This window comes from Phocoena phocoena, chromosome 11 (genome assembly GCF_963924675.1).
Source record: "Phocoena phocoena chromosome 11, mPhoPho1.1, whole genome shotgun sequence".
Lineage (NCBI taxonomy): Eukaryota > Metazoa > Chordata > Mammalia > Artiodactyla > Phocoenidae > Phocoena > Phocoena phocoena.
In genome coordinates this window covers 9303530-9374292 of record NC_089229.1, presented here as the reverse complement: position 1 = coordinate 9374292, position 70763 = coordinate 9303530, and the positions used below count along the sequence as shown (strand labels likewise).

The following is a 70763-nucleotide window of genomic DNA, read 5'->3' as shown; positions in this document are numbered from 1 at the left end:
TGCACAGCACTCAGCAGCATGGAGGTGGACGGGGACACGACGGATACAGTTCCTGCAGAGCGGTGGAAGTGAGCCTCTTAGGAAAGAGAGGGTTTGGGAAAGAATAGGGGAAAGGAAGTTAAAAGGGCAAGTCGAGACAATGCTTCCCAGGAGTGTGGCTGAATAGGGGAGCAGCTGTGCTGCTCTGAAACCCAGGCAAGAGGCTCAGAGAGCCCCACAGGAGCCTCCGCCCACTGCCCTTGCAAGTGGTGACCAAGGGGCAACTGTTTGCTGCAGGGCTGGGGGTGGGGTGGCAGTGGACAGAGCTTGGTCTGGGCTGGGTGTCCACACACAGGTGCTCAAGGCCATTCAAGGTGTGGATGGAGCCACGGGTGAGACAGAAGGGGGCTGGGCTGGGGGACCAGGGCCAAGGCCAAGGCTAAGGCTGGCTGTCCCCATGCCACCATGTTCCAGGAGTGGGAGAATTCTGAATCCAAAGCCTTCATTAAGATCTACTTCTCAAGTAGAAAGAGAGAGCATATGTGATTTAACAGTTGGTTAATGTGTTTATACCGTTTTGATATTTAGACTTAGAGTCTGTGGGCCTCCCTCTGTGTTCTTGTCCCAGGCTCTACAAATGTTAAGGCTGACCTGGGAGTAGAGAACTTGAGAGGTGGGGTGAAGACAGGGTTGTTTTTGGGTTTAATTCATTTTCTGTTTTGTTTTTAAGGTGGGAGAAGAGTTAGCATTCTCTCCTGAAGAATGATCCCAGAGAGAGAGAATTGGTGGTGCAGAAGGGGATGCAAACTGCAGGAGGGATGGGATCCAGGGCGCACGTGACAGGTGGGTCTTAGGGAGACTCTCAGATACTCCACCCACTAGACTGGAGGGACATCAGTGTGAGCGGGTGCAGGGCCCAGTGGTAGGAGCGTGTGGGAGTTCGCCCATGATTCCTTCTCTTATTACAGTGACAAAGCAGCAAGGCACTGGCTGGTAAATAAGGGAAGAGGGCCCTGGATGTTTGCAGAGGAAGGAGAGGGTGTGAAAGAGCCCTCTCACATGGAAGGGGAAGCACGTGGACCAGAGAAATGTGGCAGCATCACCCATCGACACTCTGGCCAACTGCATTTTCCCAAGATGGGAACATCTCCCACCCCACAAGCTCTTCTAGAACCTTCCACCCCTCCACTAAGAAGTGCAGTCTAGGGCTTCCCTGGTGGCGCAGTGGTTGAGAGTCCGCCTGCCGATGCAGGTGACACTGGTTCGTGCCCCGGTCTGGGAGGATCCCACATGCCACGGAGCGGCTGGGCCCGTGAGCCATGGCCGCTGAGCCTGCGCGTCCGGAGCCTGTGCTCCGCAGCGGGAGAGGCCACGACAGTGAGAGGCCCGCGTACCACCGAAAAAAAAAAAAAGTACAGTCTAATTACCTCCTCTTGAAGCTGGGCAGGATTGTGACTCGCTCATTACCAACAGAATGGATGGAAATGACAGTGTAACACTTCTGAAGGTACGTAAGAAAAGCTTCCACCTTGTAGGACACCCATACTGGAGCCCTGAGCAGCCATTCTGTGAGGAAGCCCAAGCTAGCCCAGGAAGAGACCACATGCAGAGGAGAGAGGTCCATGGAGGGAGAGAGATGCCCGACCAGGGCTCAGATCCTCCAGCCCCAGCCACTCTGGGAGACCTAGAACAACCCAGCTGAGCCCCTCCCAAATCCATGACCCACAGAATTGGAAGTGACGCACCCCTTCCGCTCAGTGGTATCCAACACATTTTTGGCAGGGACAAAGCCTGCACAGTTGCCACAAGTTTCCTCTCCTTGCCTCAAGGGAGGAGTAAAGAGGATGAAGAAGAAAACGTAGAGGGGATTGGGTCTCAGATGTCAGGATAAAGTGTTTGGTCTTGACCCTGTAGGCTACTGAGAGTGCCCCAGCGAGAGCTACTTACATTCTGTGCACACGCAGGCCCACTCTGGTTTTAGCAATATAGACTACAGCCACCATCCTCAGAGGAACTGGAGTTGGGGCAGGAAAGGCCTGGAGACTCTGGGTACGGCTGGATCCTCAGCTCCTCCCATCTGCCTGAGGCCTCAGCCGGTAGACCGGAAAAAGAGTAGGGAGTGGTGAGCCTCAGTGCTCCCATCTGAAAAATGGGGGCCTTGGACTTAAGGCCTCTAAGTGGTCTTCTGGCTCTGAGACTAAAGACGGGACAGGGACATTTTTGGTCCTGTTTCCACACAAGCATTGCCTGCGGTTTGAACAGGCACTGGGCTGGGCCCTGGGCTCCATCCTGTGAGCAGGACATGAGGAAAAGGACTTGAGGCCTGGCCCTTGTCATGCTATAGGCCTTGTTCAGGATTTCTAGGTTCCAAGGAACAGAAAATCCAACTTAAGGTGGCTTTAAAAACGAAAATCTATGGGCTGTGTAGTAACTGAAAAACATAGGAGTTTTGGAGGTTTCAGGCAAAACTTGATCCAGCCACGCAAACAGGGTGACGGGACCTGGTCTCTCTGCCTCCGTCTCTCAGCTCGGCATTCTCACATCTGCTGCTCTCCCCTGGGGGTCTCAGTATGTCCCCCAATCAGGTCTGGGTCTACCTGTTTCTCTTCAGGTTCAGTGGAGAGAAAGTCTACCTCCCGAAGACCTCAGGGAGAGGCGTTTGCTGTGATTGGCCTAACTTGAGTCATGGGTCTATCCTTGAACCAATCACAGCAGCCATGGGATGGGATGTAGTAACTGGCTTAAACCAATCAGGGCCCACTGGGAGCTGGTATGCTGTCTACCCCACCAACCATGGGCTGGGAAATGTGGGGTCCTGGCAGGAGGGAGGAAAGGGACTGGGTGCCAAGAGGAAGCCACCCAATGTCTGCTACTACAGGACATTGGAGAACAACGGACAAGGGCCCAACGCAGGTCCCTCTGTCCACCCAGCAGAACCTTCTGGAGACTGCGTGCTCTGTCAGAGAGGAAGTGGTTGAGCACCGGAAAGGGGTAGGGGGGAATCTCCCATCAAGGCTATTTCCAGTACCAGCTGCCCATCTGGCCAGCCTGGAGCCCTGGGATGGGGACAGCCACCATTGGCCGGAACCCAGGGCCTGCCTGGGACACTTGGGCAGCTGGAGACTAATTAAGCTGGGAAAGTGCAGGCTGGAGAGGCCTGGGGTGGGGAAGTGATCTGACTCTTCCCTAATCCCAAAAAAGGGAACAGGAAAGGTCAGCTTAGGCACCAGAGCAAACAAGTAGCATGTGACGGAAACAAACAGCCCCTTCCACTTGGGCTCAGCTCTGCCGGGCGCTCCCTTACCTGGCTCGCCCAAGAAGCCCAGGACCAAGGCTGCGTAGGGATGCCCTCGTCGTCTCAGATGGGAAGGTGGAGGCCCCGAGAAAAGTGACTCACCCTGAGAAGCAGGGCAAAGCCAGGGTACAAAGCACTCTCAGGACTCCCCCTCTCTGCACGGCACCGGTGAGTCAGGCCCATTCCCACGCACAGAGTAACGTGATGGTGAGGCCACTGGCTGGGAGGGCGTCCAGATCCCCCCACGACCCCCACTATCCCAGAGGCCGTGGACATAGAGGAAGGGGGCTGCAGGGTCCAATCGGCCCAGGTTGGCCCAACCTCAGATCCTGCCTCTGCCACTCTGGCTGTGTGAACTTGGGCAGGTCAGTGTCTTCATTTACCAAGTGTAACGAGCACCGGGCTTCCGTGGTGGCGCGGTGGCTAAGGACCTGCCTGCTTTACATCGCGTGTGTAAAGCAGTTGGCACAGTGCAGCCCGTGGTGAATGTTCCATGCCTCACGTCACGGAAGGAAAGAGTTCGTCAGGGTTAATTATCATACAACCACAGAGATGCCATGATCCGCCGAACCCAATGCTGCAAGATGCAGAGGGTGGGGGGCTACCCCGAGTAAACCCTGAGAAACAGAGTTGGGGTGGGGCATTTGTCAAGAAATTAACCAGGGCGACACATGTGGGAGTCCTGTCTTTCTGGGAAGGGACTCAGAGCGCTGTCCCTGCTGCTCATTGGAAGCCCAGACCTTGCAGGATCTGTTTCCACTCTTTCCCCGGGGACTGGACTAGGACCCTTATCCCCTGAGCCTGGGCTCAACAGGGGCGAGGAAGTTGCAGACAAGGGGTCATTTGTCCACTCTGGCTGGGCCCAGATCCTGCAGCTGCCAACTCCTCTGGGACTCAGAATCTTCTTGGACCAGCCCAGCCATGTGTGTGTGTGCTGGGGGGTGTTTATCCCCCAGTTGCCATGGGAGACCCAGATTCTATACTGGGCACTCTCTCCAGTGTCCCGACAGTGACCCCAGAGCATCTCTGACCAGCAGGCCTGGGTGGGGCCTGGGAGGACAAAGCAGCCTTTGGCTGCCGTCGGGCGGGTGGGCAGAGTGCGTCAGCTCGTCAGCCAGCCAGACAGACCTGGAAGCCAGCCTTAACACCCCCTCTCTCTGTCACCACGCATATCTTGTTTTCGTCATGACATGACATGACAGATGTTGCTTGTCAATGCTGCCTCTGAAGTATCTCTAGACCCTGGTCCCTGCCATCCAGCCACACAGCCGCTACCCTGGTCAACTCCACCACTGCACCCCTTCCTCCCCGTCTCACGGACAGTCTGCCCTGCATCCACGGCCAGGGGGAGCTTTTAGAAACACAGTTCGACCACGTCAGTCCCCTGGTGTTGAATCCTTCAGTGAATATTTGCAAAACACGTACCTGACAAAGGACTCATAACCAGCATATACAAAGAACTTCTACAAATCAATAAGAAAAAGGGAGGCAACCAGTAGAAAATGGGCAAGAGACTTTGGACAGCCCTGTCATAAGAGAGGTTCTCCAAGTGGCCTATAAACACATGAAAACATTATTAGTCATCAGGGGAATGCAAAATAAAACCATGAGACACCACTACATACCTACCAAAGTGGTTAAAATAAAAGTCATAGAAAATATCAAGTGTTGGTGAGGATGTGGAGCAACTGGAACTCTCGGAGCACTGCTGCTGCAGGGAGCATATTTGGTACAACAACTGTTTGGCATCGTCTTACTGAAGCTGAGCATATGCCCACCCTACTTCCAGCAATTCCATTCCTGGGCATAGGTCCAACAGAAATGCATGCATATGTCCACTGAAAGACATGTACAAGATGTTTTTCTTCTGTTTTATTCAAAGCAGCCACAACCCAGAAATAACCTGAATGTCCGTCACAATGGAACGGGATGGGATTAGATGCGTGTCACACAGTGTTGTGGGGAAGAAGCTGGACACAAAGAAGTATACACTGTGTGATTCCACTTATGTGAGCTCCAAAAACAGATGAAGCTGCACCAAAATCAGGACAGTGATTATCTTTGGGGAAAAAGGAGGAATGAGGAGAGGCACAAGGGAGATTTCCTGGGTGTCAATAATGTTTTGTCTCTTGATCTAGGTACTGGTTACACAGGTGTATTTAGCTGGTGAGAATTCATCCTGCTGGACGCTTAAACAGAGTAAGCACTTTTCTTTACATATATTACTCTTCAGTAAAAATTAAAACAAAACAAAACCCTCCACCTACATTGCCCAAAGTCCTCTGTGGTGGTTCCCACCAGCTTATCCTCGACATGCCATGTAGTTCCCTGGACACGCCATGTAGTTCTCTCTATCTGGAATTCCCGTGTCCAGTTGGTAAACACTCTGCTCTGGGCCATCACCACCAGGAAGCGTTCCCTTCTGGCCACAAACAGAGGTGATTTCTCCCGCCCCAAAAAGCCATAGCTACCTTCATTTCAGACCTTATTCATCTGACAGTCTCTTCACAGTATTTACTGAGTACTTGTTATGTGCCAGGCACATACACTTGTGAATAAGCAGGTTAGATTAAAAAAATTTTTTTAATAATTACAGAAATAAATGGACATAGACAAATTGCAATAAATGCCCCCAAAGGGAAGTCCAGACAAGCAGTGGAGAATAATGCAGGGCATGGGGGAGTGGGAGGGGCCGTTTACCCTGGATGATCAGTGCAGAAGCCCAGATAACAAAGGGAAAGCCAGGCCAAGATTACTCCGGAGGAGTATCCAGCCCGAGGGCACCATGCTAATGGAGAGCAATAACCTGTGAATGTCCTGGGGTCAGGACTGTGCCATTCAGGCGCTTAGCGCAAGGATTGGCCCATTAGGTGTCTGGGAGTATTTTGTGAATGAATGAATGAATGACGGGAGGCTGGAAGAGATGGGCAGGGAGATCATAGGAAAGGGTTTGGTGGCCTCAAGGACACAGGTTATCCTTTCACAAGTGTGCACCTCCAGCTGGCAGAGCCAATGTGGGAAATAAAGTTTGGGGTTCCCAGACGAACAGACCCCACCCCCAGCAGTGTACAGAGACACAGGCCAATCACTCCTTCATTTATTCATTCATTCAGTTGATACATATTAACTGAATGCCAGGCCCCATACTAGGGGCTGTCCCCTTTGCCTCCCAGTGATGCCAAATTCCCAGCGGCTATTTTAACTTCTGGGAGCTCTGGGGGTTCAAGGCTCTCCCTGCTTCAAACTGTTTCCCCACCTCAAACCTCAGTCCCCCTCCATTGCCCAAGCAGGACTCTCCCCTGATCACCAGGGGAGATCCAGGGGAAACTTGGTTATACTACCTAGTTATTTACAAGCCCAAACATGATTTAGTGGGGGCAGTGCTCACCTTGCCAAAACAATGTCTGCTTTACCAAAGAATTCTCAAAGCTATTTTAATTAGTTTTCCCAACAGGATTTCTCAGACACTGTTGGCAGCTGCATAAACAGGCACCGCCCTCCTAGAAGCAATATGCCAGGATTTGGAACAACTATGATAGCATGCGCACGTGAACTAACCACCCTCACCTCAGTGTAAACCCTGGAGCACCTCACACCCGGGTCCGTGGGGGCACGCCCAACATATCCCTGGCAACACTGTTGCAGCAGCTGTGAAGCAGAGGCAACTCAGATTTCCCCAACTAGGGAAACAGGTAAAGGTGGTGGTGGATGCACGTGGTGGTCAGAACTAGCCCATCTGTAGGACAACATGGGTCAAACCAAAAAGACCTATTTTGGGTAAAAAGGGAAATCAATCAAATGGGATGTCTGACGTGTTACCATTTTTGTAAACTTAAGACACATGCATACATAAACCATAATGGAAAAGAATATTAAAAAAAAAAAGAATGTCTATTTGTGTATAACTGATTCACTTGTTGCACATTGGTGTAACATTGTAAATCAACTATACTTCAATGAATAAATAAAATAAAATAACACACATCAGAGCTTTTGGAGGGAGGGGAATAGAAGTTGGTTCAGGGATGAGCAGAGATTTTTTTATACATAGACACACACACACATGCACACGCATGTGTATACTTTATATAAAATAAGGGAGAGCCTTGCTTGGACAATGAAAGTATACTAAGGACCAAGGATTTTGATTAATTCAACAATCTCTACTTGAGGTAAAAATAAAATTTAAAACTTTAAATTTTAAAAGTTTACATCTTCTGGGAAGATGTAGGAGGCACACTCTTTTCCCTATTCCTCCCACTAAGTACAACTAGAAACCACAGACATAATGTATAAAACAAGCACAAGGAGACTCTGAAAGGAGGGGAGAAGAAGGCAGATTAGCTCAGGATCAAAGAACCCAAGGAACAACACAGTGACGAGTTTCCTCGTTGCTGTTGTTTTCTTTCTTTCTTTTAATTTGTCTCATACATCCCAGACTTTGAGCTGAAGAAGACAGCAACCTGGAAACGCCAAGAGGCCTAGACAGTAAACGCCCTCCATCCCCCCCAAAAGCCTATTCTCTCTAGTCAAAAAAGAAAAGAGGCAGCTTAGCAAGATGGAAAAAAATTAGACATTAATTGCTCTATTCCAGCCAAACACCTCAGAAAAATCTGTAGCCCCATCCATGCCAGCAAAGAGCAAGTTTGGAAATTAGACTTCCACCCTCGAAAGGTTACAGTAGGTGCTCCAATCTCCCCACAGGGGTGAAGGTCAAGTAGGGACCTGGGACTTTCACCCTGACCTAAGCAGTAATAAGGAGCCCCATTGCCTCGTATATCAGTAGAGGTCAAGTGGGGAAGTTCGACTTCTATCCCTATCTGGCAGCAGTGAGGCAGCATTCCCACTTCCCCTGCTGGAGCAGCATCAGAGGAAACCAGCTAAAGCAGAAGGTTTAATAAGATACAGAGTTATTATAACATAATACCTAAAATGTCCAGGTTTTAGTAGAACATCACTCATCATGCCAAGAACCAGGAAGATCTCAAACTGAATCAAAAAGACAATCAACAAATGCCAAGGGGGAATTCCCTGGCAGTCCAGTGGTTAGGACTTGGTGCTTTCACTGCCAGGGCCTGGGTTCGACCCCTGGTCAGGGAACTAGGATCCCACAAGCTGCGTGGCACAGCCAAAACAAACAAACAAAAAACACACACAAAAAAACCAAAAAAAAAAAAAATTGCCGAAACTGGGATAATAGAAATGTTAGGAACACACTTGAAACAAATGCAAAAAGCAAACTCCTCAGCAAAGAAATAGAAAGTATAAAGAAGACTGTCAACCACAGAAAGGAGGGGATAGAGGAAAGAACCAGCAAAAGACAGATCTTCCCTGACTTATGATGGGGCTATGTCCCAATAAACCCATTGTAAGTTGAAAATATCACAAGTCAAAAATGTATTTAATACACTTAACCTACCATCATAGTTTAGCCGAGCCTACCTTAAGCACGCTCAGAACACTTACATTAGCCTACAGCTGGGCAAGATGATCTAATACAAAGCCTGTTTCATAATAAAGTGTTGACTATCTCATGTAATTTACTGAATACCGTACTGCAAGTGAAAAACTGAATGGTCTGGGTCTGGAGGATTGTTGTAAGTATATCAGTTTTCTACTCTCATGATCACACGGCTTACTGGGAGCTGTGGTTTGCTGTCACTGCCCAGCTGGACCATCATAAGTTAGGGACCATCTGTACAGAACAATAGAAATTACTTAACTTGAACAACAGAGAATAAATAGAACAAAAGGGAAAAAGTCTCAGGGAGCTGTGGGACTATGACAGAAGGTCTAACGTTTGTGTCATTGGAGTCCTGGAAGGAGAAGAGAAAGAGGGCAGGGCTAAAAATGTGCTCAAAGAAATAAGGGCTGGGGCTTCCCTGGTGGCGCAGTAGCTGAGAGTCCGCCTGCCGATGCAGGGGACACGGGTTCGTGCCCCGGTCTGGGAAGATCCCACAGGCCGCGGAGCGGCTAGGCCCGTGAGCCATGGCCGCTGAGCCTGCGCGTCCGGAGCCTGTGCTCCGCAATGGGAGAGGCCACAACAGTGAGAGGCCCGTGTACCGCAAAAAAAAAAAAAAAAAGAAAAAAGAAATAAGGGCTGACAATTTGGCCACAGATGTAGGCCTATAGATTCAAGAGGCTGAGTGAACACCAAACAGGGAAAACCTAAAGAAATCTACACAAAGACATCACAGTCAAACTTTTTCTGAAAACTAGAAACAAAGAAAAAGTCTTAAAGGCAGCAAGAGAGAAATGCCATGTTACCCATAGAAGAAAAACAACTTGAAAGACAGTGGATTTTCTTTCAGAAACTATGGAGTTCAGGAGGTGGTGGCACAACATTTTTCAACTGCAGAAAAAAAAAAAACTTTCAACTCAGAATCCTATATCTAGAGAAAATATCCCTTAGAAATGAAGGGGAGGAACTTCCCTGGTGGCGCAGTGGTTAAGAATCCGGCTGCCAATGCAGAGGACACGGGTTCGAGCCCTGGTCCAGGAAGATCCCACATGCCACAGAGCAACTAAGCCCGTGTGCCGCAACTACTGAGCCTGCACTCTAGAGCCTGCGAGCCACAACTACCAAAGCCTGTTTGACTTGAGCCTATGCTCCGCAAAAAGAGAAGCCCGCACACCACAATGAAGAGTAGCTCCCACTCGCCACAACTACAGAAAGCCCTCACACAGCAACGAAGACCCAACACAGCCCAAAATAAATAAATAAATAAATATGCTTTTTAAAAAAAGAAAGAAATGAAGGGGAAATCAAGACATTCTTATGTAAAGGAAAACCAAGAGAACTTGTCACCAGCAAACCCACTCTAAAGGAATAGCTAAAAAAAATTTCTCTAAACAGAAAGGAAGTGATAAAGAAGTAATCTTGGAACATAAGGAAGGAAAAAAGAACACAGCAAGCAAAAAATATGGGTAAACACATTAGAATTTCCTTCTCTTCCTGGGTTTGAGAATTGAAGCAGAAACTTTTAACACTGTCTGACATGGCTCTAAATGTATCTAGAGGAAATACTTAAGACAATTATATTATAAATGGGAGAAAGTAAAGGGACTTAAAGGGAGGTATGATTTCTATACTTCACTGAAACTGGTAAAATAATGACAGTGATATAACTGTGATATATTATGTATATATAATATAATATTTACAGAAACTACTAAAAAGCTATACAAAGATATACACTTAAAAACAACATAGATAAATCAAAATGGAATGCTGAAGAATGTTCAAGTAACCCACAGGAATGCAGGAAAAGAAAACAGAGAAATGAAAAACAGAACAAACAGAAAACAAAACAAAACAAAATGACAAAATTAAGCCCTACCACGTTAATAATTACATTAAATATTAGCAGTCTAAGAACACTAATTAAAGACAGAGATTGGCAGAGTGGACCAAAAAACATAATCCAGCTGTGTGATATCTACAAGAAATTCACTTCAAATATAATGATACAGGCACTTTGAAAGTAAAAGGATTGAAAAAGACATATCACACAAACATTAATCAAAAGAAAGCAGATGTGACTACATTAACATCAGATTAAGTAGACTTCAAAGCAGAGAAAATTGCCAGAGACAGAGAGAAACATTTTGTAATGATAAAAGTGTCAATCCAGCAATCCTAGATAAAAGAAATCACAGCAATCCTAAACATGCATGCACCAAAGAGTAGACTGCAAAATATGCGAAGAAAAAACTTACAGAACTAAAAGGAGAAAATAGACAAATCCCCAATTATAGTTGGAGACTTCAACACCCTTTCTCAATAAGTGATAGAACAAATAGAAAATCAGCAAAGATATAGAAGAACTCAACAGCACCATCAACCAACAGGATCTGATCAACATTTGTAGAACACACCACCCAACAATAGCAGAATATACATTCAAGTACCTTTGGAACATATACCAAGATAGATCATTTTTTTAAAAACTCAGTAAATTTAAAATAATTGAAATCATGCAAAGTTGTTCTCTGCCTACAATGGAATCAGCTAGAAATCAATAACAGAAATGAAACAGAAAAATCTCCAAACAGTTGAAAATTAGATAAAACACTTCTAAATAATCCACAGATCAAAGTGGAAGTCTCAAAGGAATTCCAAAAATACACTGAACTGAATGAAAATGAAAACACAACATAGCAAAATGTGGGGCACAGCTAAAGCAGTACTGAAAGGGAAATTTATAGCACTAAGTGCACACATTAGAAAAGAGGAAAAGTATCCTATCTCAAGAACCTAGGAAAAGAAGAATAAAATAAAACCAAAAAAACAAAGCAAGGAAATAACAGAGATAAAAATAGAAATCAGTGAAATTGAAAACAGAAAAACAGTAGAGAAAATCAATGAAACAGAGAGCTGGTTCTTTGCAAAGATCGATAAAATTGACAAGCCTCTGGCAAGACTGACAAAGAAAGAGAAAAAAAAGAAGAAAAAAGGAGATGCAAATTACCAGTATCAGGAACAAAACAGGGGATGTCACTACAGACACCATAGACATCAAAAGGATAATAAGGAAATGCTATGAACAACTCTACACACATGAATTTTACAAATTAGATGAAATATATCCATTTCTAGAAAAATACAAACTACCACAATTCACTCAATATAAAATTGATAATTTGAATAATCCTATAACGATCAAGGAAATTGAACTTGGAATTTTAAAACTCCCCTCCCCTCCAAAGTCTCCAGGCCCAGACGGTTTCACCAGAGCATTCTACCAAATGTTTTAATTAACACCAACTCTACATGATCTGTTCCAGAGAATGGAAGAGGAGGAAATACTTCCCAATTCATTTCATGAAGCTAGCATTATCCCAATGTCAAAACCAGACAAAGACAGTACAAAAAAAGAAAACTATAAGCCAATTCCCTTCATGAAAGTAGGTGCAAAAATCCTTAACAAAATATCAGCAAATATAATTCAGCAAAATATGAAAAGAATTATACATCATGACCAAGTGGGGTTTATTCCAGGATGCAACCATGGTTTGATATTTGAAAAGCAATCAGTGTAATCCACTATACTAACAGGCTAAAGAAGAAAAATCACATGATCATATCAATCAATGTAGAAAAAACATTTGACAAAATTATGATAATTCATGATAAAAACTCTCAGAAAAAAATAGGAATAGAGGGGAAAGTATCTACAAAACCCCTACAGATAACATTATACTTAATAATGAAAGACTAAATGCCTTTCCCCTAAGATCAGGTACAAAACAAGGATATCTGCTCTCACACTTTTATTCAACATAGCGCTGGAAGTTCTAACCTATGCAACAAGGTAAGAAAAATAAATAAACGATATACACATCAGAAAGGAAGAAATAAAACTGTCTCTTTACAGATGACATGATTGTTTATACAGAAAGTCCCAAGGAATCTACAAAAAAACCTCCTAGAATTAATAAGTGAATTCAGCAAGGTAGCAGGATACAAGATCCATGTGCAAAAATCAACAGTATTCCTATATCCTAGAAACAAGTATGTGGTCACCAAAATTTAAAATAACATTTACAGTCGTTCAAAATAAATAAATAAAATACATAGGTATAAATCTAACAAAACAAGTATACAGTACTTGCATGCTGCGAACTACATGCTGGTCACATAAATCAAAGAAGACAAATAAATGGAGAGACATACCATGTTCATTAATTGAAAGACTCAACATAGTAAAGATGTCAGTTCTCCCCAGATTGACATACAGATTTAATGCAATTCCTTTAAACACTTCAGCAAGATTTTTTTATAGCTATAGACAAGATTATCCTAAAATTTATATGAAAAAGCGAAGGAGCCAGAATCATTTAAACAAATTTGGAAAAGAAGAACAAAATGAGAGAAATCAGTCTACTTGATTTATTATAACTTTATATAAGGCATATAGGATTTATTATATACCTATTGCAATCAAGACTGTGTTGTATTGGCTGAGCGAGTAGAACAGGTTAGAGAACCCAGAAACCACACAAGTATTCCTGACGGATTTTTTTACAAGAACACGAAAGTAATTCAGTGGAGGAAAGACGAACTTTTAAACAAATGGTGTCGGACCAATTGGATATCCACAGGAAAAAATTAAAAATAAATAAATAAATCAAAACAAAAAAACCCTCAACCTAAGTCTCAGGCCTTATACAAAAGTTAATTCAAAATGGACCATGGGCTTAAATGTAAAATGTAAAGCTAGGGACTCCCCTGGCAGTCCAATGGTTAAGACTATACATTCCCAATGCAGGGGGCACAGGTTCGATCCCTGATCGGGGAACTAGGATCCCACATGCCACACGGCATGGCATTAAAAAAAAAAAAGGAAAAGTAAAACTTTCAGAAAAAATACAGGAGAAAAACTTTCTCACACTTGACACCAAAACATAATTGATAAAAGGAAGGTTGATAAATTGGACTCCAACAGAATTTAAAACTTTTCCTTTGTGAAAGAACCTGTTAAGAAGATGAAAAGACAAACACTACAGACTGGAAGGAAATATTTGCAAACCACTTATCTGACAAAGGACCAGTGTCTAGAACATGTAAAGAACTCTCAAAAGTCAACAGTAAAAAAAGAAAAGATCCAACTCGAAAACAGAAAAAGACATGAAGAGACACTTCACTAAAGAGGATATTCAGATGGAAGATAAGTACATGAAAATATGTTTAACATCATTAACCGTTAGTGAAATGCAAATTAAACGACAACGAGGTATCATTACACACCTATCAGAATGGCTAAAATAAAAAATAGTGACAACACCAAGCATTGGAGAGGATGCAGAGAAACTTGATCATTTATACATTGCTGGTGGGAATGTAAAATGGTACAGCCACTCAGGAAAAGTTTGGTGATTTCTTTAAAAATTAAATATGCAACTACTATATGGTCCAGCAATTGCACTCCTGGGCATTTATCCCACAGAAACGAAAACTTATGTTCACAAACAAACCTGTCCTGAGATGTTTATAGCAACCTTATTCATAATAGCCAAAAACTGGAAACAACCCAGATGTCCTTCATCGAATAAGTGGTTAAACAGACTAGGGGACATCCACACTATGGAAAACTACTCAGTGACAAAAAGGAATGAACCATTCATGTACACAACAACCTGGATGACTCTCCAGAGAATCATGCCGAGCGAGAAAAGCCGACCCCAAAAGGTCACATACTGTATGATTCTGTTTATATAACATTCTTTTTTTTTTTTTTTGCGGTACGCGGGCCTCTCACTACTGTGGCCTCTCCCGTTGCGGAGCACAGGCTGCGGACGCACAGGCTCAGCTGCCATGGCTCACGGGCCCAGCCGCTCCGCGGCATGTGTCATCTTCCCGGACCGGGGCACGAACCCGTGTCTCCTGCATCGGCAGGCGGACTCTCAACCACTGCGCCACCAGGGAAGCCCTGTATAACATTCTTGATATGGCAAAGTTCCATGCTTGCCAGGGGTTAAGAAAGGGTAGGGACTAGAGGGAAGTGGCCATAAAAGGGCAATAGGAGGGATCCTCGTGAGGGTGGTAATGTGCATTACCCTGACCGTATCTATGTTAACATCCTGGTTGTTTTTGTCCTACAGTTTTGTAAGATGTTCTCATTCGGGGAACTAGGTAAAGGGTACATGGTATCTCTGCATTATTTCTTTTCTTTTTTTCAAGATTTTTTTGATGTGAACCATTTTTTAAGTCTTTATTGAACTTGTTACAATATTGCTTCTGTTTTATGTTTTTGGCTTTTTGGCCACAAGGCACGTGGGATCCTAGCTCCACCACCAGGGATCAAACCCACACCTCCTGCATTGGAAGGTGAAGTCTTAACCATTGGACTGCCAGGGAAGTCCCATCTGTATTATTTCTTTTTTTTTGCATTATTTCTTAAAACTGCATATGAATCTACAATTATCTCAAAATTAAAAGTTTGAGATAATTAAAATTAATTTAATTATCTCAAAATTAAAAGTTTGAGATAATTAAAATTAATTTAATTATCTCAAAATTAAAAGTTTGAGATAATTAAAATTTAAAAAGTTTAATTTAGGGCTTTTTTCTTTTTTTGTATTATTTCTTAATTAATTAATTAATCTACAATTATCTCAATCTACATATGCACATGAATCTACAATTATCTCAAAATTAAAAGTTTAATTTAGGGCTTCCCTGGTGGCGCAGGGGACACGGGTTCGTGCCCCGGTCCGGGAAGATCCCACATGCCGCGGAGCGGCTGGGCCCGTGAGCCATGGCCGCTGAGCCTGCGCGTCCGGAGCCTGTGCTCCTCAACGGGAGAGGCCACAGCAGTGAGAGGCCCGCGTACCACACACACACACACAAAAAGTTTAATTTAAAAAAAAGAGACTTTAGCCAGAATTGCCTCCCTCTTCCCCTCCCCCAGCCCCCACTCCAGGAGAGTGTCGGTGATGCTCAGCTTCCGGGGACCAGCTGTGGCTGGGGAACCAGAGCGCCAGAACCACTGTTGTCATCTTTGAGGAAGCTTAGAGAAAGGGACTGAAGCCAGGTGCTAAAGGCAGGCAAATGTGGTTTCACATGAAAACAGGGGAAATGATACCAGAAAATATAAGCTGGAGGTCTTGACACAAGCCCTGGCAGACTTCCAGGATGGGTGAGGACTAGCGGGGACACCTAATCACAGGAGCCAGCTCGAGTTCTGGGTGACGGGCCAAATATTTGGGTCTGTGCGGGACCGGCTGGCTGGGGATCTAAGGAGAAGTCAGGGACCCTGCGTGGAAATTTTGCTACAGCACGTGTATGTCACTCTCAGACATCCTTGTGCTAAGATGAAGAATTGGGGCTAACAGTCCAGCTTGGGGTGGGTTGGGGGGTTATAACTGTTGAAAATGTGAGATCGAATTGTGGGGATGGTATGAACACTGTAGCCATGTTTGGTGTGTGCTGGTCCATGTGGGACCTCACACATGCTCTCCGTTGATCCATCATTACCATAAAACTTCTGCATCTGCAAGACACTTGGTTTGCGGCACAAACTGTCCCTCTGTCCCCTTTGCCTCTGGGCCCTCCTTTCCCAAATCTTTCCTCTGGATCCTCAAGCTAAAAAGGACCTCAAAGAATTGACGATGCTGGGACTTCCCTGGTGGCACAGTGGTTAAGAATCCACCCGCCAATGCAGGAGTCATGGGTTCGAGCCCTGGTCCAGAAAGATCCCACATGCCGTGGAGCAACTAAGCCCGTGCTCCACGAATACTGAAGCCCGTGCACCTAGAGCCCGTGCTCCGCAACAAGAGAAGCCACCACAATGAGAAGCCCGTGCACTGCAACGAAGAGTAGCCCCCTCTCACTGTAGCTAGAGAAAGCCTGCACAGCAATGAAGACCCAACCCAGCCAAAACTAAATAAATAAAATAAATTTTAAAAGAATAAAAAGAATTGAAGATGCTGTCTGAGACCCCAAAAGTGTGACGTGACATACCTCCGTTTTACAGACAAGAACACTTATGCTTAGAGAAGGGAAGTGACATGCCCTATCACATGGCAGGTGCGGATAAGAGCCCAGGCATTCGGCCATGCCCAGCTTCACCTGGTCAGAGTTGGAGGAAACAAGAGGCCCCACTGCACCGGGACAAATGATGGCCAGAGTTCTCTGCCCCTGCGCCCTGTCTTCATGCCCACAGCCACACCACAGCTCAGTCATCACTCATCCAACAATACATGTTGGGAGCCTACTGTGTGCCGAGCACTATTCTAGACTCTGAGGAAAGGACAGTGAACAAAATAGACACAGATATACTGGCTCCTTGGAGCTCACATTCACGCCAAGCATCTGGTACCTCCTCCAAGCACCTGGTACCCTCCATTCCCCACCCTCCATCTGCATCCATCCCAGACTCCTGGTTGTACACAGAGGCGCCTGTCGCCGGTGAGGGTCAGGAGACCTGTGGGTTTAGGCCTCATATTCAGGGAAGACCTACACTGACTTTTGAGATTATTTCTAAATAAGGATCTACATACAATCATCACAGGGTAGGTTGTTTCATAAGTGTTAGTTTGATCAATGTAAAATATTTAAAACACAGCCTGACTTTGCTAACCCTATTTGGATATTCCTTTTTAAAATATTTATTTATTTTATTTTTATTATTATTTATTTTGGCTGCGCCAGGTCTTAGTTGAGGCATGCATGCGGGATCTAGTTCCCGGACCGGGATCGAACCTGGGCCCCCTGCACTGGGAGCACGGAGTCTTACCCATTGGATCACCAGGGAAGCCCCTGGATATTTCTTCATGCATTCAGTATAACCAAAAGCCTCAATAAAATGGAAGTTTTTAGGCCTCTCTGGACCTGCATGTGGTCCAGGTCGCCAGCTTCCTCCTAATCTGGCCCCAGCCGGCCCTGCCATGGCCCCCGTCCCTCCCCTGAGCTCTCTTCTGGGGACGGAAAGAATCCTGCCCCAAGAGCAAGAGGGCTAGGGTTCAAATCCTGGCTCTGTCAATTACTCATGAAACTTTGAGTCTACTCCCGCCCCCATGACCTCGGTTTCCCCATCTGTAAAATGGGAGCAGAGTAGTAGCCTCAGTGGTTCCTGCCAACACCGACTCCAGGAGCTCCCCTACCAGATTTCAACTCCCAAGGTCTGACTCCCCCCAGCTCATGCCCCTCAGGTGCACCTGGTAGGTCTTCAGGAAACTGGTGCAGGACACAGAGTTTTCAAGTCACCTAACCTACTTGCTGTCAGGGCTCAGTCATAGAACAAGTTGCTATTCTCTGGGAACTCTGGCCACCTTCATGGCTCTTGAGCTAGGACCCCTGGACCTCAGGCATGAGCTGGGTGGCCCCATCCCACAGCTGTGGTACAGGGCCTGCTGGAAGACTCACAGGGCCAGGCGCTTTGCTGAGCTGACCTAGACTTTCCCTTCCTAACACTCTGCCATTGCTTTCTTTTTTTTTTTTTTTTTGGCTGCGTTGGTTCTTTGTTGTTGCGCACAGGCTTTCTCTAGTTGTGGCGAGCTGGGGCTACTCTTCGTCGTGGTGCGCGGGCTCCTCATTGCAATGGCTTCTCTTGTCGTGGAGCATGGGCTCTAGGCACGGACTTCAAGAGTTGCAGCATGAAAAAAAAAAAAAAAAGAGTTGCAGCATGCGGGCTCAGTAGTTGTGGCACATGGGCCTAGTTGCTCCGTGGCATGTGGGATCTTCCCAGACCGGGGCTCAAACCGATGTCCCCTGCATTGGCAGGCGGATTCTTAACCACTGCACCACCAGGGAACCACCTCCCCCCCACTTCCATTCTTGTCTGTCAAAATGCGGTTCCTGGACCAGCAGCGTTGCCCTCACCTGGGGGCTTGCTAGAATGCAGAGTCTCGGGCCCTGCCCAGCCCTGCTAATGCAGAATCTGCATTCTAACAAGATCCCCGGGGGATTATTTTGTGCATTCATGTTTGCAAAACACTGCCTTATAGCGTAGAACCCCAAGTCCCCCTACGCGGCCCCATCATATTTGTTCAATCGATAGATTAATCAATCAGTAAAATGCTTGTTAAATGAATTCTAGCACCTCTTATTGCCGGTGCCTCCCATTGGGGACGAATCCAATATTCCCCAGGCAACCATCCAAGCAGCCACTGGGCTCCAACGTACACAGGGTCAGCCCCTGCCTGGGCAAAACAGACCTGGTACCCAGGCCTCACCCATCTGCTGGAGGTGACCATCCTGTCCTAACTGTGACCAAGTGACCCCCTAAGTGGTGGTCTAGCTGCAATGACCTCAACTATTTTTTCTTCTTTTTTTTTTTTTTGCAGTACGCGGGCCTCTCACCGCTGTGGCCTCTCCCGCTGCAGAGCACGGGCTCCGGACGCGCAGGCTCAGCGGCCATGGCTCACGGGCCCAGACCGGGGCACAAACCCATGTTCCCTGCATCGGCAGGCGGACTCTCAACCACTGCGCCACCAGGGAAGCCCGACCTCAACTATTTTAAAGGCGAGAAAGCCAAGACTTGTGCCCGTCCCACCCCAGATCAGGCTCCTCCCCCTAACACGTGAACACACACACTTGCCTGAATGCACACACATGCAAACACACTTGCCCTAGTGCACACACACACACACCCCGCCCAGGCCCTGGTTGTGCCTCCATGAGTCACGGGGTGACTCACAGGCACATCTCCCCTCCCTGACTGGGAAAGGGAGAGGGAGAAGAGGTGTTTCCGAGCCAAACGTGAGAAAGTGACTTCGGACCAGGTGGGCCAAGGGACTGCCAGGGTCAGGGCTGGGGCTGGGGCTGCGTCCCCAGGGGTCCTGCCTGGGAAACCAGGCAAGTCACTGGGTCAGCAAGTCCCTCCCTCCCTCACGAGCCCACAGGACTGTGTCAAGACAGTTTACTGGATGAGTGGGGGGAGGGCGACAGGTAAGAGAGGACACACACACATGCGTACATACACACACACACACACGCACATACACACACACACACAAGACACCAGAATCACGCCCCACCTACAGCCTCCCAGTGGCTCCTGGGGGTGGGAGCCATTCAGACTGGCCACCCGGCCCTCAGTTTACAGAGTCCTCACATATCTGGGGCCCACATCCGTCCCCAGGGATGTGTGCAGACAGGGCAGGGAGTCGCCCGTTTCGCGGGTGAGTGGCGGGGGCCTAGACCACACTGGTCTGGGGGATCGCGTTTACAGCTGCCCCTACTCAGCACGGAATCTTCATGGGGACCGGAGCAGGAGAGCCATGGGGTTGGGACAACAATGCCACCCCCTTGAGACCTGGGGTCACCTCAGTTTCCCTATTTGGGTAATTTCCTGGCATCACGGACTGTTCTGGGGTTCTATTAGCCCAGGACTCAGGCAAAAAATGGGGGAGGGGGGCGGGCTGGGGGGAGAGGGCTCACACATAGGAACCGTGGAAAGATGTACACTTTCCTTCCCTGCCCCACCCCCATCTGCTGGGGCCCAATGTCCCCCTCCCCCACTCAAAACCCCCTCCAAGTCCAGATCGTCCTCTGGGCTGAACCCTCAACCCCATTCTCCCAACTGCCCTGGGGGAAGCTGGGGGCCGGCCAGTGGTGTCTGAGTGGGGATGCAGGGGTGGGCTGCCGGGTCGCCCTAGGTCTGGGAGCTTCTCCCTCGTGTCGCCCCCCTGCTTCCCAGGCCCCAGACAGGTGGCCATGGAGCAAGGCTGGGCGGTGGGTGGAGCTCAGGCGACCCCCACGCCCCTGCTTTCCGCCTTCATTAGCAGAAACATTCCTACATCTGTCACGGGAAGACAGCCTGATCTCCATCGTCAATCACCCAGGAAACGCAAACACATTCTGACTGTGCCAAGACCGTCTTCCTACAAAGTCATGGGCACCATGGGGGCCCCCACCGCCAGGGAGCAGACATGTGGGAGAAGCTCCCCACCAGATCTCAGCTTCTGCCACAGCCAGGGAAGGTCTGAGTCACGCCTACCTCCTTACATACACACACACACACACACACACACACACACACACACACACTCTCTCTCTCTCTCTCACACTCACGAATACACAGAGCTGCCAGCAAAACACGGATCCACTCACAGCCACACCCACAGGCAGCTGTGCACACACACACAGATACACAGACCACTGACCACAGACCCACAGAGAACGGGGTGCAAATGCACACACACGGTTTTGTGCCTGCCGCAGAGATCTCAGCTCTCCCATATCCGGCACACAGTAGCGCACAATAGGTCCACATCAGGTGGCCCTTCGGCACTCCTCACCTTTGGACCTCTGGTGTAGTGTACCTGTTTCTTCCACCTGCTTCCATTGCCCTCTCCCCCCACTAGGATATGAGCTCCGCGTGGGCAGGATCCTTCTCCCTTTCACAGCTGTGTCCCGGCATCCAGCACAGGGCTTGGCACACAATAGGTACTCATTAAACATTTGTTTGTTGAATGAATGTCTGGGCAGCCCCACCCCAGGCCCAACCCCACCCAAAGTCCTGCAGTCATTGCCTTCCTCTCCAAGCCAGGCTCCCAAGTAGCTGCCTGATTCTCCAGGAGAGCAGATGTAACCTCAACATCTTCCCAGAACCCAGGATGCCCCAGCCCCTCCTCCATCACCTGGCTCGGAGGTGCCACCATCTGACCACCCCCGACCCCTCTATCCTCATCTCCCCTGCCTGCCCCCAGCCCTCCCCCAGGACATTGTCCTGCCCACCCCACCTCCTGCCCCTGGCCACACTCAATTCCCAGCAGTCCTGATCCACAGATCAGGTCCTCCCCAGTCAAGCCAGGCCATGTCAGTTTCTCCCTCCGGGCTCCAAACTCCCCTGGTCGGGGGAACAGTACATCCTCAGTCACTGCCTTAGGGCCCCAGGGCAAACAGGCTATGACAGTACAGGATGCAGATGAGTGCCACGACCGGGGACATGCAGGCAGCTGTGGGGTCCTGCAGAGGTGACACCCAGCAGAGAGAGCTCACTTCAAGAGTTACTTTGCCTCTTCCTATGGACTGCTTCGCTGAGCCCCTACTTTGCGCGTCCGTGAGTGTCATGGCATCTCCCCCGCCCCCACCCCTGCCTCCTCCTACCCCTGGCCCTCCAGCCACGCAGGACCCTGTTCCCCAAGTTCCTAAACGTGCATCTTCTCCTTCTCTCCCTCTTAGGTGCCTTTGCACGTGCTGTCCATGTCCTCTTCCTCTGTCCACTTGCTTAATGTCCGCCCCATCCCCCAAAGCCTACATTTAGGCGTCTTTTCTCTCCCCGTTTCTCCCACCCCCTCCATCCTTTGGCAAAGTTAGAGACCATCCTGATATGCCCACAGCTTCCCTGCGTCCCACCATCACAGCCCTGTCTCTTCATCTGGAGTTGGTTTGCCTGCCTATCTACCCCCGTGGCCCGTGAGCTTCTTGCGGGCAGGACTCTGTCTTGTTGGTCTCCATGTCCCCAGTGCCAGTGAGGTCCACCGAGGGCTCGGCACATAGTGGAGTTAAATTAATGTTGGTGTCAGGTCCTCAGGGGTGGGCAGGGTAACGGTGTCTTCACTTAATCTTGTCTCTGCTACGGTTCCTCACCTGGTCACCGGAAGCTTCCTGCTATCCCAGTGCCCACTACATGTCATGCTCTGTATGACACGGCGAACGTGCCAGACTGGAGTGCTGGCCTTAGCTCTTACTGCCCTGGAGCGGGGCTGCATGTCTCCCCTGTGCCATGGCTTCCCCGCACCTGGATTGTGGGCTTGGCCACGGGACTTGCTCTGACCAAAGGGATGTCAGTGGACAGGACATGAGCAAAAGTCTGAAACGTGCTTGACAGTTATCCTCTTGCGCTCCTGCCTTTCGCCAAGGAAGACCAGATGGCCACTGGTCCAAATAGGACGAGAGACAGGGGGAGGGAATCCAGACCCGACCTGCAGCTTGGAACCAAGTCTAGTCGTCCCTCGGACCGGTAAGGGAGATGCACATGCTCAGTGCGCTATGACACTGAGTTTGGAGTTTGTTACATGGTGTTAGCACGTCAGCTGCTGACTGAAACAGCTGATGTTGGCTGAACTCACATGGACTTTTTCACTTGATTCACTAAGCTTATTTGATTCACTATTACCATTAGCCCCCTTTTTCAATGAGGAAACTGAGGCACAGAGAGGGCACCACAAGGCTAAGGGAGGGGCAGAGGCAGCTAAGTTCCAGAACTTGAGGGCTTAACCACCCCATCATGCTCTGTCATCAAACCTTCTGCCCCAGAAACAGGGGTGGGGCCACCCACTGGCTGGGGCTGGGCTCTGCTTTTTCTCTTGTTACAGTTAACTTGTTCCTCACCCAGGGGAGCCGTGGTCTCCAGGAGAGAGGCCCACAGCAGCCCCCCTTCCCAGCTGAAGCTTTCACAGTTCACAGAGTAATTTCACAGCCTGTGTCTCATTTAATCCTCGCAAGAGCCTGGGGAGACAGGTGTCTAACCTCCGACTTACACGTGATGAGACGCTCAGAGAATTGTACATCTTGCCCAAGGATAGAAAAGAATATGAGGTTAGATAAAAGCTAACATATATTGGGCTCTGTGACAATGTGTATTCTGTAAGAATAAATTTAGTTGTAAGTAAAAGAAAGAAAAATCTAATTCATATCAGCTGAGGGAAGAAAAGCAGGGGTTTAATTTTCTTCCATCATAAGAAATCAAGAGGTAGTAACAGTAACCCTGGCATTGTTCCACAGCTTGACAAGGTCAGGGCTGGAGTTTCTAGTCTTCCCTTGACCTTGTCATCATCCTCATCACCTCATTACTGCAAAATGGCTGCTGATCCTCTAAGCATCACATCTGCATTCAAAGCAGGAAGAAGGGAGAATAGGGAAGGGTGCTCTCCCTCGAAGTCTCTGTCTTTTTATTGAGGAAGAGCCTCCATTGTCACCCTCCTTCCATACTTAACACACTTCCTCTTACCTGTCAGTAGTCAAAATAGGGTCAGCTGACCACACTTAGACCAATCACTGATCCAGTGGGATCAGATGTCCATGATTGGGTTCGACCAATCACAATTCACCTTCTGGTGCTGAGATCACAGCATTTCTGCCGGCTCCATAAGCAGATCAGAGTTCTGTCTATCGGGAAAAGGGAGGATGGCCGCTGGGCAGGTGAGGCGATGGGCAAGGTGTGCTCCTCCAGACATGACGCCAAGCAGTTTACGTACGACATCTCACTTGGTCCTCTTACAGCCTCATGAAGCTGGGACTGTTTTTTGCAGATTTATCAAATGAAGAGACGAAGCTAGCAAGCTGCAGAGCTGGCCTGTGTTCTTAGCTACTCTACCAGACCGCCGGGCATGGAGGGACTCGAATGCCAGGAAGGCAGGAGACTGTCCAATGGGACCACATCAGGCCCCACTCACCACCAACCTCATCACACACCCGCCCTCCCTTGGCTCCGAGTGTGCAGGGTTAGAGTACCTGGGTGCCCAGGTACTGACAGGTGACTGCACCCATGTCTGGGGGTTGGTTCCCACAGTTCACTGCAGCCACTGTGCTTTGGCCAGAGGCATAGGCTGACCCTCCCCCCCCCATCGCCCCCATCTTGTTCCTTCATCCATCCAGCATCTGTTGGTGCCAGGCACCCAGCCAGACCTCGGGGGGAACAGATGGGTGGCTCCGGCACAGATCCTGCCCTCATGGAGAGACCTGGCTACCCTGTCTCTCCTACCTTAAAGAAATCTTGGGTAGAATGATTAAGAGATTGAGTGGAGAAAAAGCTCACTTCTGGCCACAGGGACAGTCTTTTTTGCCTCCATTTTTAAAAAATTTTTAAAATTGTGGTAAAGTACACGTAACATACAAGTTACCATCTTAACTATTTTTCAGTGTACAATTCAGTGCTTTTAAGTACATTCAGATTGTTGTGTAGCCATCGCCACCATCCATCTCTGGAACGTTTTCATCTTGTAAAACTGAAGCTCTATACCTATTAAACACTAACTCCCCACTCCCCCTTCCCCTGGCAACCACCATTCTACTTTCTGTCTCTATGAATCTGATTCCTCTAGGGACCTCACTGAAGTGGAATCATACAGTTTTTGTCTTTTCGTGACTGGTTTATTTCACTTAGCGGAATGTCCTCAAGGTTCGTCCATGTTGTAGGATGTGTCACGATTTCCTTCCTTTTCAAGGCTGACTATGGGAATTCCCTGGCGGTTCAGTGGTTAGGACTCCACGCTTCCACTGCAGGGGACATGGGTCCGATCCCTGACTAGGGAGCTAAGATCCCACAAGCTGCATGGCCAAAAAAAAAGTGGCTGCCTAGTAATCCACTGAGCGTGTGCACCACATTTTACTTATCCGTTCATCCGTTAGCGGACGCTTGGGTTGCTTCCACATTTTGACTATTATAAAATGGTGCTGCTGTGAACGTGGGGGACAAACACCTCTTCGAGAATGTGCTTCCAGTTCTTTTGCGTGTATATCCAGAAATGGAACTGGTGGGTCAGACGGTAATTCTGTTTTAAGTTTTTGAGCAACAGCCGCACGCTTTTCCTCAGCAGTGGCACTAGTTTCCATTCCTGCGGGGGCAGTTTTACAGCAAATTTGAGGTTGACCTTGAAGATGGTCAGTGAGGTTTAGATGTGGGGAATGACACGGCACAGGAAGGATGAAGGGAGAAGGTGCAGCCCAAGTTGTGGGCAGGAGGGCGGGCTGCGTACAGAGCAGCTGGGGAGGAAGAGGCCGGAACATTGATCAGGGCGGAGCCTTTGCACGTTGTATGTGTTAGTGTGACTCTCATTTGGGATCAGGAGCCACGGAAGGCTTTGAGCAAAGCAGGGACCTGATCACTCTGCCCCCAGCGAGCTTCACAGGCCAGCTGAGGTGAGGTGGACTGTGGCAGAATGTTCTGGGGGTGGGGAACCCAGGAGGAGCGTTCTGACGGTTGGTGCAATAGAAAGTGACGATAGGAGACCAAGTCCCCAAAAAGAAGAAGCAAACGTGGCTCCACGTTTCTATAGAAACGTGGAGCCAGCACAGCAGGGTTAGGACTAGGGTGAGGCCGGTGAAGTACTCACCTTGGGCACAAAATTTTAAACAAAAATATTTATATTTAATTTAAATAAAGGATCTGACTCAGCCAAGATTAAGGTGAGGCGGTTGAAGCATCGTGCGAGTGTAGGGCTGGATCCTGTCTTTAATCGAAATTTGATATTTGGTTCACCATGGATATTTTTTTGCATTCATTTTGATTAAAATTTTTTTTTTCTCTTAACGAGCGTATCTACCAAACAGAAACAGACTCACAGATATAGAGAACAGACTTGTGGTTGCCGCGGGGGAGGGAAGGATTGGGAGTTTGGGATTAGCAGAGGCAAACTAGTGTGTCTAGGATGGATAAACAACAAGGTCCTACTGTAGAGCACGGGGAACTATATTCAATATCCTGTGATAACCATAATGGAAAAGAATGTGAAAAGTAGTATACATATATATACATATAACTGAATTACTTTGCTGTACAGCAGAAATTAACATGACATTGTAAATCAACTATACTTCAATAAAATTTTTTAAACTTGTGTTGAAATATTACTTACCTTGATCATTAAGTCTTGGGTGCCCCCTGAAACTTTGCACCTGAGGGGAGCGCCTCACTCACCCCACCCTGGTCCGTGGGACAGATTCATCCAATTATCCAACAGTACTTGCTGTGAGCCTGTGATGTACCTGCAACTGTGATAGGATCTGGGGATCCAAAAGTCAGTGAAATAATTGTAGTTCTCTGTCCTCAAGTTTAAGGCCAGATGGAGATAATAAACCAGAGGGGAGGGAGACTTGGGCAGGTAGACTCCTCCTGGGCTAGCCTGGAAGAGATGAATGAGGTGTGGTGCAGAAGGAGACAGATATTTGACTTTTTATCTGCTTCAATGTTTTGCCCACCCACTCTCTGAACCCATGGACCAGCCCCCTCTATAGAAACTAAAAATACCAGCCACCCACATTCTCAGACTCCTTACAGCTGAGGCCTTCAAGGCTCACCCATCAGATGCACCAACCCAAGATTTAAAAACAAAACTCGTGCTCCCAAGAAGCAGAGCCCCTCCCTGCTGAGCGCCTAGGACAGCAGTACCCAGGGCTGGGTGTTGCGTGCGGGACGTGCAGGTCACAGGGGCTGTGGCATTCAGCAGGTGTTTGGAGCGCTGACCTCATGGGCCATCTGGGAGTATTGATCCTTTTTGCATACCACAAGGTCCACTCTCCAGTTCATTCATGATTCATGAGTCACCCAACATTCTTTGAATATCCTTTTGAGTATCTGTTCTTTGAACATCCTTTTCTGCTTAAGTTAACGTGAGTTGGTTTCTATTGCCCGCAATGAAGAACGTTGCCTTATATAGGAACTGGTGTCAGGAGGTTTTACAGGCTATATGGATGTTGGAGGATATTTAGAGAAGCTGAGGTTGGTTATCTGGACTGCTTGGGACTGGAGACACTAAAAATTCAGAGCAGACCTGGAATCCTACAGCGCGCAGAAGGAAATGGGAATTGCAACCTGCCACCAGGAATCACCTGGAACGAAGAGCCCTTTGAGAGCAGGGGTTTTGAGACTGAGACTCCATTGCCTTAGAAGAGAATGTGAGGAATGAGGAAATAGACTGTGGGAATGGGCTGCTGTTTCCTACAGTGCTGGACAGTTGAAGGAACAGAAGACGATCTCCTAAATCCTAAATTCTTGGCTCAAGACCCAGATCAAAACCCGAGGACTTCTATACTGAAAGTATCTCAGTTCTTGCAGCCATAAGTGTGAGACAGCCAAAAATGACACTCAAAATTTGAGCCAGCAGCATGGCAAGTTACATCATTCCCTGATGCCGTGGCTTCACCAGCTCTGCTCCATGGACGTCAGACCGTTGACTGGGAAAGAGTGAGCTCAGCCTTTGCATGGAGCCGTGCGGGAGGGTGTGGGGTAATGCTGACCCCCCCGAACCCCCATACTCACTGAGCCCCCTTGTGGGCTGAAGCAGCCTCTCCTTGCTATCTGATGATGCTGGCCCTGCCCAGGGCCCCTTTAATGAGCTCCCTGTGTCCCACCATCCCTCAGGGTCTTCAGATCACAGTGGGGTCCCCAGATGGCCAGTGGGATGGGGCAGGATTGAATATCAAGCCCAAATCAAAATCTGGGCAAAGCTTTGCTATTACATATCATCAAAAATCTGGAGACAGGGCTTCCCTGGTGGCGCAGTGGTTGAGAGTCCGCCTGCCGATGCAGGGGACACGGGTTCGTGCCCCGGTCCGGGAAGATCCCACATGCCGTGGAGCGGCTGGGCCCGTGAGCCATGGCCGCTGAGCCTGCGCGTCCGGAGCCTGTGCTCCACAACGGGAGAGGCCACGACAGTGACAGGCCCGCGTACCGCAAAAAAAAAAAAAAATCTGGAGACAATCTGTGAATGGACCGACTGAGCTGAACTTAATACGGACGTACCAAGCAGCAGTTTTGGATTCAGGGTGTCAGGCTGATCCGCTGGGGCGGCTCTCATTGTCTCCAGGGTTAACTTATTGGTTGGCAAGTACGCTGAAGCCTGACTCAGCGGGGGCCCACGCTCGCTGAGGCAGGGATAAGAGAAATGCCGAGGTGTAACGTAGAGACAGAGTTGTAGGAATTAACCACGGTGACCTGCTGCTCCGAAACACGCTCCAAAATGCCATCGTGCCTTCCTTCACCGAGAGGGTAAGAACCGTGACGCCAGGCAGCCCAACAGCCTTCAAAGGTCTCAGCGTCCAGGTGGGGGTCCTACCGGTGATCCGACTCCTTATTTCCGGGGGTGGGGGGGGTGGATAGAGCCCGTCGGAGGGCAGAGGCCAAGGCAGCAGTGACAGGCAGGGGTGGGGCGGGTGCATTACCATCACAGCAGGAGCGGGTGGTCATGCCAGTGGTCTGATCAGCGAGGAAGGGTGGGGCTAATGGATTCCAAAGTCCCCAGGGTAAAAATGGATCAGCAACCCACAAGGACCTAAGGCTTCTATAACCGGGTCTGACTTGACAGGAGACAATGTGTGGTCCCTCCCCCATCCCAAACCTGAGTCCCTTCGCAGACCCAGAGCTCCCTGAGTGAGGAAAGGACCTGACACTACATTCCAAGTCTGTCCCCATCAAGCTCCCTGCAACATTCCCCCCAAGGGGACCATGGCCATTTGTGGAAGAACTATGCCCTGGGGAGCAGTGCGGGGGCGGAGGGGGGGGGCGGGGGGAGGTCTGAACCTTGCTGAGTCTTTGTTTCCTCATCTGTAACGGAGGACAATGATATCTGCCTGAAAGGATTGTGGGGTTAATTGAGTAGAATAATGGGGCAGTGCCTGGAATATAAATGCACGCGCTGGCTGCAGCTGAACTTTTTATCCCTGTGTGATTTTGTGCTCATTCTTTCTTTGTTTCCATCTCTACTCCACTGTAGTGGAATATGATCAGCCATTTGCTGAGAGTTAATAACACCCCTGCCATTGGCAGAAGTGCGGCACGTGCCAGGAGCAGTGCTCGGCTCTAGTGTCTCTAACCTATGCAGCTGCTATCTATAAGGCCATGCAGCGGGGTTAGCGCTGCTGGGATGGGGCTAGCTGTGTTCTGTTCTAAATCTCTGTTCTCTTCACTGGCACCACACTCCTCGGAAGGTAATAAAATGAGGTGGCAAGTACAGAGCTTGGGACATGGTAAAAGTGAGAAATAGGAGAGGAAGGAGGGAGATGGGTGGATGGCAGAGTAGATGGATGGATGGGTGGGTGGATGGATGAATGGATGGACAGATGGATGGATGGGTAGATGGATGGGTGTGTGGATGGGAGAATGGATGGACAGATAGATGGGTGAATGGATGGATGAGTGAATGGATGGATGGGTGAAGGATAGGTAGATGGATGGAAGGGTAGGTGGGCGGATAGATAGACGGATAGATGGATGGAGAGATGTAGATATGGAGAGAGATGATGGCTGGATAGTTTAGAAGATGGATTCGACATGACCCCAGCTCTCAACGATCTTCCAATCAAGGAAGATGCTGCACTAAGCACGGAGCTGGCTGAGAAGTTGAAATATCTCATCTGTAGTCAGTGCAATTTCCCAGCCACACCACAGCATGTGCGATGAAGCCAGGCAAGCTGAGATGTGGGGCAGACGCACTTGATTGCTCCAATAACAGACCTTCATGTTCATTCATTCAACAGGCATTTATTGAGCACCTACTATGTACCAGGCACTCTTCTAGGCTCTGAGGACAGAGAGGTGAACAAAATAACTCCCTGGGGGGAGGGAGGAGACAGGAAAGATGTACAGCTGACCCTTGAACAATGTAGGTTTGAACAGTGTGGGTCCACTTATACACAGATAGTTTTCAATAGTAAATACTACAGTAGTACGTAGTTGGTTGAATCCACGGATAAGGAGGAACCGTGGATGAAAGGCAGATAGGGAGGGTTGACTCTAAATTATATGTGGATTAACCGCCGTGTTGTTCAGGGGTCAACTATACCTGCAGAGTGAGCCCAAAGAGGATAAGTCCTATGGAGATAAATAAAGTGGGTAAGAGAGGGGGGCTATGGGACAGCGGTCTGCTCTTTTGGAAAGGTCAGAGAGGGCAAGCCTCACCGGTGGGTTGACTCTTGCACGAAGGTCTGAAGGAAAGGCTGAGATCTGGAAGGAGCAGTGACTTTCCTAGGATCACATGGTAACTACATGCCTGAATCAGGACTATACCCCAGGTTATGTACAGGTGTTAGGATTCTGGGGTTCCTGGTCTGAAGCTACAAAACAGCGGTAACACACCAGATGTGGTGTCAGCAGAGGAGGACGGGGTTGGGATCCAGCCACTCAGGAGCTATGTGGTCCTCGGCAGGTCACTTCATCTCTCTAAGCCTGTTGGCCATCGCTTTGCCCTTCCTTTTCTCCTCCGTTCCTGAAAACAATCCTGAGAGTATTAAGAGGTTATAGATATTTTACTTTATAAGTGAAAGAGGCCATTATTTTGTTATTTTATGGAGGGAACCGACACTAAGCCTCCAAAGGGGGCTACAGTTCTGCTCTAGTTGAGAGAGGAGGATTGCTGGCTGGGACAGAGAAGGCTCCTGGGCCGGGCAGAGGGCAGGGGGGAATGAGATCTGACATCTGAGTGGGCCTTGAATAAAGGAGAGTTCATAATATGATGCGAAGCACCCAAGGACTGTGGAAGACAAATGGACCAGCGTGGGGGCCACATCGTCTCTTTCCCAGAGTGAATGGGTCTCTCTATTAGGATTGGGTTTGGTTACAAAGGACAGAAAACCCCAAATAAGAGTAGCTCAAATACAGACATTTCCTCCTTTCTTATGTAAAAACTCCTGAGCTAGGCAGTCAGGTGTCAGGGACCCCCGGCCCTTTCCACTGTGCTCCACCAATCTCAGCATTTGGCCTTCACCTCAATGCTCAAAATGGCTGCTTAAGTGCCAGACATCATGCCTGTATTACAGCCAACAGGGCAGAAAAAGGGATGAAGAAGGGAATGCCTTGTTCCCAGCAGAAGGGATTCTGGAAGAATGCCATTTTAGCTTGGTGGTTCTAAAACCCAGAGAGGGCCCACCAGGACCCTGGAGGCCTACAGGCTGGACACTGCTGCTGCCTGGTTTGGCACCTGCCTGGGATGGTGTCTGGGAAAGGGAAAGATGCAGGCAGCTCTGCCTGTTTCACCCAGGAAGTTCCTGCAGCTATCCATGGAACAGCACAGCTGTTTGCAGATGTCAAGATGCCACATGCACTGGCTCCCCAGCTGCCCTCTAAATCCCATCCCCTCCTCCCCCCAGCCTGAGCCTTCTCTAGTGCCCTGGAACCCAGAACCCTGGGGGTTTGGGGAATGGGGAGGGTCCTAGAGACAGGTCGGGCAGGAGGGGGTAGGAGTTTTCAGGTAAATCCCTCTGATCGGCACTGCCCACCACCACCACCTCAAGCATAGGGCTATGAATCCCAGGATGAATTTACACCAAATTGCTACAAAAGCCACTGGTAGAGACAGACACATGGTAGGGGATCAAGGTGAGTGAATGAATGAATGAGTCAGTCAATCTATCAATCAACCAATCAATCAATCACGGGGAGCCCAAATGTTATTCAGTTTAACCTCAGCCAACTTGTCTCCCAGCTGCCACTTACATACTTCCAGTGACAGGGAGCTCACTACTTACAGGGGCAAAATGGTTTTAGTTTTAGATTGTCCGTATGATGAGTCAGATTCTCCACCTCCTAGGTTTCCCCGTCAGCGCTAGTCTGCCAGCAGGTAAGACCCAGAATACATCTGGCATCTTTTTCATGGAATCAGACCCAAGTCTTCGTGGATGAGGGGAAGCACAGAACCACACAGCTGGACCTTGGAGGCCACAGGTCTCCTGGCCATCTTCTTCTGTTTCAGATGGTATTCTGACCAGAGAGGGGCTATGACTTGCCCAGGGCCACACAGCTGGCTAAGGGCTGAGCCAAGATCAGACCCCAGCCCCAACTTTCAGCTGTGTTCCTTCTAAACCCCACAGCCCCTCCAGGACCTCCTCCAGCCTTCCCCACGCTTGGTAACCCCTCCCCACAGCCAGTCCCACCCCATAAGGCTGAGGATCCATTTCCCTTGTGGAGACCCTCAGGCTGGAGAAACCCATCTCTTGTCACTGCCAGTGACAAGCACAGGGACGTGGGGTCCGGGTATCAGGAGCTGCAAGTGGGACCAAGCCATACAGAGTGCGCCGTCTGGCTCTCACCGGCTCCCAGACAGAGCCTCTCTCAGAGCAGCGGGCCGGCGTGTGCGCATGCATGTGTGAACGTGTGTGCGCGCGCGCGTTTGTGCCTGAGTCTCCCAGAGCGAGAGGAACCCGTTGTAAGCTGTCGACAAATCCTGCCAATGCGCAAAGGGTAATTGTCACATGCAGTGCCAACAGACAGAGCTCCAGCGGATTCATCTGGTTTTGTTTTGTGGTTATTTTTTTTTTACAACTTTAAATACGGAATATAAATAAATTTTACATTTAAAAAATAAAAGGAAAGCCCCCAAAAATATAATCACCAACTTTACAAACTGAAGGAAGCAGATTTGGGAGATGGGGGGAGGGGGGAAAGTGCAGTAGAAGGTGGAAAGGGAGGTGGGAGCTCAGACCCCACCCCTAGGGGGCCCTGGGGATCTTTTCCCTTTTCTCCCCCACTCCCAGCCCAATAGCTGGTTTCCTGGGAGGAGCCACCAGAGATGGAACTCAAAAAGATCTAAGAAGAGGGGCGTGTGCAGGGGCGGAGCAAGGGCTACCCCCTACCCTTGGAGACTTTCTCTTGGGTTTTTCACACCCACCTAAAGGGGAGACTGCTTGAGCTGAGGACTTGGGGAAATGGAGGCCACAGGGACAAGTGTTGCTCCCCTGTCCGCCACCAAGGGCTCAGTCCTGTCTGACCGCTCCAAGTTGTGGGCTGGGTCAGAGGCACAGCCAGTCCACACAGAGCTTTTGTGTCAATTAGGAAAAGGATCCCTTTCCTCAAGACACTTTACCTCCATCTGCCAAAAAATTGTCATAATAAATATACAAATTGGCCATGTCTACAGTTGTGTGTGACCTGTGCTCCCTGCATGCAGTGCCCTTGTGCAGTAAACACCCTGTACAACCTTACATGGCAGTCTTGGCTGGGCTGGGATATGACAGGCAGGCCCCCTGCTGCCCTGGGCCCTGGTCTTCTGTCCTACAGAGCAGTGACTGGGGTTATCTGCGGCCTCAATAAGGGGTCCAAGAGCCCCTCGGTGGAGCAGACTGAAGGGTCAGGACAGGAGGAGACACAGGGTGGAGGTAGAGAGATGAAACGGAGGAAAAAGTGAACAGGGGGAGTGGAAGGAGGCACTGCATGCCCAGGTCACCATCTCCAACCACCTCCGGAGCAAACTTCATCTCTAACCCGTCTGAGAGGGCACTCGGCTGCCTGGTGCTCTGGCCACCCCTGCCTGGAAGAGTCCGCATCTTCAAAGAATTCAAACGTATCAAATGAAAAGAAGCCACTGTGAGCAGAGGTAACCAAGGGGAGATGACCGGGCCTGGGCATCACAGGAGGGGGTTTTCTCCAGTCTATGCTCCCCAACATGGTCTCAGCCACAGGAGTACGAGTACCCTGGCCTGCCTGGGGGTGCTCCCGTCAGAGCTGGCTGCGGGTCCAGGGACCAGGCAGGCCATGCTGAGAGGTCCTCAGGCCCACGTGCAGGGTTTCAGGCCAGTCCACAGCGCTGGAGAAGGAAGCTCCTTTCCCCCAACAGCGACCCCATCAGTCTCTCTTGCACTTTCATCCCATTTTCTCCAGGTCAGGAGAGGAAGACAGCGATGGAGTCCAGGTCCTTCAACTCCTTCTTGAGCTTCTGGGCAAGATGCTGGAGGCCACTGAGGGGAGACCCACTGGTGGAAGTGTGGACAGACACGTGGAGGGGTGGGGGAAGCACCATTGGCCGTCCGAATCAGGCATCGAGACAGACGGACGAGGGGAACAATATTATCACTCCAAGGACCCCATGGGGGCGATACAGCAAATACCATATTAAATAACCCTGTAGGCCAAGCAGAGGAACACGGGGATCAGACACAGCCTAGGGCTCCATTCCACTCTTACAGGCAATCGGGGGCAGGGAGCTGGGATCAACCGGCTGCCCCTGATTTCCAGCAGGGCTCAGGGCTGGAAGATTTGAGGTTTAGACCTCCCATCCTCTTAGGGCATACTGAGACGCAGCTGGGCAGGGGTCCCTAAAGCCTCTCACCCAACCTGTACCGTGGAAAAACTCCACTGATAACTGGAAGAGGAGATCAAGGCTTAGAGCCTGGATTTTGTACGGGAAAATGCCTCTCCCCCCACCCCTTCCTCAGCCAAAGCCACAGGCCAGGGAGAAGGAACACAGGGTGCTGGGCCTCAGTTTCCCCGCCGGGCCCTCACCTGCCCGCACTCTCCTGCAGATGCCCCTAGGCTCCGAGGGTCTCCTTCAGCGCCTTCTTGCCATGCATGTGCTTGAACTTCCGGTGCTTCCCCTTGGGGGGCCGGCGGACTCGCACCGTCCGAATGGTCACCCGAGTTTGGGGCGTCCTGGCTGCTTGAGAGAAAGAAAGGTCTGGTTAGCAGGTGGATGAACAATGGCGGGCATTTGGGGGTGTCTATCCCCTTGACTGAGGCCTGCCACAGACCTCCCCATATCCTCTGGGCTGAGAGAAGGGGTGGGAGGGGAGTCTAGATTTGAAGCCAGCCAGACCTCCTGGGTTCAAATCCCAACTCCACCGCTCACCAGCTGTACCTTAGGGACAATTACTGAACCATTCTGTGCCTCCGCTTCCCCATCTGTGAAATGGGGATAACGAACTGCCCACGTCACAGGACTAGTGGAAGGAATAACTGACGATATGCTGGCAAACACAGAGGGGAGCAGATGAACTCTGGCCTCAAGCTCTTTGTCATTACCCCACTGATATGCCCCTGATTTCCACGCCCCTTGTACCTGGACTGGACTTGGATCTGTTAACCAATTTAATGAGGCAGACGGGTGCTGGTCAGTTCCAGGCATGAGCCCTAAGCAGGCCTGGCAGCTCCCACCTTTGCACTTTGGGGAACCCTGTGCTATAACATAAGAAGTCTGGTTCGCCTGCTGGGGTTGTCACATGTGGGAGCCACACGGGGAGGAGAGGCCCTGGACTACAGGGAGAGGGATAGAGGCCCAGCTCTCCTAGTGCAGCCTCCAGATAACTGACTGCAGCTGCAAGAGATGCCACCAGGACCACCCAGCTGAGCACAGCCAACCCACAGACGGAGAGAGCGTAGAAAATGACTATTGTCCTAAGCCGCTAAGTTTAGAGAAGTGATCAGCAAACAGCAGCTGCTCTTATTCACTTGTTTCTTTTTTCCTTCCTTTGACCCCCTACTGAGGTTTCCTCCCACCAACCTCAGCCTCTTCCGGTCATGGGATGGGGGAGCCACTAGGCTTCGGGCATAACCATACCCCTCCACCACTGACCTGGGCCTTTCCCTCCATTGCACCTGTCGTCTGCCTGGCCCTAGCCACTCCGAGAGGCAGTACAGTGGGGCGGGCCAGACCACCTGGGTCCAAACTGGGCTCTCCCAGGTGTTAGCTGTATGCTTTGGGGAATGTCACATACACTCTCTGTGCCTCAATTCCCACATCTTTAAAACTGAGAACAGCAGCCCTGGCCCCCTAGGCTTAGGAGGTAATACATGGAAATCGCCAGAAACCCTTAGCTAGCACGCACCTGTCAAAGTCCTAAGCTTATCTATCCTCACAGCAGGTATAGGTTTGTACAGTTAACAGATGAGGAAACTGAGACAGAAAGTCTGGGGTTTGAATGCAGGGATCTGCCTCTGGAATCACCACTGGGCTGTAAATCACAGTGCCTGCCAGTCTTGGTCAAGATGAGCACTTATGTCTCTCTTCCTCCTGGGCTCCTAGGTAGACACCCTAGCAATGAAAGTCTTCTCTGCCAAGCTCAAGGCCTGGCTCTTCCTGGGAGCCTCCAGAGTTCTCCCCAGCCCGCCCAGCTACTTTGGGGCCAACACCTGACTTCCCACCTCACAGACACAGGCTCCCATGAGGCAGTTACCCCACTGCTGCAAGTAGGAAATTTAGGAACTCAGTGGGGTCTCAGGTCCTCACTTGAGGGAGGCTGCCCAAGAGGGCCATTAAAGGGCCAGAGACAGGGCCGCCAGCAGGACACTGGGCTGGGAAAAGCCTGAGCAAAAGCTCAAGGTCATCACTCAGCTCATAAGTGACAGGGCAGAGATTTGAGCCCAGGAGGTCTGACACTGACTATCACACGTGCCACACCACCAGCTGCCACAGGAACTGTCGCCCTGGGCCAAAATGCTGAAACTAAAATGGCAAGACCTACACGTCAAGTGGTTGAACATGCCTCCTAAGAAACTGGTTCAGAAAATCACATGAAACAAAGGCAGTGAAAAGAACCCCATTCTAAACATAAAGAAGAATATAATTTTTCCTGAACAGCAGTCATTCTCCATATTAACTCTACAAGTAATTTACAACATGTCAGTTTGAAGCTGTTGAATTCTCAGCCTTCCTAGGTCATCCATGACTCAGCTCAGCTCTTAGAACAGGAGGAAGAGGCTGAGATGGCCCTGTCTTCAGGAGGCTCGTTAGTAAGAAGTAACAGTGAGATTGTCCTGTCCCCTAACCAAAGAAAGTTATTGAAAATCCAAACAGTCACTTGCATGATTTTTTTATGCTCATCTAATCCTATTAACTTAATGAGTCTCATTTGATCCTTACTTTTCTCCTAGAAGGAGAAAAGGCAGCAAGATACAGTCAAAAGAACCCAAAACTAGGGCTTCCCTGGTGGCGCAGTGGTTGAGAGTCCGCCTGCCGATGCAGGGGACACGGGTTCGTGCCCCAGTCCGGGAAGATCCCACGTGCCGCGGAGCGGCTGGGCCCTGTGAGCCATGGCCGCTGAGCCTGTGCATCCAGAGCCTGTGCTCCGCAACGGGAGAGGCCACAACAGTGAGAGGCCCGCGTCCCCCCCAAAAAAAAAGAACCCAAAACTAGATGTTCCAAGACCTGGGTTCCAGGCTCAGCTTTGCCGCTGTGCTACCTTCATGAAGTCCCTTAACCTCTCTGTGCTCCAGCAGCCCCATTAGTAACAGTGAAGGACTGACTTGTAAGATCATCTCTAGCTCTAAAATTTTTAAATCCTTAAAAAAAAAAAAAAAAGACGAGGCAAGTTAAGAGCCAGTGACAGCTGTCAGGGTGAGGGAAGAGCCAAGAACAGAACTTCAGGATACCTGAATTCTAGCTATGCCCCTACCTGGAACTGGCTGTGTGACCTTGGGCAAGACCTCAGCTTATCTGGGCCTCAGGTACCTCCTCCATAAGATGTAGAGGAGGCAACTGGACCATTTTTTTAGTCCCTTTCAACTCTTTAAGTCAAACTTACCCCTGAAATTGTGAATTCGTGAAATCTAAGGACAGGAACAGAATTCCAGTTCCAACTTATCTGTGTGTTTGAACCCTATCTGTCACATCCCTGCTACATTGTTGCCCAGCCTTTACTTGCATACCTCCCGGAACACAGAACTCACCACCTCACAAGGCAGACAATTCCATCTTGGACTCCTGACTGATCACCAGCTTTTGCATATATGTAGTTAAAATCTCTCTCTGGTGATTTTCCCCCCAACTGGTCCTAATTCCCTCATCAAGGCTACAAGGAATTAGTTTGATTTCTCCTCCCCAGGACAAGTCGTCAAATATCTGGTTACGATATATGCCTTAGGGTGTTCTCTCATTCAGGCCATGGTTCCTCCCACCATTTCATGCACTCACAAAACAAAGTAGGGGGCTACGGAAGCAAGACTGGGATGGGGGCTGCTCTGGATGGGGCGGCCGGCAGACCTCTCAGAGGAGGTGACTTCTGACCTGAGACCCAAGTGAAGAGCAGGACCTAGGCTTGTGAAGAGCCAGGAGGAGTGAATTTCAGCCAGAGTGACGTGTACAAAGAAAGGCCCTGAGGCAGAAACCTATTTGGCCACTCAAACAGGCCAACCTGGCTGGGGTGGCATAAGTGAGGGGGACTGGTTGGCAGCAAGGCCAGAGGGCCAACAGAGGGCTACATCCTCACATAAGGCCTCCCAGGCAGGGGAGGAACCTGGATTGTTGTCAGTGACATGGAAGGCTTCCGGTGAACTTAACCGGGGGCAGGCCAGATCCAGTTCCCCCAGCGTGCCCCCGGCAGCTGCCATAGAAGAAGGGGGCTGAGCAATTAGAGGCAGACCCTGGATGGGCGGTTACCTCGCTGCTCCTGGGAACTCCCGGGACTTCGGGTCACGGGTCGTGCCACCACCGTCTCACACTTGCACGCCAGGTGGTCCTCCAAGGTCACCGTGGCCTTCTTAAAGGTTGGCTTCTTCCGTACAATCTCAATCTTTCTTACCTGGAAGACAGAACCACCAAAGTGGCTCCGTAAGACCACACAGGCAGGGGCCGAGAGAGCTGCCTGCCCGCTCTGCCACCCAGCATCCCCTGTGGTGATCTTTCCTCGAAAGCCTGGATTGCAGCAGGGTAGACGCTTTGGCCCAAACAATGGCAGGACCTTGCCCTCTGCTCTTCTCGTAGCTTTTCCATCAAAACAAGCCCCCCTGACCTGGTCTCCGGCAGCCCCCCTCAGATCCCCTAGAGAGGGAGAAAGGCATTTCCCGGTGAAGTGTGGGGCCTGTGGTGTCCTCATTCCCTGAGCGCCAGCCAAGGTCAGGGGCTGCAGCAGAGGCGGGGAGATGGTTGTCTGGAAGGAAGTGGGGGGAGGCTTTATCCAGGAGGGAGGCGGGAAGGGGGAGGTCAGCTGTCAGGTGTCCATCCACAGAGCTGGCAGTGTTGGGGACAGGAGATACCATGACAGTAGGCGCCGGGGTAGAAAGTGACATTGGTAATCTTGGGCCCAAGGCCCAGGCCTGGGATGGAAGGCAGGCGCAAGGCAAGGCCACGGCTGACCATAGGGGAGGGGAGTGTGAAGAGGTAGGCAGGGCACTTGGCAAGAGTAGGTGGGGAGCACCAAGCCGGTCCTGAGCCCTGGAGAGGCGTGCCCACCGCCCAGCAGCAGCTCGGCCCAGCCTGAGCTGGTGTGTGGGCGAGGCTGCCCCCAGGGGTGCAGAAACCTTTCCATGTAAATCAGAAGACAGCTGAGACTTCTCTGGCCCTGCCCCGTGTGAGACCAGGAGCTCCCCAGGACGTCCTCTACTCTAAAATTTCCCTTGAGTCAGAGTGTACACCCAATCTTTCCAGAAAGGGGACAGGATTCAGCATTCTGTCTCTCTGCTAGGGGCTGCCCCAGCTCTTGCAGGGTCTGTTGCCTGGGGGGGGTCTCTCTGCCCTCCTTGCTAAAGACACGACCTGTCAAAGGGAGATGGGCGGGTGTTAAAGATGCTGGGGCACCTAGCTGAGCCTCTCTCTGTTTGGATTGAAGAAAACTGAGAGCCCTGAATAGGGGAGATCTTTGAGGGAAGTTGAACAGCTGCCCAGAATGTTCTGAGTGTACGATATGTTTGTGGACCTGTCTGTTCCAGGGATGTTTGGGGATTTGATCCCTGTAAAGGAGGAGGCAGCATCCTTTACATATGGCCCCACTGCAGGGGCCTGTCTGTGCCTCATGGTCACTGCAGCCTGGATGGCCTCAGCGGACCCATGGGCGGCCTTTGCACACCTGTCGGGAGGGAGCTTCTCGAGATCGGCCCTCTCTGGACGGAGCCCCGGAGCCCGCCAGGAAGGCCTTTGGACGCCCCCCGAAGCCTGGTCAGCGAGTCCCGCGCCCCCTACCCTCGGGCTGGCTGAGGCCTGGGTACCTGAACGGGCCGCAGCTGCACCTGCGTGGGGCGGCACTGCACGTTGCGGTTGTTGCAGCAGCCGGAGCAGCGCTGCACCTCCACGCAGGGCGGCCACACCAGGAAGTTGGCGTTGGTGCGGTCTATGAGGCGCCGCGAGATCTCAAACACCTCGGTGCGTGTCTTGCACTCGGCGATCACGGCTGGCTCAGCGACTGTTGGGGAACCTGGAGGGAACGGGGACCTCCATCAGGGTGGTAGGCCTGTCCAGAAGCCCCACCAACAGGAAAGCTCAGCGCGGAGCCCCTCTGGGACCGCTCGTCCTCAGAAACGCTGGCCTGTCCCATCTCCTTCAACCCCAGTGTGGAGGGTTACCAGCCACAGGACTTGGGCAGGCTGCTGACAGGCTTGAGGCCTCAGTTTCCCCACGTGCAAAATGGGAATGATCAGGGACTTCCCTGGTGGTGCAATGGTTAAGAATCCGCCTGCCAATGCAGGGGACACGGGTTCGAGCCCTGGTCCGGGAAGATCCCACATGCCGCGGAGCAACTAAGCCCGTGCGCCACAACTACTGAGTTTGCACTCTACAGCCCGGGAGCCACAACTACTGAGCCCGTGAGCCACAACTACTGAAGCCTGAGCGCCTAGAGCCCGTGCTCTGCCTCAAGAGAAGCCACAGCAATGAGAAGCCTGCGCACCGCAACAAAGACCCAATGCAGCCAAAGAAATAAATAAAAATGGGGATGATGAGATCTACACCCCAAAACCACTGTAAGGATCAAGTGAGATCGTTCTGAGAGCGCTGGCGTGGGGTACGCGTCAGTTTCCTCCCACCAGCCCTCAAGCATTTTATTCGATGATTTCACACATTTATGAGTTTGCCTGGCATGTGGCCCTTACTTGTGTATTATCTTGTAGCCACTCTCACACTGCTGTTTACACTGTGATCTATTCTTACGTTTTTGCTTCTTTCAAGCCTCAGTCTCCTCACCTATGAAATGGGAAAATAACAGTTCCTATACTGTACTTGCCGATAAAGGAGTGAGTGAAACTTGGCCTACAGCAGGCTTACAGTCAATGCTGTCATTATTCACATATAGAGGAACTGAGGCTCGGAGAGCTAAATTAGCCGCCCAAATTCACAAAGAGTGAAACTCAGGCCACCTGACTCTTACGTGGCGGGCCCCCCAGCCACGGTCTATAGAATTTTGGGGACTGCAGGTGGGCAGAGAGGAAGAGGGGCTTGGAGCGGGCACCCGCCTCCCTAAGAAAGCTTCTGTGGGACCCAGTGACCTGCGCCCTCCTCTGCTTCATGCCTGCTGCCACAGGCACAGCACTGCAGAGGAGGCGTGCAGCCTGCCAGCGGCACTGCGTTCAAGCAAGAAGAGCCGCTTAGGATCCCAGCCCCACCACTTGCTAGCTGTGTGACCTCAGCTGCTTTTCTACCCTCTCTGGGCCCCAGTTTTCAACTCTATAAAGTGGGGTTAATAATCTCTACCTCCAAGGTTGAACTAATGAACCAATGAGGTTTTAACGAACTATATTTAGAAAACAGTGTGAGTCGGTGGGGGGAGGATGATGACTTAGCTGCTCGGTAGAGGGTATTTAAGGATGGTTGTGCTCCTTCAGTTCCACTCGGTCCTAAGTGTCAGCACGAAGGAGCAGGCCCTCTGGCCTCGGGCTGGCTGCATCCCCAATTCTTCCCTGGCTCCCACCTTTGAGAGGCCACCGTTCTCACCCTCAGTCTTACCCAGGCTCCTTCTCCCGCGGGATAAGCTATCCAGCTCGCCTCCAGGATGGGACCGGGTCAAATTCAGGTCCAGTTCAGCCCCGTCTTCATCTGTAAGAGGAGGTCAGACACACTCTGCAAACTGTTGGCTGGCTCGACCGCGGCTCTGGGGGCTCGGATGTGGGTTCCAGGGCAGGCGGGAGGACTGCTTCCCTCCCCGTCCCCGCGCTGGCACACCACTCCAGAAAACAGTCTCCCCTTCTGGCTCCCCGTAAACCTGAGGGTCCTAGCTCTGAGGAGGGGCCCCTCCAGACAAGCCCCAGGGTGGCCATGCGGCCCAGAGGGTGGTGGGGCCCTGACTGCATCGCCAAGGGATCATCAGCCCCACTCCGGGCCCTTCAACCACATATTTGGACAGAACCCATGTCAATGGAGTTAAAAATAACCCACCCCCTTTGCTACTGTAAGAGAACCCTCCTTGGCCTCCAGGGCAGGGTGAGGACCCAGAGCTCTGAAGGCCAGTTTCCAGTGCCCCTCCACCCAGCGTTCCCATAGGAAGTGCTGAATGGAGAAATTCCCAGAATCCCCAGGGGGGACCGGCATGCCCTGGACACAGCCCCTCTGGAGCCCCGGACAATGGCCCAGTTGGGCGGGGAAGAGGGAGGGAAGGAGAGGGATGGGGGTGGAGGCTGAAGGCAGAGACAGGGGGTGGATAGCCAGGCCTGGTGGGGCAGGGGGTGGGTGTTGGGGGAGCGCTTGCCCTGCCCCCTTTTTGGCCCTAGTCTCTCTCCAGCCCCCAGTCTTTCACCGTGTTTGTCCCTCTCCCCCTAACCTTTTGCCCCACTTCTGCCCTAAGTTGTCCATTTATTCCTAAAGTCACAAACCACAGCTCCCTTCTCTATCCTGGGTGGCCCTCATCTCAGCATCATTGGCACTCCTTGGACGCATCCCTCTCTCTAGAGATGGCGGCCGGAGCAGCTGCGGGAAGTGAGGGTTGCAGAGACGTCGAGCTCCTCACCGAATTGTGGGCAGCCCCTTCTATCTCTTGACGGCTGCAGCGCCAGCAAATAAACTACGAGGGTTGAGGACAAGCCCTGCTCCCTCCATGCAGCACCTCACGCTCCCGCTGTCTCCCCAGCCCACCGGCCCGCTGGCCCTGCCCAGGACAAAGCTCCAGCTCATCCGTGCAGGCTCCCAGTGGGTCCTGTTTGGAGGAGACTGTGCTATAACTGGTGCCTTTCCGTCTAGCCTACTGCTCCTGCGTCAGCACGTCTGTCTGTCCTTCTCACTCCCTTCCTTTCTCTCTGCCATCTCTGGAATGTCCCTGGTGGGGAGGAGATGGGGAAAAGATGTGCTTTGTGGAAAGGTTAAGTTGATTAGGAAAAAATAGCCACACGGTTGCCTTGAAACAGGCCTGCTATTGAAAACCTCATCTCGGAGCTCCCGACTCCCACCCGGGGTACACAGGGGCTGCCCGAGGGTGAGGGCCAAGGGCCTTGGGAAGAAACAGCAAAGAGGCTAAATTTGGAAGTTGCCCCATTGTGTTGACCAGGGCTGGCCAGTCGGGCATGGGGTGGGAGGTGTGGGAGACGTGGGGCGGGGGGCCTGGTGAACAATAGGTGGGCCCAGCTGGGGCCCCCTCCCGCTTGCCTCACCAGCCCCCAGCACAGGCGGGTTTGAAAGGGCCCGGGAATGCTTTTGAGAGGGAGCCAGGGGCCCAACGGGGAGAGGAAACAAAGGCAGGAAATGCTGTCCCCCGTAGATAGCAGTCTGGGCAAGGATTACAAAGTGACAAAGAGACAAAACCCCAGAGGGAAGGGGAGCTGGGGGTGCAGGGGGGCTGCCGACCAGGGCTCCAGGGAACAGGCCAGAGGTTAGAATAGAATGGAATTTGCTCTGAAGGCAGCGTTTATAAATACATTCCCGACCCAGCCCGCCAGCCCCGCCACGTGTGTGCCACCAAGCACGTGCCCATGCGCTGAGCGCGTTCTTGGGCAAGGGCAGGGCTGCCCACTAGTGTGGGCCAGGTGTCCCCCGGAGACCTTGGAGAGGCCGGGCCCTCGGCCGGAGGGGCAGGGAGAGGCCCCTGGCACCACCCTCCCCGGCTGAGTCCACACCCGGATGCACATTCGGCAGATGCCCTGGGTACCTTCTCCCCGGCCCCTCCTCTCGGCACCCCACCCTCTGCACCCCGCCAGAGCCACATGTGGGAGCTTCTCCCGCCACACCCCACATCCCAGGTAGCAACCCGTCCGCCTACTCAGCCCTGCCTGGGACAGGTGTGGCCAAGCCCTGCGGGGCTGCCACAGGCCTCTGGGTCTCTGGATGCCAAGGGAGCGGGGATGCCTTTGCCAGATGTCCTGCCCCCCTTGGCAGCGGGGATGCCCGCCCGGCTCCCCAGGACTCAGCGGAGGGCCAGAGCATGGGACGAGGGTTCAACTCACCTCCGGAGTCTCCGTGCAGCAGGCGCTGGAGGTCATCGAAGGAACGAATGGAGTGGTCACTCAGCATCTCGTAGAGCTCCTCGGGAATGGGGTCCCCCTGCCAGGCAGACACAGGGGGGCCAAGTGAGCTGGGAGCAAGGGCTTCCCAGCCGTGGCCCTCTTCCCCCCAGCACACACACTCCCTCCTATGGCAAGTTCCCATAGGGCCCCTTGGCCACGGACAAATGGACAGTCAGGCCGGGGGCAGGCAGGGGTCGGGGGTGATTCCAGGTCCTGACAACCAGGACCACAAAGGCCCGGGACCAGAACCTGCGGAAGCCTCTAAGATGCAGCTCAGATCTGCATCCCTCCCCCCCAGACAGAACCTCAGCTTGCTTTAAGTTAGATTTGATCGCGTGTATCTGTCCCCCCATCACACTACAGGTTCTGGAGGCTCCAACATTCTGATTTCTCTCTGCTTCCCCTCCACGCCTGACAGCTAAAGGCAGCCAGCATTTGTCACGGGAGATCGAATAATCCCCATTTGACAGAGGTAAAAACAGAGGCTCAAATAGGCGACATCCTTTGTCAGAATCCTACAGCCGATTATCAGCAGAACCTGCTTTCAGATCCAGGTCTTTCTGAGGGCAGAGCCTGTACCCCCAGCCTCCTGGGTACACAAGGCGTTTAACAGATGCTTGAAGAGCTGGATGGTCTCAGGAGGCCACATGTACTAGCGTTATCTATTCAGTCTCTCACTCAAAAGAGGAGGGAAGGGAATCCTCAGATACAGCGGGGAACCCTGAAAGCTCCCCAGTGCCCCGTGCCCAACCAAACCCTATTTTTAGAACCCCTCTGGCCTGTTGCCAAAAACACTTGAAACTTAATAAGCACTTTAACAGGCCCCATTTGGAGCCCGGGCTTCCTCCAGGGAAATCACAGGTCCTACAATAACATGAGAGCAGCCCTCATAGGAATGTCACGGCCCCGTCCGCCATGGTCCAGGGAGACCTGAGGGGCTGATGCCAAAGGTCTTGAAAAAGAGGCGAGGGCCTCTTTCTTGTGCCTCGGGGCAAAGAAAATGCGCGAGATCTGCTGCGTGTCCGAACTCACACCCATGCAGACACACGCACGTGCACACGTAAACACACAGGAGGGCTCCGCCTTGTGGGAGGAGCCCCCGGGGGGGGGTTTCAGCAGACCTGACTTACTACTGCCTGACCTTGGGTTACACAAGTCTGTGCCTCAGTTTCCCTGGATTAAGAAGGGAGGCGCCCCTGCTCCAGCTGGTGCACCGAACACTCCAAAGACTGGAGTGCTGAGAGGCTTCCCAACGGCTGCCTCGAGGAAGGAACGCCGCCCTCCCCCTGCCTCGTGGCCAGTCCCCGGGGTGCTCCCCGAAAGGTCTGTTAGGAGCCTGGTGACTGATCAGGTTCTAGCACTTATCAACACCTCCTCCAGGGGTCCCACCACACGTGGGCCTGGCCACTGGAGTTAGCCCTGGAGTCAGAAGGCCAGGGTGGAGTGTGGCCATGTCCGCTCTTAAAGCAAATTCCTTGAGAGCTCTGAGATGAGTTTCTTCATTCGCACGTGGAGCTTATAAGCCTGCCTGGTGCCTAGGGCGGTCGGGAGGTATGAGGGAGAGAAGGGTAGGGGTCTAGCAGGATGCTTGGCTGGGAGCTGGGGGTCCACAACGGCACAGCCGGGAAACCAGGGGATGCGTGTGTGAGATGGGGAGGGATGTCAACTCAGCTGCCCCTCACTTTCCTCTCCCACCTCCACGTGGCCTGCCTCCTCCAACCCAGAGAGACCACGCCTTTGGTGGTCTCCAAATGTGGACACAGGACCCAACCTGCGGAACGGTAAGCGGCTGGCTGGTCTCCAGTAGAGCCCAAGGGAGGCCACTGCTCCTGAGGGTTTTGTCTGCCCCAGATCTGGTAGTCCAAAGAGCAGGATTTCACCTCTACCACTACTAACCTCCCCGTGAACTCAGGTTGGCCACCGCCCCTCTCTGATCCTGGCTCTCAGTTGCAAATAGAAGGGGTTGAAAACATGCGATTCAATTCTAATTCTGCCTGGGGGTCTCTGGAGAAGCAGCAGAGGAAAGCCCAGGGTGGGGTCCCCAGCCAGGTCTGCCAGGCTGCGTAATGATTCAATTAACCCCCCGGGAGAGGGGCCCAAAGGCCCGGGACCAAATGGCACATAGCACTCGTGCCAAGACCTCCTTGCCCCTGCAGAGCTGGCTGCCGCTGCTGCTGCCGGCCAACGCAGAGTAGGCAGGCTCCCAAACAGGCCTACCTAGCAGATGCCCCGGACCCAGCCTATGATGCAAAGGAGATGCCGTCTCATGGAAACAAACCCACAACCTCCCAGGCTGAGTGGGGAAGAGCCCAGGATACAGACAGGAGAGGTGGGAGAAGCACACAGTAGATGCTCGGTAAATACTGGTAAAATGCATGAAAGACTCTCCCCTTGTCTCTGGAGTTGTCTCCTGTATGATTCTCCCCCTCCTCCACCAGGAGGACCACCCCCGAGCACACTGCCTCCTAAAGGAGAAAGCACACTTTCTTTCTTCTAAGCAGAGATCCCATTCCTGCACGTGCTTTTCAGTAATTTGGCCACTGGATGCCCAGAACACCCTGAGAGCCCCTGGATTTGACACTAAAACGACAGCTAACTTCTGTGAAGTGCTAACTACAGGCCAGACACTGAGTTAAATGCTATACCAACTACCAACCCCAAGAGGCTGGACTTTTTGTATTCCCATCTTCCAGATGAGGAAGCTGAGGCTTAGAAAAATTCAGTAAACAGCTACAGGTCTACACGACTCGTAAGTGGCAGAGTGGGCCCCTCCCTCCCAGTGCCATGGAGCTGCCTGGACATTAACCTCAGTTTCTGTCAGCTCCCCACCCTGCAGGGGTCATGAACAGCAGTTCTCAATCAGGGGCGGGTGGGCCCCCGGGGGACACTGGTCACGTCTGGAGGCATTTTTGGTGGTTATAAATAGAGGAATGCTACTGGCGTCTAGTAGGTGGAGGCGAGTGAGGCTGCTAAACATCCTTCTATGCACAGGACAGCCTCCACAATAAAGAATTCTCTGGTCCCAAACACCCACAGTGAAGAGATGGAAAAGCTCCGTAGAAGACAAAGCAAGGGCTTCAGCTGCCAGGGAAACCTGGGTTCTTGGAGTCAAGCTTTTAACAACCTAAAACCTCAGCTTCTTTTTTTTTTAAGTCAAACTTTTTATCGAAGTGTAACATACACACATTAAAGTACAGAGGTCCTAAGTATACAGCTTAATTAATTTTCACAAAGTAAGCACATACCTTGAGAAATAAACAGACCATCCCAGCACCTGAGATGCTCTCCTTGCATCTCCTCTTAGTCACAACTCCTTTTAAGGGTGGCCACTATCCCATTTTCTATTACTGTTAGGTTTGTCTGATTCTGAACTATGTTCTCATTGGTAATGGGCTTCTTTGTTCAACATTATATCTGCGAGACTTATCCAGGTTGCCGTATTTAGTAGTGGTTCATTCATTTACATTCTATTAAATAAGTATTCCACAATTTATTTATACGTTTTACTCGATATATTTTTGGGTTGTCTCCATTTTGAGGCTATTATGAATAGGGCTGTTATTAAAATTCTTATATTTCTCTTTGGGTGCATATCAGTATTATTAAAATTAAATAATGGGTGATGGTTGCATAACCCTATGAATTCTGAATTGCCAATTTCTGCAAAGAAGCCAGCTGGGATTTTGATAGAAATTGAGTGGAATGTGTAGATCAATTTGAAGATTAATGCCATCCTAACAGTATTTACTATCCTAACCCATGAACGTGGATGTCATTTTTATTTAGATATTTTAAAATTTCTTTCAACAATGCTTTGTACTTTTCAATGTATAAATTTTATACTCCTTTTGTTAATCTTATTCCTGACTATGTTATTCTTATTGATGCTATTATAAATGGAATTGTTTTGTTTTTTTTAACATCTTGATTGGAGTATAATAGCACAGGGAGATCAGCTCCGTGCTTTGTGACCACCTAGAGGGGTGGGATAGGGAGGGTGGGAGGGAGACGCAAGACGGAGGGGATATGGTGATATATGTATACATATGGCTGATTCACTTTGTTATACAGCAGAAACTAACACAACCTCCGCTTCTTTATCTTTTAAATGGGGCTAATAATACCTCAGCGGCATTATTGGGAGGCGGAATCGCACCTAGCAGAGCAGCCCGCAAATGACGGGTAGTTAATGAGCCCTGCTGTGATCCCCATGCATTCCTTCAGTGTGGCTCCTTGAGGGCAGCAGCGAGCAGCACGCATGCGCGGGGCCTGCAGTGCAGGACATTTTTGAGGATGATAGTGGGTAGGTGGAGAGCATGTAGCTTTGCATTATCCCCTGTGCCGGGCCACAGGAAATGACACCTGAGCCCCACACTGGCACTTGCCTCGGGCCTTGTGGGCTGGTGGGTGGGTCCCTTCCGGGGCTGGGGGTGGCTGAGAGGTGGGCAAATTCAGCCTGTGGTCAGCTCCAGGATGCAATGCCCTGGGAGAGACTCACATGGGCACCTGCTGGGGGTCAGAGGTTACTCGAGGTGTGGGAGGGTGAGCAGCCCGGAGCCCGGGTTTCCGGGGCACAGGTTCTAGAAGCCTCCTTAAGGTGGGCAGCTCCCCCTCGGAGATAGGAAAGGAGGCCTGGCACCCTGATGAAGCTGCCCCAGATCTCAGGCCTGGGGTTCCTGGCAGGGCGAGGGCGTGGCAAGAAGGCAGCTGGGGCACAGCCAGCCGTGGGAGCCAAGGCAAACAGCCTCCTCCCCACCTCACCCCTAACGTCAGCTGAGCGAGGTAGGAAGGGCACAAGCTAGCTGAGGCCAGGTGAATTACCTGCTCCCAGCCGGGCTGGCGGATTAAAGGGGCTTGGACCCCAGCCTCCGCCTGGGCCCCAGCTGTACACACAGATATACACTCCCCAGCCTGCCTGCTGTTCAGCTGAGGGAGACAACACGGGCTTGGCCCAAGCAAGCAGGGGCGTTGTCCGTGGCTGGCAGAGGGAGAAGGCCTCAGAGCGCCCGCCTGCCTGGGAGTCTCAGGCCTGATTTAGAGTCAATGCCAAAGCCAAGCCCTTTGAAGAAGCCTTCTCTGGGCAGACCGCAGAAGCCATTTAGAACCAGCCTTTCCCACCTAGTATTTCCCTGCCGTATGGCTCCTGGGACCCTCCGCTATTACTGTTAGCCCAGCCCCCCATTGGGCTCCCGCGTCTCCCTCCAGCAGAAGAACTGTTAGACCAGGAAGACAGAGGCCAGGACAGCAATTACAATCCTGGCAGCGCATCACAATCGCTGACCCCAGCCACCCCCGGTCCCCACTCCCAGCACCGAGTGGGGCCCAGGAATCTGCATTTTCAAAAGGCCAGGTAATTCTGCTGCTCTTAGGGAACTCTGAGCTGATCCAACCTTCTCATTTTTTTTTTTTTTTTTTTGTAGGTGGTATAGACTGAGGCCCAGCTCAAGATACCCAGAACCTTTGCGATCTAATTTTCCTTCTGTTTCTTTCTCTCTATCCAGTCTAATCTTAGCAGTCCAAGTACCAAGACATGGAAAAGAAAGAAGTGCTTGTCTCTCAAGAAGGGGGTGGGGGGAGGGAGCGATGCAGGGGGACTCAAATGAAGATGCTTCTACTGGAGGGCAGCATGGCTACCGTTGGCTGCCCAGCGGGAGGACTGAATGAGGCCGCGTTTATAAAGCACTTAGCAAGCCCTAGATACGTGTCTGGTCCTTCCCTCCCCGCCCCCGCAAGGATTCACTGTCCTTTCCACAAATATTTACAGATTATGCACCATGGGCCAGGCACCGTTCTAAGCAGGGGAGACAGTGGTGACCAGGACAAAAGCTCTCTAGGGGAGTTTATACTCTGGTGAGAAAAAACATATAATAAACAACTAAATAAATCAGAAAATGAAAATAGTTGTGCTAGAAGGGCATTTCAGTGGGGGGGGGGGGTGAGGGAAGACTCTGAAAGGGACTTATGAGGCCGATGGCAAGCACCGCTTTACACTCCTGCTGAATCAATCTCTCTCTCTCTCACGTACACACACACTGTTCCTAGGTCTTGCACCAGAGGCTCCAAATTCTGTTTGATCCTAACCTGCAGCAAGTCAGTCTCCCACTACCTAAGGCCATTAGCAAACCAGAAAGAAGCTGGGTGACTGAAGGTCTGCGGGCCCCTTCACTCCTTCTCGGCAGAAGGGTGCAGAGACCAGAGACATCACATGACAAGGAGAGTCACCCTCCCGGAAGCCAGCTCAGCTGATGGAGATGGGACCTTATGGGCCTCAGCCGACCCTCAGCCAGGCCCCACCTCAGAGCTCCCCGTCCCTCCTTCCCAGCTGCTGAGGTCTCCACCTGAAGCTCAGTACAAGCATGCCAAGGACATGGCCAATCCCAAGGCGACCTCCACCAGCGAGCCCTCCTGGACTGGCTCCCGTGTCAATAGGTTTCCCTTTAGGTCTCCTCCCTTAGAGACTCCTGAGGCTTACTCAGGCTCTGCAGGAAATTGCTTGGTAAACTGCAAAGCACTAACAACTGTGGCTTCCTGAAGGCCATGTTCAAGGATGCTGTGACTCACGTGAGGAGAAAGGCACCAGCTTCCGTGCCGTAGCCTCCCCACCAAACACACATACCCCTGGGGCTCTGGAAAAGGAGGAGGAGTTGCTGGATGAAGCTGGAAATGGAAAGGGCAGGCCTGGGAAGGCCTTCCCCAGCTGTCACCCAGCCTCTCCAGAGCGGGCTGGGATCCCCAAAGAGGATAGAACAGTCAGGGGTGGGAAACCCCCTCAGCCATTCAGGGTCATCCAGTCTTGGAGGTTCAGAGAAGGGCTTATTTGAAGGGAGAAACACTCTGAACATCACAGCGCCCCCCATTATCGGCCACATGAGCATGGTTTTAAAAAGCAGTCACGGAAGGATAATGCTTGAGGGGCTTCGAGCTGACCTGACCAGGCAAAAAAACCAGTGGGTGCTGTGGAGACGGGACCTGACGGGAGGGTCCCTGTTTCCATTCCCTCAGAGTACCCAGGAAGGAAACGGGGTCGCTGCAGAGACAACTAGGTTCCAAGGCCCACGGTGGGCTCACCTGTTGCGCGGGGGTGGGCACCTGGTGCCTGGGGGTATAGGGGCCGTGCGTGCCTATGTGCGTGCGTAGGTGTGCGCGCACGTGTGCTCAGGCTGCGTGTTCGGGGGCCGTGCGTACGTGTGTATGCGGTGCGCGCGCGTGTGCCCCGCGTGTGCACGGGCGTGGTGGCGGCGGGCGCGCGACCCGGCCGCGGTAGTGCGTGCCCGTCGCTCTGCGCACCCGCCCGCCCGCCGGAGCGCAGCATCGCCTCCGGCCAAGAGTGTGCATGCGTGGGGTGAGTGAGCGAGTCGGTGGGCCGGGCGGGGTGGGCTGCGGAGAGCAGCGACGGGGGCGCCGCCGTTCCCAGGACGCCCTGGCACCGGGCCCAGCCCCCAGACCCTGCGGCGAGGCAAAGCGGCAGCTGGGGCCGGCCGGCGCCCCCCTTCGCAACAGCTGGACGCGGCCCGGGGGGCTGCGGGAGCGGAGAGGAGGGGGCGTCGGGAGGAGCCTGTAGGCTGCCGGGCTGAGCCCCGCGTCCTCCCTCCCGGGTGCTGTCCGCAGGGGGTGGCCGCGGAAGGGCGGGGCCCCAGGGCGGGCTGCCGGCGGCCCTCGAGGAGCCCCGAGAACAAAAGGAGACGGCGACGGCTCCTCCGTGGTCAAAACAACCTGCGCTGGCGGCGGCCCAAGGCCCGGCCGCGGCCTCGGAGCTCTTCACCTTAACCCCTTCGCCGCCGCCTCCTCCTTCCTAAGCCTCGTTGGAGGCCGAGAGGGGCCGGCCCTCCCCGGGAGCAGGCGAAGCGCGGGCTGCCGGCCGCGGCCGAGCAGAGGCGGGACGGGACCCAGGCACGCCGCGCTCCCCGCTGCCCTCTTCTCCCCGGCACCTCGCGCTTCCTCCCTGCCCCGCCCCCTTTCCCACCTGGATTCCGGGTAGACTTGCCAACTCACTGCTACGTGAGGCTGGGAGGGGTGCGGGGGACTCAATACAATCTGATAGCTCCCGCAGACGTTTTTACACCCCAGCTCTGCTAGGCTTTTACAGGCGGCGCGCTCCGCACCTTGCGAGCGGGGGAGAGAGGTGCGTTCTCTCGCAGGGTGCGGGCGCAGGTATGGCGCGACCTCAGGCACACACCGCCCCGGGGGCTGAATTCCCTAAGACCCCCACTCCTCCCCTAATCCCAAGTGCCCAAAACCTGTCTCGGCACCCACCGCGCCCAAGACACAGGCTGCTCCTGCACCGCACTCTGGGGCCGGGCAAGACCTGCACGGGCCCCGAGGGCATCCAGCCCGACCGGGAGCTGGAGCCAGGGTGGCACGGACACCCCCGCCGAAGACTGGAGTGGCTGCCACCACCGGTGCGCGAGCTCGCACCTCCCGTGCAAGCCGGGTCCGGGACAGGACCTAAGCTGTAGTCGGAGTGGGCTCGGGAGGACGCGCTGCCTGCTGCCTCGGCACCACCCCAGCCCTCTCCCTTGGGCTAGAAGGGGGCTTATTCTCGGGTTCCTGAGGGGTGGGAGACAGGACCACACACACCTTCCCCTGACGCCTAAAAGCTCGGAGATCTGAGATCGCCCCTGGGAAAGAAAGGCACCGCTGCCCCCTCCTCTTAGAGCCTGGCACCTCCCGGACCTCGCGTCCCAGCCCTCGGAGGTCACCTAGCGCCCGGCGCCAGACCCAGGGGCTGCATGGGTCCAAAGTTCACTGCAGTGAAAGGAGGGGGCGATCTGGGGGTAGGGGTCGGGGGTAATGAATGAAGCGAAGCAGCCCCAGCCGCCGTCGCAACTCACCTCGGCGCTGACCAGACGCAGGTAGCAGCAGAGAGACAGGAAGAGCGCCCAGCAGCGATTCATGCCGACTCCGGGCCCGGCCCCGCGGGGCCCCGGACGCGTGGACCGAGCGCGCCGCCCCCGCGGCCAGGGTGGGGGGCGGGGGCTGGGGAGGGAGGTGGGCTCTGCTCGGGTCTGCGGCGATCAGGCGCTCAGGCCGCTGCAGCCGCCGCCGCGGCTCACCCGCATGGCCCCCGGGCGCCGCCGCCCCCAGCCCGGGCTCCGTCGTTGGGGGGTTGGGGAGGACCTGGGCGTCGGACCAGGGTCCGAGGCCGCTACCTGGGCGGATCCCGAGCCCGAGCGAGCATCCACGGCCGGGGGGCTGCGTCGCGAACCAGCCGAGGCGTCTAGCCGTGTGGGGGCGCCCAGGGGACTCCAACCTCGAAGAGGAAAAAGAACACGGCAGTCGATGGTTCGTCTTCGCTCGCCGGTTAAAGGCGTTTTCCTCTGCCCGCCGGCTTAGGTTTTTTGCAACATTTTCTGGAAAGGCCCCCGAAGTCGGAAAGCGCAGAGCTGGGCACCTCAAAGCCAAAGTCTCCCCCAAAAAACTTTTTCCAAAGTTGGCTTTGCAGCGGCGGCTCGAGTACCCGGGCAGGGAGAGGTGCAAACTCCCGCCCGGGCCGGGTGGGGGGGCCGGAGCGTGTGCGCCCTGGCGCGGGGCCCGGGCGGCGGGCACGGCTGCTCCGCGCGCGCGTCGTGCCCGCTGCGCGCTGGACCGGGCCCGGCAGACAGGTGGACGCGGCGCGAGTCGGTCGGTTCGTCTGCCCGCCCGCTCGCCGCTCTGGGCGTCCTCTACGGGCTGCGAGTTGCGGCTGCTCCGGCTTTCTCTTTGCAACGAGGCTGGAGGGTGGGCTTTTTTCCCCCTTTTTGCGCGTGTGTGTCTGTGTGTGCGCGCAAAATATCCCTATCTCGGGAATGAAAGATGGGCGCTGGCGGCCAGAGGGGAGCCCTCAGGGAGGCAGCGGGGGAGGCTGCGGGCGCACGGGGAGGCAGGCGGGCTGCTCCCAGCGGCAGGAGGAGAAGTTGCCACCCTTTCAGCTGTTCCGGCCTTTATAAAGGAGAAGGGAGAGTGCGAGAGGTGGGTGGAGACAGCCTTTCCTCTTCTGGCCGAGAGTCAGTACCGGGAGGGGGGAAGGGGGGCGGGAGCTCCTGGAGGGCCTGAGGCGAGGATGGGGTGCTTAGGGGTTTCCAAAAGCCCAGCAGCTCCTCCGCCCAGAAATCTGGTCCCTGGGAAGGTAGAGCTAGGAGCAACCAAACGCTGGGCCTCTCGGCACAGTGTCTGTGGCCTGGTTTCTAGCCCACGTGGTTGGGGGCAGGGGTGTCTCCAAGGCCGCTGGCTTGCAGAAGTGCAAGCCCGCACCTCCAGGACCAGACATTTGCACCGCAGCATAGGCATGGTGGTGAAGGACTCAGGCTCTGCCGATCCTGCCCTGGTGCTGAGTAGCTGGGTCACCTTGGGCAAGTCACTTCCTTTCTGTGCTCCTCCATCTTGCCTCAAAGTGGGATAGGGTTATCGTGAGGACTTAATGGCAGAAAGGGCCAAAAGCATCCAGCCCCCAAAAAGCCACAAGGTGATCACACAAACCCTGCAGCCAGTACCAATCGGCTGAAAGCTGGGTGCACGTCTCCTCCTCCTAGCTGGTTGCCTGGCACACAACAGGCGTTGCTGCCATTGGTTGAATTTGAATTTGTTGAACTGCGGAGCCGCACAAACCTCCACAACCCTGCAGCATCCTTGCAGAGCCGCCATCATGATCCTCCAGTCACCCTGATGTTTACTACCTCTCTCAGCCCAGAGCTTGGAGACCCAGGGCCCCCCACCCATGCCAGCATTCACACAGTTAACGCCTTCCGCCCCCCAGCTCCGGGAGCTGCTACGTCCCTTCCTTCAGCAGTCACACGCTGACAGTCACAGAGTCACACGCTCGCACGCTGAGCCCAGCACCCACCACGAGACCCACTCGCCGCAGCGCCCGGCTCCTGGCTTCAGGACACCCTTATCTGGTCCCGTTGTGCTGTCTGTGTCATCTGCCCTTTGTACCCAAACATCCCTACGGGGTGGCAGCCTGCTCCTCACATGTGCACGCACCCTTAGTCACTGAGACAGGCACACTCACCGTCTCTTCATGAATTGTCTTCTTGGCCCTGAGCGGGGGCAGCAGGGAGGGCGGATGTCCCAGGAGGGCCTCTCTACAAACAGCCACACGCACCCGCCCTCTGCCCATTACTGCCTAGGCAGCATGGCACAGTGGCCAAGAGGCGGGCCAGGGGCAGGTCACCTTGGTTCAAATACTGCAACGGCCACTTGCTGGCCAACTTCTCAGTCCCTCGACTTCCTTCCCTGTACACCGGAGAGACAACTGTAATTGGAGGGAGGGAGGGATTTCCAAGAGGCACGGGGAATTTTTAGGGGTGGTGATGTTTGTCATCTTTGCTGGGGATGATGAGTTCACAAGTATTCACACGTATCTAGACTGATAAGTGCTTTATTGTAGCCCAATACAGTTGTCGAAAGATTTCTATCTACTCCATAGCGCGGTCTGGAGGCTCAGATGAAGTAATCCGTGTGGAAGCACAGAGCAGGGTGCCTGGGACACGGAGTACATCATTCCTTCGACAAAGCTTTTGCGTGTTCCCTCAGACACCGGAACAGACACTGTTCCAGGCGCTGGGGAGACGGCATGATGCCGTTACTGCCCTGGAGGAGCCCCCATGCTGAAGGACAGGCAGATGCATAAACGGATAAATTAGGAGACAGGGTGACAAGGGAGATGGGGTGGGGGAGATAGGAAGATAATCCCCAAACACAAGATCTGAAGTCTAGAGACTTAGAGATAAAAGCCTGCTCCACTGGACAGCTAGGTGTTCTTGACTTTGATCTTCTGTATCCTTATCTATAATTGACAATAGCCACCACCCTTTGAGGTGCCTTATGGCTGGTAGTGTTCTTCTTACTCTGCACGTGGTTTCTCAATGCTCCAATGAGATATGTTTACTCTTATGAATGGAGACATCGAAGCACAGAGAGGTGAAGCAACTTGTTCAAGGTCACATAGCCACAGAGTTCGGGGTCACACAGTGGTGGAGTCAGGACTGGAACCCAAGTAGTCCAGCTGCAGAGCCCACACACTTGCTTCAGCCACCATGCTGTGCTGTGTCCTGGCGGCGATGACGATGACCGCAATGACGCTTCTTACACAGGGCTCCGGTGAGCATCAAACACACGAATACCTGCAAAGCACTTGGCCAGCTGAGGGTGCTGGACCGATGTGAGCTCTGACTTACATACAAAGTGCTGTAGGAGCACAACGAGGGAGCACAGAGCTCGGCCTCGGGGGGGGATGTGATGGGGGAGGGCTCCTGGGAGCGGCAGCATCGAGCACCTACGGTTTGCGGGCCCTGTGTCAAGCACTGGGAAATGGAAAGGGGAAGGAGAGCCACTCCTGGCACTCTGGGACCGCCCGGCTCTTGAGTGAGGCAGACGTAAATTGAGATGGCTTTGCGCACTGGTTAGAAGCGGCAGGACTGGGACGGCAGAGGCAGCAGGGACCACATGGCACCTGGGCCTGAGTGCCGTGCTGAGCAGTACCCCTTTCCTGTAGCACCTCTCCTTGCAGACACCACGCCCGTGTTGAGGGTGGGGGAAGAACACCCCCTCCTTCTCCTCCTGTCAGGCTCGTCTTAGCCGACACCTCCTCCAGGAAGAGCCCCCAGACCCGGTGCTCGCTCTGGGTCCCCAGAGCACGTCCCCCACAATATTGTCATTGTCCGTATATGGGTCTAGCACTAGACTGACACCCATTCCAGCTCCTACCGTACAATAGTTGCTCAATAAATGTCTGCTGAAGGAACGAATGAATGAGTAAACATCTTGCCTGTTTCTTCCTGGCCTGTTGGTTCCACCCGCCTGAAGGGTGGAACGAGTTGCGGGGCGGGGGTGGGGGGTGGGGAGCTTGTAACATGAGCCTCTAAACTGAGATGCACAGGATATCTGAGGGGCACTGCCCTCACAGACCCCGGGAAGACCCCAACCCATCTATGGCACTGGGGCTGCTGAGGAATCAGGCTTTCCAGGAGGGCTGGGAGCAGGTTTTGCAGGGTGGGGGGCCACACTCCCATAACTCTCACCCCTTCCACTCCCAGTAGGTCTGAGCCACGTGGAAAACCGAGGGGCCACAGCCCTCAGTTAGGTGCTGGAGGGGGCCTGCCCAAGGCTGGGGGCTTTTGGACTGCGTTTAGAGCAATCTAAGCTCTCGTCTGTTTAAAGCATCTCACACCATGGGATTGGGGGCCAGGGGCTGAGGAAAGAGCTGGCTTCAATCCCGCGGGCAGACTTGTGCCCTCAAGTCCAGAAGGGTGGGAATGATGTGCCCTGGGCATCGCCGCTCTGCTGCGGGAGCCCTGGAAACACCCATGCCAGGCAAGTTTGCTTTTCCCAACTTGATGGAAGAGGAACTGGACCTCCAAACTGGGAACAGTCCAAGGCCAGGCCACAAATGGCCTGAGACCCCAGCCCAGGCTGTATGATGGCAAAGTGCATCCTCTACGCCCACGCCCTGTAGCTGCCATCAGCTCCCCCAGCCCCCTCACTGGCCGGTCCCCTGACTCCCCATCAGCAAGGCCTTTGGCCTTGCTTCACCCTCACGGTCACCCAGGGAGAGAGGTATTATATCGCATGTGCTCATTTTACAGATGAGGAAACTGAGGCTTAGAGAGGGCAAGGGACTAGGCTTCCCAGCAAAGACTGCCTGGGTTCAAAGCCCCCGCTCTGCCATTTACTAGCCTGTGACCTTGAACAAGTCACTCGACCTTTCTGAGCCTCAGTTTCCTCATCTGTAAAACGTGGATGACTATAGTAATTACCTTATGGAGTGAACTGAGTTACAACACATCCTGTGTGGAAAGCAGGAGTGGGCACTCCAAGTATGTTGTCGGTTATTCCCGTGATCCTTATTATCACTCCAAGCCGCACGCGTACGTGCGCGCACACACCCGCCTGTGAGTTCCAGGGGCAGGGCTAGGAGCGGAGCGCACAGCTGGGAAGGCCACAAGCCTGTCACCTTGGGGCGGGGGGCGGGGGTGGTGTCCTCACCTAGTGCCCCACCACTTCTGTTAGAGACCCCCCACCCTGGCGAGGCCCCGGCCACTGTGGCCGTGAGTAACAAGGAGGCAGAGGAGACCCCAGGAAGGCAGATAGACAGACCCCCCGCCCCCAGGCCTAGGGAAGCCTGGAGGAGCCCACCACACTGCCTCTGCAGCCTTGGGCCTCGTGTCCTGTATACAAAGGCAAGGGAAGCGTCGTGTTTGTTTTCCCGGGGCCAAGGCAATGCATTTTTAGCTCCTTCAGTCTCCAGACAAGGAAGAGGATGTTTGGACGGGCAGCTCTGATCTACCTGTCCTGGAAGCTGGCTGGAAATGGAGTGAAGCGCCCCAGGGTGAGGGGAGCTGGGCCAGACAGGCTGGGAGATGACCCTACCCAGGACCTGGTTGGCTCTCCCTTAGAGAAGGGTCATTCTCACTGCACCTTTTGGTGCTCACCTGCTGGGCCTGGAGCGCCCTGATAATTGTGACAACCTCACTTCCAGAGCGTTCGCCCTGGGCCAGGCCCTGGGCCGAGAGTTTTACCAGAACTGACAGTATTGAGAGAAGTACAGCAATTGTTACCATTTTAGCAGCAAAGGAACAAGGCTGGCTGTGTCCTTACCTGCTTCCTGGAGGGCTGGTGCTCTTGTCATCGTGTTCATACCTGGGGGAGGGGGCACTAAGGCTCAGAGAGGGATACTAGCTTGCCCAGCATCACCCAGCAAGGAAGTCACAGTGCCAGAATTTGAATCCAGGACTGTCATGCCAAAACCCACACTTTTGCCATCGCCCCGTTACATGATGCCTCCCTGTATGGCCTGGATCAGAGCCGCCGAGCTTTTCATGTCACTTTGCACGCAGAAAAGTAAACAAATTTCGCAAGCTAGATGAAGGAGGCTGTGCAGGGCTGGACGCCGTGGCCCCCGGAACCCACCCACCACCCCAGGGCTGGGAAGCTGCCTGCAAGGTCTGGCTTAGCCAGCCCTCTCCGAATCAGGGTGTCCTGGCTGCCGGCTGCTGAAGATTCGACTAGGAATTCCGGAAGGGATGGGGACGGGCAGGTAACAGGCAGCCCCCCTTGGTGGGGGTCCAGCTAGGACAGCACACAGACCCTTACCGGCTTTCCAGAGGAATATATTTGGAACTGCAGGAAACATAAAGGGCCTGTGCAAAGAATGGGAACCCAGCCACAGTGTAAAAGTCACACGTTTTTCATCAATATTTATAAGAGCAAATGTTTACATGGCACTCACTTTCTTGGCAACTCGCTCCAAGCCCTTCAGGTGTATTCACTCAGTTAAGCCTCAAGAGGGGAGCCGTGATCACTCCCATTTTACAGATGGGGAAACCAAGGCCTGGGGCAGCTCTGCAAGATCAGGGATGAGTGGGGGCAGAGCTGGGATTTGAACCTCGGCAGCTGGTGCCAGCACCACTCTCTGGATATCTACGCCCATCTGCCAGCCAGGCGAAGAGGAAAACACCCAAGTGCCCAGTTCACCTGAGCCCTGCCCTCACTCACCCACAGAGTTTGGCCTAGCTCCACCCCTCTCTGGGGCGGGCCCTCTGGTGGGCATCGGTCTGGACCCCTTGCTGAAGGAGCCTCATGAATGATGCCCCGCCGTACCGGGCGGGGGACTCTAGAGGCTGCTAGAAAGGGAATGCACGTGGGAGGTAGGCATGGTCCTGTCCTGGCCCTCCTCTCTCCCTTGCCTCAGCTTACCACCCGCATCCCCATCTCCCACCACTGCCATCAGGAAGCTCCCCTTTGGGAGGAGGTCTGACACGGCTTCGATGTTCAAGACCTTGACCCCGCAGTACAAGCCGCGGGCGTTCCCAAGGGACGTCTAAGGTTCAGAGACATCATGTGACTTGCCCAAAGTCACGCAGTGAGTCAAGGACAGAAATGGGTGACAGTCTGCCATCTCCAGGGACCCCCTGGCCCTCCTCTGCAGTGGAGAGGGCCCCCGGGGCGGTGATTCTGGAAGGGTGTTCCATGGGAGAGGACCGGAAGCACATGGGTGGGAGGGAAAGGGCTGGGTGCGGTTGGAGTTCACAAGGAATAGCCGATGGCTTATTTTTACCCCAAATCACACCTTTACTCGTGGTGTCCTCTTCATGCTCCTCTCCATCCCAGGTCTCACCCACTTCCTCACCCAGTCTGCCTGCCCGCTGGGAGCTTTTCCTGGGGGTGAGTTCTCTTCCCTTCCCCTAGCACGTTGTCCCTTCCCACCACTGCCTGGAGGTCACTTGAGGCTATTGCCACGTCCCTAGGTGTGCCTTAGGTCCTCACCAGGGCGAGTTTCTTGAGGGCAGGGACTATGAGCCGGGGGTGGGGGGGTGTGCGGGAGGGAAGGGTTTGGATTGATGGACAAGGACCCTGCTGGGTAAGCCCCACAGGCCTGTCTTTGAGACCCTGCAGATGCCAGTTACTGGCTGTGTGTAATGGGCAGGGCATCGACCTCTCTGAGCCTCAGTTTCTTCGTCTGGAGTCTGCCTTGCAGGGCTCCTCTGAGGATGGAACGGGAGAAATGTTGTGAAGGCGCCAGCCCAGTGCCCGGCACCGCGTGCTTACTCAGCACGCTGTGTAGTACCTTTTCACCGCGGCCTAGACCTCCACCGTTGCTCCTCACATGAGGCCCACCAGCCAGCAGCCGTATCCCCAGCGGGCTTGTTAGAAATGCACAGTGCCAGGCCTACCCTATACCTGCAGAGTCAGAATCTGAATTTTAAGAAGAGCCCTGGTGATCCATGTGCACAGTTTGACTTAAAGCATGACTTAAAGCATGGGTCCGAAATGGCCCAACATCGTGATTTCACTGCTCAACCCCTGAACCACCTGACAATCCAGGGAGAGCAAAGTATATTATCCCCATTCTACAGACAAGAAAACTGAGTCCTAGAGAGATCACACAACTTCCCTGATTCACATGATCAGGAGGTGGCCAAGCCAGGTGTAAACCAGTGCCGTGGGCTTCAGAGCTACACCTGCTGGGGTAGCCGTCCTGGGCCAGTCCAGTGCTGGGCTTGGAGGAGAACAGTCTAGGACCTCAACGTGCTTATCTGCCTAATGGGGTCCCAACACAACCTGGCTGTGGGGAGTATGTTCAGACGTGCCCCGTGTGGTGCCCCGGAGTTGTCCTCACAGGGAATTGGGTGTTGCATTGCTAGCTCACCTCTCTGGAGCCCCCTGCCCTTGAGGGGCTTACAGGCTGAGGCAGGCAGGTGGAAGACAGAAAGACGGAGACAACTGTACAAACACCCTCAGGCAGTGCTTATGTAAGTCAACAAGCAAACAGAGGGCAGCCCGGCGGGAGTGACTAATCGCCTTAATAGTAACCACCACGGCAGCGGGCATAACGCTCCCTGGCCACCAGGCACATCCCTGCTGAAGCCACGGAGTTGTCATCAATGGACCCAGTGGCAACTTGAGGCCCAAGGAAGCTGGGCCACCTTCCTCCTTCCTCTCCTCCTCTCCCACCCCTTCTTTGGGCTCTGACGGGATCCCTTTCATTCTTCCTTGGATGTGAACCGTGCTGAGGAGCCCAGAGTTCACAGCCAGCCTCCACCACATCCCAGCTGTGTGACCCTTCGCTAGTTCCTGCCCTCCGGGCCATAGATGAGGATGATTCTGGAACCTTCCACATTTGGTCGCGAGGTTAATCCAGCGACCAAATGTAGGTGCTTAGCACAGAGAGAGCGCTGGGTAAACGGGAGCTGTAGTTGTGATTCCCTCACTTGGACAAGGCGGTCCCCACAGGTTGCCCCAGAGGGAAGGACCGTGGGGATGACCATACCCTTATTACAGATGAGAAAACTGAGGCTCAGAGAGGGAAACTGACTTCTCTAAGATCACCCTGCCCGTTAGAGTTGGAGCAAAGCAGGATTTGAACTTTAGTCACAGGACTCCCAGGGCAGTGCTCAAGGGGAGGGAAAAACAAAGGTCAGAAAGGCAGACCCCTCCCCAAGTTCCACCCACCCAGAGTGAGATCTTTTCTCCTGTGGGCTTTGGTGGGGGGGCGTGCGGAGATGGGCGTGTGTGTCTGTGTGATGTCGGGGGAGGACATGGGTCTGTGTGCATGTGGGCATCCGTGTGTGTCCATGAAAGCACACAGGCCTGGGAGTCAGGGAGGACGAAAATGCCCTGGGGAGCCGGCGGTGGCCCACATAGGGGACACTCAGCACCAGCCCCCAAGGTCACTGGGGCCCTGTGTGCAGACATCCGGGGGGCTTCCCCTCCCAGAAGACCACCACAGGGTGGAGGGTGCATCTCGGCCTCCACCTATCATTTCTCCGTCCATCCCCCACCTCTCCCAGCTCCTTCCTGTTTTGATGGAAGGAAAAAATTTCAGCTTTTTCCTTCTTTATTTTTCCAGACGGGTGACTCGCTCTGGAAAGGAATTCCCCCCTCCCCAAACCATCGTAATACCTATAAATCGATGCTATAGATACAGGCCCATCCTGTTGTGCTGGGATAGTCACCGCTATTTTTGGGCGCTTTATGGGGGTGGTACCCCAGGGGAGGGGATATGGTGGGAGGGGGCTCGCGTGTCTCTTCCCAGTCCGCATTCCCCCTCCCAGGTTCCTCCCCTCCCCCACCCGTCCTGCCTGCCTGCGCTCTGGGAGGAGGGAAGGAAGCCTGCTTAGCCAGGGTATAAATAACTCAGGTGGTTACTCAGCTCCTGAGAACACGATAACATGAGTCATGATGTGAAATCAAGAGGAGCAGTGAACAGCCTTGGGCCGCCGCCCCGGGCAGGGCAGTGGGGCTGCAGGCGGAGGAGATCTGGTGCCCGCAGACCCGCAGTGGACAGAGCCCAGGAGAATGGGCAAAGCTGCCATCCCACGCATGGTCTCAGACAAGCCTCTTCCTAGCTCAGACCCTCAGTTCACTCACCTGGAACATGGGGCAGGGTGGACTGGGTGGGCTTCATTGCCGAAGCCCTCCCTGAGCTGGGAAGAGGACGGAGAGCAGGGGCCAAGTTCTGAGCATCGAAGCATTGGGTCCTTTCCCTTCACCTGTCACAGTCAATGGGAAGAGCAGGTCTCTTGGAACTTCTGGTCTCCTTCCCCCATTTCCAAGGCAGGTGGCCCAGGGAGTTCCCTGGGCCTCAGTGGGGCTTGCAGGATGGGTGGTGGGAGTTTAGACGGGAGCACGACGTTCCTGGACACTTGGGCGGCTGAGCCTTCCCCCACCAGGGTGGCCGTGACCGAGGGACAGTCCCCACCCTCTTTTGGCTGCCCGGCCGCGGTGTGGACATGAGGCATGGGTTCAGAAACAGGACACCCTCAGGGATCACCGGCTCAGCCAGTGTGATCAGTCCAGGCAGCTAGGCCAGGCTGCTGGCCCAGTCCCGGGCTCTGGTAGGCAGGGGGTCAGATGGCAGCCCCAGCCCACACTGCCTGCTAGCCCAGGGAAGTCCTCAGCTTCAGGCTCGTCTCCAGAGCAGGGCAGGCCTGGACCCTGCGTTGCCATGGCAACAGGTTCTGGAGCCTGCGCAGGCTGAGCCACCCTCTCCTGTCCCCCTGTGGCTGCCTGGCCTGCTGGGGAGAGGGCTAAGCTGGGGAGGGGGCACTTGTCCTGGTGGGAGGGCCGCAGGCTGGGGGTACAGCTGATTGCTGTGGACCCTGGATGGGAGTCAGGATACAGGGCATCTATGTGGCCTTCGGCAGCTCATTCCTTAAATCTGAGCCCCACCCCGGCTGTAAAGCGGCAGAGCAGTGGGGAAGACTAACGGCGGCCCTGGCTGCTGAGAGGGTCTCACGGCGGAGCAGCTGCCATCAGGGTTACCCAGAGCTCCCTTCTCATCTGTGAGGCACCCTCCTTCCCACCTTTGGCCTTAATCCCAAGGGCAGCACCCCCAGTGTCTGCACCCCACCTGGCTCTGCCCTGCTGACCCTTGGCCTGGTTTCTCTTCCAGTAGGTAGGGGGCCGCCGCCCCCCCACCCCTGCATGCCCAGACAGCTTGGCATGGCTCAGACCCAGCCATTCAGTGGACAGCTTGCCCTCTGGCCCCTCACAAACAATGGGGACTCCAGGAATATTGTCCTGCCTGGGCTGAATCAAATGCTCTAAATTTAGCCCATCTGATGCGTCCTCTGCTTCCTGCCCCTGCTGCCCTCCTTTCAAGGCGATGAGGTCACCCCGGAACCGCCTGCCCAGCAGCCAGACCCAGGGGTTTTCCAGGTCCAGGGTTGCGCTTTTGCTCTTGGGGAACGAAAAGCCAGGGGATCGGGGGTCATGAGTCCTAGTTCCCTCACTCCCTCCTGTCCTGCCCAGCCCTTCAGGCTGCTTGGTCCAGAGCCGAGTCTCCAGGAACTTTACCACAAGCCTGGGCTGGGGGAGGCCTCGGAGGGAGGGAACAGCAAGCACCCAGGGAAGGGGCTCACATTGACAAACCAGGGGCTTGGATGTGTTGGAAGAAACACAAAGTCTCATCACCCCGTTCAAGAAAGACGTATTGAGTGCCTGCTCTCTGCTGGGCCCAGTGCTGGGAAAGAAGATAAGCCTCTGCCCTCCTGGAGTAAACACATCAGAGGAAGAAGGGTAATCAGCGAGTAAACAATAAATGACCAAGATCGTCTCCATTGTGACACATGTTATGAAGGAAAGAAATCAGAGAGATGTGATCGCAAAACATGGGCAGAGGGCCCGGCTTTAGAGAAAGGGGGCAGGGAAGGCCTCTCTAGAGGTGACATTTGAGCTGGGTCTTGGATGACCAGAAAGAGCTATTCGAAGATCTGGGTGGTGCCAAGACCTCCAGGCTAGAGGAAGGACAAGGGCGGATGCCTTGGAGAGAAGAAACTTGTAGAGTTGGGACAGCCAGGGGGCCCGGAGACCACTCCCAGTAGGGATAAGGGTGGGCAGTTGCAGGAAAAGGAGGCAACAGGGGCCAGATGGAGAAGAAGCCAGGGTAACATTCCCTGTGTGAGAGGCGCGCCCCTCCCCCAGAACGATGAGCCACGTGCCTGACTCACAGATTTAAGAGAATCTGTTGGCTGCTGGGTAGAGACGGGACAGCAGGGAGACCAGGGAGGATGCTGAAGCCTGACGTCTTGGCACAATGAAAGCTGTTTTCTAGAGGCACCTGCAAAATTTACCTGCTGTAGTCCTCTCATGGGTCTCTGAGGCCCAGAAAAGGTATGTGTCTTGCCCAAGGTCACACAGCAAGTTGGAGCTCTGCCTGGAAAACGTTTTATAGGAGGTAGTAAGAGGTGTCTTGCCACCTGAAAAGGATGTGTTTTTCTCAAGAGCATCCTGTCTGAGAGGCCGCCCTCAGCCCAGTTCTGCCAGTCTGTAGGCTGTGCCGTGGGCCCTGCCTGCTCTGGTTGGGGAGGGGGTGAGTAAACTAGGGATGGCCAAGCCCCTCCCACAGTCCTCCCCCACCGCAGCCCTCTCCCCTCTCAGAAGCCCCCGCTCTCCTGCTCTGCCAAGACTCTGGCGTTGGCAGGGAGTTGCGAGGGCCTCTGGAATGTGGCTTTCCGGTGCCAGCAGCAGTGTGCCAACCTTGGTAGAGGCCTCGGGGGCGGATGGGGGAACCACCGGATCTTGTCTGGAATGGGGTGGCTGTCAGGCGGGAGCCGGCGGGGGCTGGGCCCTGCCTGCCGCTTCTCAGGTGGGGGACATCCCGCACTGGAGCAGCCCCCGGGGCTCCCAGAACTGCTGACCTGCTGTCTCTCTACTCACCATCCCTCCAGGAGCAGGGAAGCTGGTTCCCTAGCAACAGTGCCCCCATCCCACTCTTCCCTCCAGGCCCACATCCTCAGTGCCTCTAGGTTTACCCTGCAGCCCTGCTGGGGGTGAGGGGAGAGAGCGCTCTTTGAGATTCCTGTTATACCAGGAGTGAGGAAAAGAGCTCTGTGCCGAAGCTGATCTAGGTTCAAGTCCCATCTTGACAGTGATGGACTTTCTGGGCCTCAGTTTCCTCATCTACAAAATGAAGATGATGCCCCAAGGACTTGGGGTGAGAATGTAATAAGGTAACCCCCACTCCACCCCCAGGGCCTGGCACTGTCCAGCGCTCCTTGTCTGTTGGTTCCCTCCCTCCTCTCCCCTCTCCTGCTCGGTTTCCCTATCCCTGTGTCCCCTGGCCCCCTAGGGGGAATAGCAAGCTTCTTTGCTGTGCTGGGACCAGAGACCGGGAGAGATGGGACACCAGAGTGGCCAGGGGCAGTGCAGCACCTGGTTAGGGTCCTGGCTCAGGAGTCAGACAGACCTCTGTTGAGTTCTGGCTCCTCCACTGATGAGCTGTGTGGCCTTGACCAAGTTACTAAACCTCTCTGAGCCTTGATTTCCTCACTTGTCCAGTGGTAATAATAATAATGCCTTCCCCACCAGGGCCATCGGGACATAGCTATCATTGTTAGCGGGTAGGGGAAAGAGGGTATTGGAGTGCTAGTGTACCCCAGCAGCCCTAGGTTGTTGGAAGCATCTGATGAGGGTGAGAGGCACACCTGAGTGGCTGAGGAGAGAGCAGCCAGCACCCAGACACCCACCCTCCTGCGCCTCTCATGGCAGGAAAGCTGAGGGGCCAGCAATTCTCTGGGGACCCCCCGCACTCCCAGCTTTGCTGGTGGTGGAGCTGGCGAGGTCTCCTTTGCCAGCCAGACGCCCTTCAGGCCCCCTCCCCCCCTCTGCCAGCAGGGCCCAGGCCAAGATGCCTTTATTTTTAAACCTGCAAACAATGCTTGGCCAGGCACGGCCTCCTGCAGAGGACAGAGAGCAAGGATGGGCTGGAAGCCGCAATTCCGAGGCCGGCACTCCTCACCTCCAGACAGGTGCCAAGGGGACGTGGCCCTCCCACTGACAGGGGCACAGAGTCTGCTTGGGTTCCTCCCACCCCAGGCCTTGACCCTGGACCCTCAGGGGTCCAGATTCCAGAGTCTTCCGTAGTCCCTGTTCCCCTGGCCGGGACAAGCTGCCACCGTCAGATGGGCCTGGATGAGGCACACCTGCTGTTTTCGGTCCCCACAAGGGCCAGTCCCAAGAATGACTGTAGGACCCAGGACATCCGGCCCCTCACAGGGGCTGGCTCAGATTCCCATTCTAGTCCAGAGCCCCCTCAAGACCAGGCTGGACATTTGGCATCTTTGGAAAGGCTCCCCGCCCAGTGCCCTTGATCCACCACTGCCCACTCCCACCTCCCTCTGCCCACAGCTCTGCAGAAAACTCCTGCTGAGTCTGTTCAGCAGGAGGGCGGCGCACTTGGCAGTGACCAGCGGCTCAACACCCCTGGAGGGCGGGGCCAGAGCAGTGGACCAGGAGTCAGGGAAGTGGGGTCTAGTCCTGGTTGTGCCATTAACCTCCACGTGACCTTGAGCAAGACCCGTAACCATCCCTCTGCCTCAGTCTCCTCTTCTGCAGAACAGGGGTAATCGACCCACCCTACTCCCATCTCAGGGTGGGAGACAGCTTTGTAAGCTCTGAGGTGCTGCATATGTGTGGGACACAGGGCCTCTGGATGGGCAGGAGACACTGGAAACCGGTGTCCCCAGTACCTGCTGGTCTCTACGAAGAGCCACAGACACCAGACCCCAGAGCCTGGCTTCAGATCCCGGCCCTCTGTGATCAGGCTCAGTCTTTAGGTGGGGCAACTACCCAGGTCCCCGTCTGTAAAATGGGATCATGACCTGTCTCCAAGGGCTGCTGGGAAGACTGATTCGCATCAGCTCTTATCACGTGTGTGGTAGAGCCAAGAGGTACACGTGTGTGAGTGTGCCCGGGTGTGCACGTGTCTCCTCCTGCTGGCATCTCCTCCCGCTGGGACCCTACTCCCGGAGCCTGGCTCCACCCCGGGCCGCTGGGGAACAGCCTCAAAGGGAGACCTCTCGAATGCATAAAGAAGATGTGGTACATATATGCAATAGAATATTACCCAGCCATAAAGAAGAACGAAATAACGCCATGTGCAGCATCATGGATGGACCTAGAGACTGTCATACTGAGTGAAGTCAGTCAGAGAAAGACAATTGTCATATGATATCACTTGTATGTGGAATCTGAAAAAAAATGGTACAAATGAACTTATTTACAAAACAGAAATAGAGTCACAGACGTAGAAAACAAACGTATGGCCACCAGGGGGGAATGTGGGGAGCGGGGATAAATTGGGAGATTGGGATTGACGTATACACACTACTATATATAAAATAGATCACTAATAGGGACCTGCTGTATAGCACAGGGAGCTCTACTCAATACTCTCAATGGCCTATATGGGAAAAGAATCTAAAAAAGGAGTGGATATACGTATATGAATAACTGGTTCACTTTGCTGTACAGCAGAAACTAACACAACATCATAAATCAACTATACTCCAATAAACATTTTTTTAAAAGGGAGACCTCTGGGAGGGAGCAACGGTGAGGGGACAGGTCACTGAAGGCCTCAAAATGGGCTGTCTCTCCTGTCGCCCAGGCAGCTTTGAAGTTCCCCATAGCAGCACTGCCTGTTATAGTTCCTGTAGTTATTTCATCTGCCGTCTCTCTGCACCCATGAGGAACGAGATCTTGTCTGTTTTGTCCACTGCTATGCCTCAGTGCCTAGACCAGTGCCAGGCACACAGTAGGTGTTCAACAAGTACGCGAATGGATAGTTTTGCTGTTGTCAGCTCTATCAAGCCGTCAGGCACATACACGAAAGTCACCAGTTGTCCAGCCTCAAACGTGTACAGTGGTGTAACCACCACCTCCATCAGGACGGAGAACATTTTCTCACCCTAAAGGTCCCTTCAGGGCCCTTCCTAGTGAATCTCACCCCTCGCCCCTGGCAACCACTGGCCTGCCTTCTAGTACGGTAATGTTGCACTTTCTAGAATTCTGTGTAAGCAGGGGAGTGACGTGATCACACCTGCATTTGACGAGGCAGTGCCAGCTGCTGTGTGGGTCCTGGCGAGGAGGGCCGAGGGGGATGGAGGGACCCGGCAAGATGGAGGTGACGGTGACAGGCCTGGTCCAGGAAAGGTGGAGGGTTTGAGAAGAACCTTCAGGACCAGGTGAGCATCTGGCTGTGGCGGCCGAGGCGAGGTTTCCACTGGAGCAGCTGACCAGAGGCTGAGCGGACCGGAGACTGAGGGGGCCGTCACGGAGCACGAGCTCAGGAGACGTCGCTGGCTTGCCTGGGAGAGAGATGCGCCCAGAGGCACCTGAGTGCGTGGGTGTGCATGCACTCACAAGCACAAGCACACCTGTGCACACACACAAGGAAGAGGGCAGCCCAGCCTCAGGCAGATGGCGCAGAGTTAACAGCCGCCGAGAGGCACAGCCACTCAAAGCCTGGCTGTTTCCATCTTCCCTGCAGGGGAGAACCTCTCCAGGCTGCACAGAGAGAAGCGAACATGGTTGGCAAGAAGTGGGGAGGGGAAGCTCTCGTTCACTGAGGCCCGGCCCTGTGAGAGGCATGGCTCACGTGGAAGGAATCCCATCCTTAGGATGTAGCTGCTCCCTCTTACAAATGAGGAAGTGGAGGTGTGAAGATGCTGAGTGATTCGGTATCCTTGCATTCGGTATCCATGCTCTTCTTACAGCACAACCTTGACCCTCCTCCCGTGGAGACACACTCCTCCCGTGTTCCCTCTTCTCCAATCTGGATGGACTTGGAATTTGCAAAAGCAATGCTCTGTGGTTTCTGAGCGAGGTCAGAAAATGCAGTGCACCTTCTACAGGGTTCTCTTGGGACACTCATCTCTGGAGCTCTGAGGGTCACCATGCTGGGAGGAAGCCCAACCAGCCCACATAGAGAGACCAAACAGAAGGGCCCAGAGAGGACAGGAGGAGGAGAAAGACACCTGGCCAGCACACACTGCAGCCACTGGCTGCAACTGCATGAGGGACCCTAAGCCAGATCACCCAGCCAAGCCCTTCCCAAATTCATGACTCACAGAAACTATGAGAAATAATAAAATTGTTCTTGGGCTTCCCTGGTGGTGCAGTGGTTGAAAGTCCGCCTGCTGATGCAGGGGACACGGGTTCGTGCCCCGGTCCGGGAAGATCCCACATGCCGTGGAGCGGCTGGGCCCGTGAGCCATGGCCGCTGAGCCTGCGCGTCCGGAGCCTGTGCTCCACAACGGGAGAGGCCACAACAGTGAGAGGCCCGCGTACCGCAAAAAAAAAAAAAAAAAAAAACCCACAACAACAAAATAATAATAATAAAATGGTTCTTGTTGTTTTAAGCTGCTAAGTGTGGAGTTCGTTCGTTATGTAGCTGTAACTAATTAGAACACGACCCATTGCAAATCCTGTTGGACTGATGTTCAAAATAATCCAGAATCCGGGCTTCCCTGGTGGCGCAGTGGTTAAGAATCTGCCTGCCAACGCAGGGGACATGGGTTCAAGCCCTGGTCCGGGAAGATCCCACTTTCGCGGAGCAACTAAGCCCGTGCGCCACAACTACTGAGCCCATGTGCCACAACTATTGAGCCTGCACTCTAGAACCCGTGCTCCGCAACAGGAGAAGCCACCGCAATGAGAAGCCTGCGCACTGCAACAAAGAGTAGCCCCCACTCTCCGCAACTAGAGAAAGCCCACGCGCAGTA

General features: G+C 53.2%; 1 protein-coding gene across 3 annotated transcripts; it reads right to left on the bottom strand.

The window, feature by feature from the left end:
* Window positions 1–32667: 32667 nt before the first annotated feature.
* Window positions 32668–53175, bottom strand: PDGFB (platelet derived growth factor subunit B). Of its 3 annotated transcripts, none has more exons than XM_065887090.1 (7): window positions 53112–53175; window positions 44221–44317; window positions 41798–41887; window positions 40069–40274; window positions 38525–38666; window positions 34657–34807; window positions 32668–34276 (listed from the first exon to the last, which is right to left on the bottom strand). In XM_065887090.1, the coding sequence occupies exons 1-6, from the start codon at window positions 53172–53174 to the stop codon at window positions 34683–34685; spliced, it is 723 nt and encodes a 240-aa protein (XP_065743162.1). In that variant the 5' UTR covers window position 53175; the 3' UTR covers window positions 32668–34276; window positions 34657–34682. The 3 variants fall into 3 exon arrangements, with proteins under 3 accessions (XP_065743162.1, XP_065743163.1, XP_065743161.1); XM_065887091.1 differs by lacking the exon at window positions 53112–53175 and adding an exon at window positions 52980–53094 and having other exon boundaries at window positions 32859–34276; XM_065887089.1 differs by lacking the exon at window positions 32668–34276 and having other exon boundaries at window positions 34683–34810; window positions 53112–53174.
* Between the last annotated feature and the right edge of the window lie 17588 nt (window positions 53176–70763).

Excerpts from the sequence above, each read along its gene's own strand:
- PDGFB (XM_065887089.1), bottom strand. The coding sequence starts at position 53,174 with ATGAATCGCTGCTGGGCGCTCTTCCTGTCTCTCTGCTGCTACCTGCGT. Across the intron at positions 44,318-53,111 it reads TGCGTCTGGTCAGCGCCGAG|GGGGACCCCATTCCCGAGGA; the intron begins GTGAGTTGCGAC and ends TCTGCCTGGCAG. Across the intron at positions 41,888-44,220 it reads GCTGCACGGAGACTCCGGAG|ATGAAGACGGGGCTGAACTG; the intron begins GTGAGTTGAACC and ends CTCCTCTTACAG.